Below are 72,089 nucleotides of genomic sequence, written 5' to 3' on the forward strand. Positions count from 1 at the left end.
AGAGGCGGGTCCGGGAACAACAAGCCCAGATAAGGAGCGCGGAGCAGAAGAGCCGGGCCAGGAGGAGTCCCCGTGCAGCCCATGGTCCCCCTTCCACCGGGACTGTGATCAAGTTTAATATGCAGCACGGGTGGGGCTTCATCCGAGATCACCGCACCCCAGGCGACGTCTTCGTGACCAGGAGAGACGTTGAGTCCCACCTACCGGAGGGACACAGAGGTCGTGACCTGTATATAGGGGACGAGGTCACCTTCACCCGGCACAAGTGTGCCAAAGGACCCTACGCCCTCCATGTGCATCGCCTGACGGAGGAAGAGCTGCGGTGTGAGGAGGAAGAACAAGAGGACCCGGACGGGTCTGAAGCTAAAGGTAACCACAAAGAAAGAGCAGGAGGACGTCGTCGTTGAGTACGGCAGAGTAGAAGCTGTATATAGTTACCCGTAGGGGTACCAAAGAAACTGTTGCTGATAATATAGTCCCCGTTGGGACCAGCAAGTGTGAACTGTCTACCCGTTTATCCCTTAAATCCCACTGACCGAGGACTGAGAGCGGTCATTCCTCCCTAATACCTGGCCGAGGACTGAGAGCGGCCATATCCCTTGTAAATAGTTGCGCGTCCTAAAGCGCCCCTACTGGTTTTATAGGAAAGCCACGAGTTCTAAAGACTGTCGCACTTTACCCGGTCACACGTTGCACAGTGACCGGAGGAGGAGCCAGAGGCGACGAGAATGTTATTAATATGAAAAGTTTTATGATGATGCTGATATATATATGATATTTTATATGTTTTTATTATGTTGTTTATATGAAAAAAAAAAAAAATGTATGTTTGTGGATGTTTTATATCTTACAGCCCGAGGACGTGCTGTGATTTACCAGCTAGGAATGTAGCACCCTGAGGATTCGGCTGCTACAGGGGTATTGCACCTCAACCCAGAGGTGTGATATTCCACTCCCGGGTAAGGATGGAGTGTGGGACTGAGCCCAGAAAGCTGCATGCACTACACACATCCCATTTCCGAGGAACAGACCAACGGTACTCCCACTTAGAAATGTGCAGGTACGACCGAGTCTGTTCCTGGCTGGAGTGGGAGGGGGGTGGTACATCCCAAGTAGTGTAGGGGCAGATAGGGGGAGCAGCCTGGGTAAAGATAGGAGCTCATTGGGTGCTGGTCACCTGAGCTCACACATAGAGGGAGTATTTAAGGTGGGCACCATCTAAGGTCAGTCAGTCTTTGCAGAGGAGTCAGTTTGCCACAGTCGGTCAGTCTGTGAGGAGTCAGTCAGCCTTTTGCAGAGAAGCCAGAGGAAGAGGAGCAGAGCAGCCCCAGGCCCAGAGAGAGTGAGAGAGGAGAGTCAGAAGGACCCAGAGAAAACAAGCAGGAACTCTGAGAACCCATATACAAACCTAGGGTGAAGAGTTGGCAAAAGGGTACCGGATCCCAAACTGGTGGGGGCTCAAGCACACCTCAGCCAGAGACCGGAGGCCGTGGGCAGGATCTGCCACGGCCACCCACCACATCCACCCTGAAGGCAAACCACGTGTAGGGTCAGGGAACCCAAGGCCAAGGGTTTCCCAACAGAAGGCCCGAGGGAGCTGGACCTAGGTGGATCCCTGGTGGGGACGGCCAGAAGACAGGACAGGAAAGAGGGCTCAGGGTCACGCTCCGGACTTGCTTGGGGGTTGGCTGAATCCAGGACCTGGTGGATGCAGCACGGCTCGGGTGGTCACTTGAAGCTGGAGTGACCGGAACATCAGCAGTAAGTAAATACCCTAAACTGCACAACCCGACTCTGTCTTTAATTACCATCTATGTTGCACCACCACAACCCCCATCCTCTGCACCTGACCCCCTGAGGCTATACCCCACCCGTTGGGGGTTATACTATCAAAAGCTGCACCAACACCATCAGCCTCAGCGGACCCTGCTGCAGCGGCGGCCGTAGTGACCGCAATACAACGGGTGGCGTAGTTGACATAAAGAACTTTATAACATCTGTAGGACTGCCACATACTCTGAGCTTGACACCCTGGGCACGGACCGGGTCACAGCCACTCGGAGACTACAACCCCATCTGATCCGGCTCCGGGTATTCCCCTAAAGAATATGGCCCAGGGGGTGCGTCACAAGCATACCGCCAACCTATGAGGACTAGAAAGAGGGCGAAACCATGCGGCACGCGTAGTCTGGCCACGCCCCTATCCACACCCCAAGCTACGCCCATTTACCATGTCTTTCTCCCCCGGCAGGAAGAGTTATCAGAGGGGCGGTGGCAGTGAGAGACATTCAGCAGAAACTCGGGACTGCAGGGCATAGACCTAAATCCGGGACTGTCTGCTGTATCCAGGACGGCTGGGACTAGAGATGAGAGGATCGACTCATGGGACTCAGGTCCAGCATCCAGGTCAGTGGTAATTGGTGGCTGGACGGGAGGCCCTGTCGCGGCTTTAGATTAGCCCGGGCTGCTGCAATATCATCTGTGCGTCCTGCTCTTCTCTAGTTGGGACCTGTGGATTATTTTTTGTTCCCTCATTCACAGTCGGACCCTTCAGAACTTTCTCATCTCTGTGTAGTTTCACTATATGACATCTGGCTTTTTTGTGTCTGTAAGGCCGTGTTCACACGTAGCATAAATACTGTGCACCAATCTACACAATAACAATCTCCTCTGGTTATTGCATCTTTGGTGCACTATTTTAGGCTTTTTCCCCCTTATTTGATGCATTTTGGTGCAGATGTGAAACCGCGTTTTTAATTGTTTTTTACAGTACAGAAAAGCTTTGATTCTGCACTTAAAAAAGTATCTGCAGTTTCTTACAGACATTTTTTATGCTCCACATAGAAGTCTGTAGAGGAAAAAAATCACCAAAACCGCACAGGGTGGGGGCAGGGTGAGGGACACTGAGGGCAGAATGGAGGCATGGGGGGGTCGAATGGGAAACATGGAGGCAGAATGGGAGACATTGGGGGCAGAATGGAGTCACATTGGGGGAGAATGGAGTCATATTGGAGGCAGAATGGAAACACATTGAGGGCAGAATGGAGACATGGGGGGCAGAATGGAGACGGGGCAGAATGGAGACAGGGGGGAAGAATGGAGACAGGGGGGCAGAATGGAGACGGGGCAGAATAGAGACCGGGGGGCAAAATGGAGATAGGGGGCAGAATGGAGACAGGGGGGCAGAATGGAGACGGGGCAGAATAGAGACCGGGGGGCAGAATGGAGATAGGGGGCAGAATGGAGACATGGGGACAGTATGGAGACATTGGGGGCAGAATAGAAACCAAAGGGCAGTATGGATGGAGACAAGGGTGGCAGAATAGAAACGTGGGGGAAGAATGGAGACAGGGGGGCAGAATGGAGACGGGACAGAATAGAGACTGGGGGGCAGAATGGAGATAGGGGGCAGAATGGAGACAGGGGGCAGAATGGAGACGGGCCAGAATAGAGACCGGGGAACAGAATGGAGATAGGGGGCAGAATGGAGACATGGGGACAGTATGGAGACATTGGGGGCAGAATAGAAACCAGAGGGCAGTATGGATGGAGACAAGGGTGGCAGAATAGAAACATGGGGGAAGAATGGAGACAGGGGGGCAGAATGGAGACGGGGCAGAATGGAGACTGGGGGACAGAATGGAGATAGGGGGCAGAATGGAGACATGGGGACAGTATGGAGACATGGGGGCAGAACAGAAACCAGAGGGCAGTATGGATGGAGACAAGGGTGGCAGAATAGAAACATGGGGGCAGAATGGAGACAAGGGGGACAGAATGGAGACATGGAGGGAAGAATAGAAACATGGGGGGCAGAATGGAGACGGGGGCAGAATGGAGACATTGGGGCAGAATAGAAACCAGGGGGTAGTATGGAGACAAGGGGGGCAGAATGGAGACAGGGGGGCAGAATGGAGTCACATTGGGGGAGAATGGAGTCATATTGGAGGCAGAATGGAGTCATATTGGAGGCAGAATGGAAACACATTGAGGGCAGAATGGAGACATGGGGGGCAAAATGGAGACGGGGCAGAATGGAGACAGGGGAGAAGAATGGAGATAGGGGGGCAGAATGGAGACGGGGTAGAATAGAGACCGGGGGGCAGAATGGAGATAGGGGGCAGAATGGAGACAGGGGGCAGAATGGAGACAGGGGGGCAGAATGGAGACGGGGCAGAATAGAGACCAGGGGGCAGGGCAGAATGGAGATAGGGGGCAGAATGGAGACAGGGGGGCAGAATGGAGATGGGGCAGAATAGAGACCGGGGGGCAGAATGGAGATAGGGGGCAGAATGGAGACAGGGGGCAGAATGGAGACAGGGGGGCAGAATGGAGACGGGGCAGAATAGAGACCGGGGGGCAGAATGGAGATAGGGGGCAGAATGGAGACATGGGGATAGTATGGAGACATTGGGGGCAGAATAGAAACCAAAGGGCAGTATGGATGGAGACAAGGGTGGCAGAATAGAAACATTGGGGAAGAATGGAGACAAGGGGGACAGAATGGAGACATGGAGGGAAGAATAGAAACATGGGGGGCAGAATGGTGACGGGGGCAGAATGGAGACATTGGGGGCAGAATAGAAACCAGGGGGTAGTATGGAGACAAGGGGAGCAGAATGGAGACAGGGAGGCAGAATGGAGACAGGGAGGGCAGAATGGAGACAAGGGGGGCAGAATGGAGACATTGGGGCAGAATAGAAACATTGGGGCAGAATGGAGGCAAGGGGGGCAGAATGGATTAAGGGGAGCAGAATGGAGACATTGGGTGCATAATAGAAACATGGAGGCAGAATAGAAACATGGTGGCAGAATGGAGACGGGGCAGAATGGAGACATCGGAGGCAGAATGGAGAGACTTTGGGGGCAGAATGGAGACGGGGCAGAATTGAGACGGGGCAGAATGGAGACATTGGAGGCAGAATGGAGACACATTGGGGGCAGAATGGAGACATGGGGCAAAATAGACACATGGAGGCAGAATGGAGACGTGGGCAGAATGGAGAGACATTGGCAGAATGGAAAGAAATGGGGGCAGAATGGAGAGACATTGGGGCAGAATGGAAAGACATTGGGGCAGAATGGAGAGACATTGGGGGCAGGATGGAGAGACATTGGGGGCAGAATGGAGAGACATTGGGGGCAGAATGGAGACATGGGGCAAAATAGACACATGGAGGCAGAATGGAGACGTGGGCAGAATGGAGAGACATTGGCAGAATGGAAAGAAATGGGGGCAGAATGGAGAGACATTGGGGCAGAATGGAATGACATTGGGGCAGAATGGAGAGACATTGGGGGCAGGATGGAGAGACATTGGGGGCAGGATGGAGAGACATTGGGGGCAGGATGGAGACAAATGGAAACATGGGGGCAGGATGGAGACATTGGGGGCCGGATGGAGACAATGGGGGCAGGATGAAGACAATGGGAGTAGGATGTGGGACATTATTACTGTAGGGGCTAATTAAAGGATATTATTACTGCTGTCATGTATTTTATTTTTGAGGATACTGTTTTCTGTGGGGGGTTCATGTTACTGTGCAGGGCGGCACTATATCACTTTTTTTCTTCATCTGGTGTAGTGTAGGAGTTGGGGAAATATTGGGGAATGTGCTCTGTAAGCTGCTCTAGATAACTGTGTTATTTTATGCAGAGACGAGTCCTGGCGAGAAGAAGTGATGGCGGTCTGCGATGGATGAAGAGGAAAATTGGAGATGAAGGACTTCAACTAGAGACATCACCAGTGAGTCAGTGTGTTATCTGTACAATGACACTCTACACTGTATACTATACACAGAGCTCCTGTGAATAATGGCACTATTAGTAATGGTAATATTAGTATTCTGTTTTTGTATTAATGCTCAGTATGGTAGTATTCGGTCACTATGTGGTGGTAATATGTGATCTGGTCATGGTGTGGCGGTATTGGTCCCTTGTCCACTACAGGATATTGGCCCCTCATGCCGTCCACATGGAGTTTGTTTCCGTCCTCTTGAGACTGTGCTGCGAGATATAGCAAACCTTCTTGTGACGGCACGTATGGATGCCGTCCTGGCAGAGCCAGACCACCTGTACAACCTGAATGGGCCGCCTCATGTTACCCACAATTACCAAGACACAACAGAAATGGAAAACTAGAGAAGTCAGGGAGGATGAAGAGAGAGGAATTGTCTGTAGCAATGTCATGCTCCAGGATTTGATCCCTTCAGTTTGTGTTCTGTGGTCGGCTTCTCTTTCTGCCGAGCCACAGGACACACACCTTTTCACTGGGTGTTTGGGTTCTGCTTTTCTGGCTGCAGCCTGCTTAGCTTTACACATTTGTATTTTTATTTGGATGCCTATCACATTTTGGGTGCAGCTTTATAGTCTGCGTTTCCTGCTGGTGATAGATTAATTTGGATATTCTGACATTCTGTTGATATTTGGAGCTAGGGTTTTTCGCTTTGCTGTTTACTTGCTATACTTTGCACTTTTCTTCTTTTTATCATTTGAAAATAGGCAGTATATTTGTTAACAGTACTTGCTGTATTCTTTGTTTGGTATTTTGTTTCTTACTTTACTTGCTTTCGGATTATTCCTTTGTTCAGCACACCTCTCTTCTTTTAGATAATTCACACTCTGCTCTGCCCTCTGGTTCTTTAGGAGGAACGTGAAGCAACTTGTCTGCCTTTTAGGCAGTTTAGGCCATAGTTGCCATCTCCTAGTCTGTGGTTAGGTCTATCTCTTCACCCGCAGGTACAGCTGGGGACTGTGTAGTCAAGGTATCTAGTCTGTACAGGAGCAAGCAGGGTCAGTTGTAGTTTTTAGTGTTTAACCTATTTTCCCAAGTAAGTTGCTACACAAGCATAGATAAACTAGGAGTTGTTAGGAGCATTCAGGGTGAGCCACCATTGATAGGGGGCGCCATTGCGTTACCTTAAAGTGCCAACCTCCACCATCATGTAGGGACAGACCAGGGTCAGAGTAGTGCTTCTACCAGTCTGAATTTGGATCTGCCAGGTTCAGGTATTTGTTCCCCTTGTTTGTACGCTACCAATGTACATGGGCTTGTGCAGTCATAATAGGCCACTATCTGCACCATTCCCTCTTTCGGGGTGTCTCGCTGTTCCTCTCCCGGGCTCCTGTTGTCACTTTCATCTGCACCAGAAGAGGTGACATTGATTCACAATCACTTCTGCCCCTAACTAGACAGATCGATGTCCCTGACATTTAAGTGACCCGTGGTTATACAGTAAAAGTGTGTAAAGATGTCGGACACCGTCCCAGAAGACTTTTACAGTTTGTGTCATTATAACATGTATAATGGTTGAGCAATGTTTAATGCTGAATTTAATGTAATATCTCCCATCAGAGCTGTAGTAGATTGGACAACTGGGTAAGGAAGACTTAACAGTCAGCTGGCCCTACAGATGGGAGGAGTGTTTGGAAGTAAGAAGAGAGTTCCTTCCTGCTTAGAGAAGTCAGCACTGGAATGAGTAGTGAGGTGACGCCAAATACAGAGAGTGTGACAGATGAGGCCGCATAGTGAGGAGTGTGAGACTTGAAGGAAGCAGAACAGAGATAGCAAGATTCTGTAACTGGATCCAGTGGCAGAGTAATATGGCCAGAGCAGCCTGTACCCTGTGTGGTGAAGTGGACTATAGACAGAAAGAGGTCAGCTGCACTGGATACAACCAGGAGCTTATGGACGTAGAGCTGTGGGTTAGCGGGTAACCCTGAGACAGCACAGGCAAAGTAACATAGTTTTTAAGGTTGAAGGAAGACTAAGTCCATCTAGTTCAACCCATAGCCTAACATGTTGATCCAGAGGAAGGCAAAAAAAAAACATGTGGCAAACACTAAGCTCCACATTGGGGAAAAAAATTCCTTCCCGACTCCATACGACAATCAGACTAGTTCCCTGGATCAACGCCCTATCAAGGAATCTAGTATATATAACCTGTAATATTATACTTTTCAAGAAAGCAATCCATGCCCTTCTTAAATTTTATTAGTGAATCACTCATTACAACATCATGCGGCAGAGAGCTCCATAGACTCACTGCTCTTACAGTAAAGAATCCCCGTCTGTGATTATGATTAAACCTTCTTTCCTCCAGACGTAGAAGATGCCCCCTTGTCCCCGTCTCTGGCCTCAGAGTAAAAAGATCAGTAGACATGTCTTTGTACTTTCCCCTCATATACTTGTACATAGTAATAAGATCACCTTCATTTTTCCACAGTAAATAACCCCAAGTGTAATAACCTGTCTTGGTATTGCAGACCCCCCAGTCCTCTAATAAGCTTTGTCGCTCTTCTCTGCACCCTCTCTAGTTCAGCTATGTCTTTCTTATACGCCGGAGACCAGAACTGAACACAGTATTCTAAGTGTGGTTGCACTAGTGACTTGTATAGAGGTAAAATTATGTTCTCCTCATGAGCATCTATGCTTCTTTTAATGCATCCCATTATTTTATTTGCCTTTGCAGCAGCTGCCTGACACTGGCCACTAAACGTGAGCTTGTCGTCCACCAATACACCCAGGTCTTTTTCAGTTACAGTTTTGCCCAGTGTTTTACAATTAAGCATATAATTATACATTTTATTTCCTCTGCCCAAGTGCATTACCTTACATTTATCCCCATTAAAGTTCATTTGCCATTTATCATCCCAAGCTTCTAGTTTACATAGATCCTCCTGTAATATAAAACTGTCCTCCTCTGTATTGATTACCCTGCAGAGTTTAGTGTCATCTGCAAATATTGAAATATTACTCTGTATGCCCCCTACAAGGTCATTAATAAATATGTTAAAAAGAAGGGGGCCCAATACTGACCCCTGTGGTACCCCACTGTTAACTGTTAACTGAGACCCAGTCTGAGTGTTTTCCATTAATAACCATCCTTTGTTTCCTATCACTGAGCCAATTCTTAACCCACATACATATATTTTCCCCTATCCCCATTGTTTTCATTTTATGTATCAACCTTTTGAGTGGAAACGTATCAAAAGCTTTTGAAAAGTCCATATACACAACATCCACTACATTTCCTCGGTCCAGTCCGGAACTTGCCTCCTCATAAAAGCTGATCAGATTAGTTTGACAGAAACGGTCCCTCGTAAACCCATGTTGATATTGGGTCATGAGGTTATTCTTCTTCAGATACTCTATTATAGAATCTCTTAGAAAACCCTCCAGGATTTTACCCACAGTAGAGGTTAAGCTTACTGGCCTATAATTTCCAAGTTCAGTTTTTGTCCCCTTTTTGAATATTGGCACCAAATTTGCTATACGCCAGTCCTATGGTACAGACCCTGTTATTATGGAATCTTTAAAGATTAAAAATAATGGTCTATCTATAACGTTACTTAATTCCTGCAGTACTCGCGAGTGTATCCCATTTGGGCCCGGGGATTTGTCAACTTTAGTGATTTTTAGACACCGCCATACTTCCTGCTGGGTTAAGCAAGTGACATTTAATGGAGAATTTTTGTTATCACTGATCATGTTTTCTGTCATGCGATTTTCTTGTGTAAATACGGTTGAAAAAAAATCATTTAGCATATTGGCTTTTTCCTCAACCTCATCCACCATTTCCCCCAGACTATTTTTAAGGGGGCCAACACTGTCATGTTTTAGTTTTTTACTATTTATGTAGCTAAGGAATATTTTGGGGTTATTTTTACTTTCTCTGGCAATGATTCTCTCTGCCTCAATCTTTGCTGCCTTGATTTGGTTTTTACAGAATTTATTTAATTTTCTATATTTATTTAATGCCTCATCACTACCTACTTGCTTTAGTTCTCTAAATGCTTTCTTTTTGTCACATATTGCACCCCTTACAGCTCTATTTAGCCATAGTGGTTTCCTCCTATTCCTAGCATGTTTATTCCCATAGGGTACATATTGTGCACAGGTCCTATTCAGGATGCTAATAAATGTCTCCCATTTGCTTTGTGTAGCTTTATGTCTCAGGATATCATCCCAGTTTATTGCACTAAGATCATCTCTCAACCGTTGGAAATTTGCCTTCCTGAAGTTTAGTGTCCTTGAAACCTCTCTACTACACATCTTATTAAAGGTTACATGAAAATGTATTATTTTGTGATCACTATTACCCAAGTGACCCCCAACTAGTATATTTGATATGCGGTCTGGCCTGTTGGTTAATATTAGGTCTTGCAGTGACCCCCTTCTTGTTGGGTCCTGAACCAGTTGTGAAAGGTAATTGTCTCTCATGGTTGTCAAAAACCTATTACCTTTGCTTGAACGACAGGTTTCTGTCCCCCAATGTATTTCAGGGTAGTTGAAGTCCCCCATAATAATTAGTGTTGAGCCACCCCCGTAGTGTTCGAGTTCGGTTCGGTTCTTCAAACACCCGTGTGTTCGCCGAACTGTTCGTCGAACTGTTCGTCGAACACCTTCGAACACCATTAAAACCAATGGCAGGCAAACAAAAACACATAGAAACACATAGAAAACATCTTCAAAGGTGTCCAAAAGCTGACAAACTGCTCAGAAGACATAACTAACACATGGAAAAGTGACAAGTACATATAGTCATGCGAAAAGAAAAGAGGTGGAGGAGTAAAAGGAGGGGGAGACACAGATATAGGCATGTCATGCCCTTCTAAAATCCAAAAAGTGAGAAGCCAACACGGCCAGTCCGTTCCTGCCCGTGCCACCTCCATGTCGCCGGGTTTGTGCCAGAGTTGCGGTGGACCCTGACGGCCTGCCCCCTCTCCCAATACTGGTGCCTGTCCGCTGGTGGGTCAAGCGAGCCCCCCTGTGGTGGAGGCAGCTCTAAGCTTTTTAATTTAAATTGTCTCTCTAATTTGAATGAATACACTTTAAATCCTTTTACAAGGATCTATTGGAGGGCAAGTCTCATGCCAGCAGCCGCGTAATTCCAGCTCCAGTAGCGTCCACTAAAGCTGCTGCAGTTAAAAAGCTTTTATAAGGATCGAGCTTGGCTGTCCACCGCAAGGCATCCTACCGCCATTCCCAGCCCCTATGCCTTGGGGTGCCTCCTGATGCTCTTCACTGAGTATCCCGTGGTCCCGAAGCATTTCCTTTGGAAAAATTAAGTGTTCAAACTACAGGTGGTGTAGCTTGCTTAACAGCCGGGATAATCCGCTGACTAGCAGACACTGCTACTAGGCACAAAGTATTTCCTGGGCTAGATGCAGTTAAAAATTTGTAATTAGATAGTTGGATGCGAGAAAGAATTCCATAGAGTCTCCTGGCACGCCATATATTATTCTCTTAAAAAGCTTGGGGTAGGGGTCTAGGGGACCCTTTTATAGCCAAAATCACGGCCCTGTATCGCAATACGTCACCTAGGCTGAAGATAAATGGAACTGTAGCACCCTGAGGGCTCGGTTGCTACAGACGTATTGCACCTCACCCAGAGGTGTGATATCTCACTCTCAGGTAAGGATGGAGTGTGGATCAGGACCTGACACCTGCATGCATTACACCACATTGCCGTGGGGCAGGGCGACCAATATGCCCCTGAGATGGGCACAACAGTCCCTGTCCCTGGCTGGAGTGGGGGGAGGGAACACTGAGGAAGGGGAACCCTGTAGTGCAGGATCAGGGAGGAAGCAGTTCCTGGGCGCATTGAGAAGGGAGTATAAAAGGTGGGCACCATCTTAGTTCAGTGCAGAGAAGTCTGAGCGGAAGTGACAGGGAGCAGGGGCTCTGCATGAGCTCTGCTCCGGAGGTGGGCCTAGTAACAGAGGCCCAGGCCTGGAAGAGGGAGAAGGAAGGAAGAGGAGCGGAGAAGGCTCCAGGAACGAGGAACGAAGGGATCCCAGGGGCGCGGACGGGCGAGTCGCCACCGCACGCCCGAATCCACCTGCGTGGAGGGGTCAGGCCAAAGGGGGAGACTGGTTCCCGAAACTAGTGGAGGCGGGAAACGACCCTCAGCCAGACACCGAAGGCTGTGACATTTTATGTGGCGCAGCCCCTCGCTACACCCGCTAGGAAGGCACCACATAGGGTCAGGGAAACTGGCGCCAAGTTTACCAAGAGGAGGCCCGAGGCAGCCGGACAGAAGGGTTGGTAAGAAAGGCCAGACAAAGGACACACAAAGGGGGTCCTGTGAAGCGCTCCAAAGTTATCTGGGAGTTGTCTGAGCCCCTCACCTGGTGAGCACAGTACAACATGGGCAGCCATTACATGCAGAAGTGGTCTGGATAATAAGAACTGTGAGTAAAGGCCCTGGACTGCATCACTGACTCCGTGTCGTTACTGCTGCTGCCCTGCACCATCACCCCCATCCTCCGCATACACTGCCCTGAGGCTATACTCCTCCCGTGGGGAGTTATGCTACGCTCTGCTGCACCCACAACACCAGCCTCAGCGGTCTGCCCTGCAGCGGCGGTTCACTCTGACCGCAATCCACGGGTGGCGTAGTCGGACGTTTAAACATCAAAACCACATAAATAGGTCCGCCACTGGTTTGACCGCCCTGAGCCACGGAACCGGGTCGCCGCCACGGAGACTACAACCACCAGCATCCACCAAAAAGGGTCCGGCTCCGGGTGTCCCAAGGCCCAGGGGGCGCGTCAGAACATTTTCATCACCTTTCATAAACACCAATGGGACAAGGCAGGGATGTCCTCTGTCCCCTCTCTTATACATCTGCTCTCATCAATTCAACATAACCCCAATATTAGGTGGATTGAGGTGGGAGGCACCGAGTACAAGTGCTCTCTATTTGCTGATGACGTCCTAGTATATATCACTCAATCACATATATCCATCCCTGCTGTTATGGCTGAAATAGATCACTTTGTTACATGGTCAAATTTTAAAATCAATGCAGCGAAGTCTGAGGCCCTCGATGTCTCCCTCCCCAAATCCATACAGGATTCCATCCAGTCCAACTTTCCCTTTGCCTGGCCCTCACAGGATATCAAATACTTAGGAATTCCTATTCATAGAGACCTCTCCCGTCTATGTTATCTTAATTTTGGGCCCTTTATTGAACAACTCCATACAGACCACGGTTGGCAAGTCAGAACTGTAAGATTCACTACGTGAACCACTGGAGTTTTGTGGAAAAGCACATGGACACGGTGTTCCAAATTATTATGCAAAAAGTGTTTAGGAGTGATAAGGGAAGAATTTGTTTGTTTGTCAGTTAAACTCATTGATGGTGATGTGTGTCAGGGCTCTTTATATCACTGTAAGCAATTGCAGACACCTGTGCTAATTAGTTTGGCAGGTGTGTCCAATGAAAGGCAAGACTACTTAAGAAGGCTGTCCCACATTATTAAGCAGCCTACATTTTCTGCCAAAATGGGAAAGAAAAAGAATGTGTCGGCTGCTGAGAAGCAACAGATTGTGGAGTGTTTAGGTCAAGGCATGACTACAATCAACATTGTGCGATGATCAGGATGAAGTGTCTTGGCAATCAAGAAGTATGTAGCTGATTCACAGTACACACGTGTGCATGCTGATAAGGGCAAATTGAGGACTCTTTCCTACAGGCAATTACGTCAGGTTAAAAGAGCAGCGGCAAAAAAGCCTTGTCATAGCAGCAGACAAGTTTTTGAAGCTGCTGGAGCCTCCAACGTCCCCCGAACAACAAGATGCAGGGTCCTTCAGAGGTTTGCAGCTCTGCATACGCCATCCTGTCGACCTCCTCTATCCACTGCACACAAGCAGAAACGGCTCCAGTGGGCCAAACAATACATGAAGACTGACTTCAAAACTGTTTTGTTCACCGATGAGTGCCGTGCAACGCTCGATGGTCCAGATGGATGGAGTGGAGGATGGCTGGTTGATGGACACCCCACGCAAACACGGCTACAGCGCCAACAAGGAGGAGGTGGAGTAATGTTTTGGGCTGGAATCATGGGGAGAGAGATTGTCGGCCCCTTTAGGATCCCTGAAGGGGTAAAGATGAACTCCATAATGTATGTGGAGTTTCTCAAACAGCACTTCCTGCCATGGTTCAAGAAGAAGAACCGTGTATTCCACAGCAAGATCATTTTCATGCATGATAATGCACCGTCTCATGCTGCCCATAACACATCTGCATCTCTGGCTGATATGGGCATAAAAGGGGACAAACTTATGGTGTGACCCCCATGCTCCCCTGACCTCAACCCCATTCAGAACCTCTGGAGCATCATCAAAAGGAGTGTCTATGATGGCGGGAGGCAGTTCACATCTAAGCAACAGCTCTGGGAGGGTATTCTGTCCTCATGCAAAAGAATTGAAGCAGAAACCATCCAAAACCTGACAAATTCAATGGACGAGACAGTTCAGAAGCTCCTTTCGAACAAGGGGTCCTATGTGCAAATGTAACATCACCTAGAATAAAGTTTTGAGTTGAAAACTGTTTGATTTCAGTTTCTAATAACCTGCTAATGCTTATAATTTCAAAAATGACCATTTTTTTGTTCTTTATTAAAATGAAAAGGTTGATCGAAGAGTGTGGGGGATCTAAGAGTGTGGCAACCCAGTAGTCAGGATTACTTCGAATTCTGACAATCTGAGGGACATGTTGCAGGTAGTGCAGCAAGAAGGCACTCATGTGTCTTGCGCATCTAGGAGACCCAAAATTATTTTCCGGGCTAGATGCAGCTAAAAATTATTATTAATTTGAAAGCTGGTGGAGCTTAGTATAGATGGCCTAATAGAATCAGTACTGCACACTGCTACAAAGCCCAAATTATTTTCCAGCCAAGATACAGATAAACATGATTAGTAATTTTAAATCTGGTGGAGCTTAGTATAGATGGCCTAATAGAATCAGTACTGCACACTGCTACAAAGCCCAAATTATTTTCCAGCCAAGATACAGATAAACATGATTAGTAATTTTAAAGCTTAAAACGGTTGGTGAGGTGATTTTAACAAATCATCAAGCTTTTACTCTCCCCAGGATGACACAGGGGTAGAAAAGTCGTTTCGGATCCATGATTTGTTCATCTTTATGAACGTGAGTCTGTCTACATTATCAGTGGAGAGCCGCGTGCGCTTATCTGTCAGCACACCACCAGCAGCGCTGAACACACGTTCAGACAGAACGCTGGCTGCGGGGCATGACAAGATCTCCAAGGCGTAAGTGGCGAGCTCCGGCCATTTATCCAGATTGGAAGCCCAAAAAGAGCAAGGGTCTAGTGACACAGTCATGGCTTCAATGTTTACTTGGAGATACTCCTGTACCATCGTCTCTAGGCGTTGACTATGTGTCAGACTTCTTGTCTCCTGTGGCCTTGCAAAGGATGAGATAAAAAAGTGTTGAAATGATTGCGCAAAATTGATGTTACCAGCAGATACTGTGTTTCTGTTACGGTTTGAGTGCTGAACACTCAACGGTCCCACGGTTGGCAAGTTGGAACTGTGAGATTCACTACGTGCACCACTGGTGTTTTGTGGAAAAGCACATGTAAGATTCTGCAACAGTCTCTGCTGATACTCCTGCATGCGTGCATCCCTTTCTATTGCAGGAATAATTTCTGCAAATTTACTTTTGTACCGGGGATCTAACAGTGTGGCAACCCAGTAGTCAGGATTATTTCTAATTCTCACAATTCGAGGGTCATGTTGCAGGTAGTGCAGCAAGAAGGCACTCATGTGTCTTGCGCATCCAGGAGCACCAAGTCCCTGTTGAGTTGGTGGCGAGGTAACAATCATGCTTCCTTCCTCTGTCCTCTCCCCCCAACCTCGCACAACAGAAATGTGATCAAGGTCTCCCTCATCTGATGAGTCTTCCATCAGTTCGTCCTCCACTTCTTCCTGGGCTCCTGCACCTTCCTCACTAGTTTGGCTGCTACCATGCGACCTGGTAAAACCATCTCCCCAACCCTCACATGCCTGCCACCTTGGTGCTGCCGACCGTCTGGACCTTGCAGATGTTAGCCCTTCCGCATACAACTCCTCCTCCTCTACTTCCTCCACCTCCTCTTGTGCCACCACCTGACTCCGAATTCTGTTTAACATGTGCTCCAGCATGTAAATCACCGGAATAGTTATGCTGATAATGGCATCGTCAGCACTAAACATCTTCGTCGCCATTTCAAAACTGTGCAGTAGGGTGCATAGGTCCCTGATCTGAGACCACTCCTCCAGCGTGATTTGCCCCACCTCTGGATCTCGTTGGCCCAGGCTATACGTCAGAACGTATTGCACCAGGGCTTGTCGGTGCTGCCACAGACGCTGCAACATGTGCAGAGTTGAATTCCACCGGGTAGGCACATCGCATTTTAGCCGGTGAAGTGGCAGGCCCAACGACTTCTGTAGAGATGTAAGTCGCTGAGCTGCGGGATGCGAACGGCGGAAGTGAGCACACAGCGACCGTGCCCTCTGCAGAAGGCCATCTAGTCCGGGATAGTGGCCTAAAAATTGCTGGACAACCAGGTTCAACACGTGAGCCATACAAGGCACGTGTGTGACATTGCCCCGGCGAAGGGCCGCAACCAGGTTTGCAGCATTGTCGCACACGGCCTTCCCTGGTTTCAGGTCCAGTGGAGACAACCATTCATGAAACTGGTTCTCCAGAGCTGACCACAACTCCTCAGCTGTGTGACTCACATTTCCCAGACATTTCAAAGTAAAAACCGCCTGATGACGTTGAGCCCTGCTGCCAGCATAGTAAGGAGGTGTGCAGGATCCCTTCTGCGCAGTTAGAAAGCTTGTGGCATGACCAGACAGGCTTTGGGTGCAGGTGGAGGACCGATAGGAGGTTGAGGAGGCAGAAGCAGTGGAGGAACTTCGAGATAAAGAGGATTGACGCACAACTCGTGGGGACGGTAAGACTTGGACAGCAGCCCCTTGTCCTGCTGTCACCATAGTTACCTAGTGCCCAGTGCCCAGTCAGCGACATGTAACGCCCCTGTCCATGCCTACTCGTCCAAGTGTCTGTGGTGAAATGCACCCTGTCACACACAGAGTTTCTCAAAGAAGCAGTGATGTTGTGTGCGACATGCTGGTGGAGAGCAGGCACACCTTTCTTTGAGAAGTAGTGCCGACTGGGCATCTGGTACTGGGGCACTGCGACGGACATAAGGTCTTGAAAATCCTCTGTGTCCACCAGGTGGAAAGGCAGCATTTCTGTAGCCAAGAGCTTGCAGATGGTGAAATTCAACCTCTTAGCTTTCTCATGGCTAGGAGGAAATGGTCTTTTACTTGTCCATATCTGAGGGACCGAGGGCTGGCTGTTGTGCTTAGACGGGGTTGAGAAGGGTGTCCCCGGCAAACTGCCGGTCTGTGAGGAAGATGCAGACGGACATGTTAGGTTTCCTTGATCCAAAGGTGGTGCTATCGATGTCGGACAGTGCTGAACACCAGCTGGTGTTTCCACCTCCAAAGAAAATGATGACCTGCCAATCACGCTGGCTGTTGCGGGTAAAGAGGTGGCAGGTCTGCATTCCAAAACAGGTGTGACTGCTGTCCCCCCAGTCACAGAGGATGAAGAGGCCGCGGATGCACAAGATGTGGCAGACGGTGGTTGGCCCGGCCGGCTAGGCCGCAATGTAGCACAGTGAGCTTCCCACTGCAACTTATGCTTCATGTCCATGTGCCGGTTCATGCATGAAGTACTCAAACTATGTATTTTTTGGCCTCTACTTAGCTTTTGCTGACAAATGTTACAGATAACACGAGTTGGGTCATCTTTATCGATCTGAAAAAATGCCCAGGCTATGCAAGGCTTAGCACCCATGTAACCTGAAGAGCCACCACAACTTGTGGTCAGAGGCAGAGTTGTGTTTGAGGATGCAGTTGTTGACGTGCTTCCAGTACTACGTCTCTGTCCTGGAAGGCGCAACCTGACCTCGTCGTCACTAGCATTCTCCTCCACCTCCTCTGCTGACCTGATCTCTTGGCTGACTGTGGGTTGACAGTAAGTGGGATCTCCAACCTCATCATCATCACCCTGTGTGTTATCACACCCGTCGTCCTCAGAGCCAACCTGTTCCTGCCCTGATAAAAAACTAAAGTTGTCGCTCCAATCAGGTATTTGAGTCTCATCATCGTCTTCCTCATTGTCTCCACCAACAGGATTTACAGTTTGGGAATGAGGGTCTACATTATGGTCAGAACCTTCTGCGTCTGGTCCTGGATCCGACTCATAAAGATTCTGGGCATCAGTGCAGATAATTTACTCGTCTGGATTCACAGAAGCTCTGGAGCCGACCTCTGATTCCCAGGCTATAGTATGAGTAAACAGCTCTGCAGACTCAACCATCTGTTCTACCCCATACTCAGACGGGCAGCTGGAGACTTGGGAGCTGTGAGGAAGCAAGTGCGATTGGGGTGATACCTCTGAGGACTGGAGTATTTGTGATGTTGAAGTTGAGGTGGAGGAGAGCCCACTTAAAAGGAGCACTTGATATCCATTGAAGCACCTACTGTTTTTGTGCCTCATCTGGAATTTGTAGCAATTGGCGTGGCCGTAAACAAGGGATCTTATCACATTGTCCGCTAAAAGAAGTAGACATTTTAGTTTGGCTGGAAGATGGTCTTTCTTATGCAGATGTTACTGTTGCTTTAACACCTACCCCACGGACACAACCTTTTTTCCCCTTCCCAAAATGCATATTCCCCTTTCCACCAGCAGCAGGCCTTTTTCCACTCATGGTGGTTAACTAATTCACAACTCTGGAGTTGTTTGCACAAAAAAACAATGGATGGGAACCGAGCAGAGCTGAGTGGCCAAACTGTGGTATTAGGCCAAAAGTATTGGCTGGGTTAGATGCAGATAAAAATTATATTGAATTTGCAACCTGGTGGAGGTTAGTATAGATGGACTAATAGAACAAGTCCCACACACTGCTAGAAGCCCAAATATTTTTTCAGAGCTAGATGCAGAAAAAAATTATATTGAATTTGCAACCTGATGGAGGTCAGTATAGATGGACTAATAGAATGATGCTATGCCCAAAAGGTTTTACTTCACTAGGTGCAGTAAAAATATTTGTATTCTATACACAGGTGGTGTAGCTTGCAACACAGATAGGCTACTCCACTGACTAACACACTCTGCAATAGGCCAAAAAGGATTAGCTTTGCTAGATTTAGCCAAATGCTGTGAAAAAAACTTGCACAGCACTGGCACAGACCTGCCTGGCAAAAACTGATAGGAACTGATGTAACTTAGTCCTGAAAAGGACTGCAATTACAATTAGTCTTTACTCCCAACCTATCTATTTAAGAGCACAGACCTGCCTGATAAAAGTCGTAGGAAATGCTGTAACCTAGTCCTTAAAAGGACTGCAATCACAACTATTCCCTACTCCCAAGCTATCTGTAGATTTGTGCGAAAATTGGCTTGAAATTAACAAGGTATAGTGCACACAGCAACAGCGGTGCCGTCTAACACGCAGCTGCAGCAGTGAGAAAATGGTGGTGACGGGGAAAATGGCTGGGTCTTATAGGGCAAGGACATGTGACATACACTGCCAATGACACATGCCCTTCCTTGTGTGAAAAAAAGCACTTCGCTCCGTGTGTGCGCTGCTGATAGTCTGACAGATTGCACCTCCCCACTGTAAATGCGGGAAAGAGAAAAAAAAATGGAGATCTTCATTATTCCTGCAGAGATCCATCCCTTGCCCCTCCCCCCGCCCCGCTGTACACTCAAACTGCGTATTAACATTAATTTTCATCATTACTGAGAAAAAATCCAGTTATGATTTTGGTGCACGAACAGTTATCGAACATAACCTCGAACAGCCGAATTTTTTTCAAATCGTTCATGTTCGCCGAACGGCTCGAACACCGGGCAAAACAGCTCGAATTTGAGATTGGCGAACAGTTCGAGTCGAACAACGCTCATCTCTACTCACCATCCTGTAAATTCCATATGATCCTTGTGAATATGTGGAATTCCTGAGACTTGGACAACAGGTTTGTTTTTTTGCCTTACCCCGCTCCATCCACTTCTATGGAAGCAGTGGTGTAATGTCTGACCCCGCTCCACATGGCTTCACATCCAGCTGGATGAATGTCTCAAGTGGGGTACCACAGGGCTCCGTCCTGGGACCTGTATTGTTCAACATCTTTATCAATGATTTAGATGAAGGAATTGAGGGTAAACTGATTAAATTTGCTGATGACACAAAGCTAGGAGGGATAGCTAATACTAGAGAAGAGAGAGAGAGGATTCAAAAAGACCTAAATAAACTGGAGCAGTGGGCAGCAACCAACAGAATGGTTTTTAACAGGGAAAAATGCAAAGTACTACATCTGGGCAATAAAAATGAAAAAAGCATATACAGTATGGGAGGAATAGAGCTAAGCAACAGTACATGTGAAAAAGACTTAGGTATACTAATAGATCATAGACTGAACATGAGTCAACAGTGTGATGCAGCAGCAAAAAAGGCAAATACAATTCTGGGATGTATTAACAGAAGCATACAGTCTAGATCACGTGAAGTCATTATCGGTCTTTACTCCTCTTTGGTCAGACCTAATCTGGAATACTGTGTACAGTTTTGGGCACCACATTTTAAAAAAGACAGACAAACTGGAGCAAGTTCAGAGAAGAGCGACCAGAATGGTGACTGGTCTGCAAACCATGTCCTATGAGGAACGGTTGCAGGATTTGGGAATGTTTAGCTTGCAAAAAAGAAGACTGAGAGGAGACTTAATAGCTGTCTACAAATATGTCAAGGGCTGTCACATTGTAGAAGGATCATCTTTATTCTCATTTGCACAAGGAAAGACTAGAAGCAATGGGATGAAACTAAATGGGAGGAGACACAGATTAGATATTAGAAAAAACTTTTTGACAGTTAGGGTGATTAATGAGTGGAACAGGCTGCCACGAGAGGTGGTGAGTTCCCCTTCAATGGACGTCTTCAAACAGAGGCTGGACAGACATCTGTCTGAGATGATCTAGTGAATCCTGCTTTGAGCAGGGGGTTGGACCAGATGACCCAGGAGGTTCCTTCCAACTCTACCATTCTATGATTCTATGATTCTATGATTCCATCCACTTCTATGGGAGCAGTGGTGTAATGTGTGACCCTGCTCTGTCCACTTCTATGGAAGCAGTGGTGTAATGTCTGACCCCGCTCTGTTCACTTCTATGGAAGCAGTGGTGTAATGTCTGACCCCGCTCCGTCCACTTCTATGGTAGCAGTGGTGTCATGAGTGACCCTGCTCCGTCCACTTCTATTTGAGCAGTGGTGTAAGGTGTGACCCTGCTCCATACATTAGAAACTGTGTATGTAATCCCATCCTGTGTGATACACTCTGCTGAGCTCAATATCTAATTCCATAATGCGATACACTACACTTAGTCCTGTATCTAATAGCAGCATGTGTTACTCTAAGCGTATATAATCGCGCATGTGATACATTCCACATATCTAACCCCAGTTTATGATACAGCGAGCAGCACCATCTATCAGGATCAGGTCTGCCGGCCGTCCTCAGTGACACTGTACTTGTCAGTATCGCTAGCGGTCACCAACAAAATGTGCGATACTCCCCAGACCGGTGTATCTAATCCCGTCATAGTGTGCGATATTCCCTGGACCGATGTATCTAATCCCGTCGTGTACGATACGCCCCGGACTGGTGTATCTAATCCCATCATGTGATACACTACACATATCTAGATATAGGGCTCAGTGTAGTGTATCGTGTGCTGTGAATAATCCCAGTGTGTGTAACACTCCGCGTATTGTTATGGTAAATATTTATACTTTGCTTTGATTATTATGTTAGACAATTAAATTACCTATATATTTTTGATAATTTAATATTTTAATATTAGCCTTATAAGTGTTACTCATAAAAGCGATAACACGGCATTGTATGAAATATAGAGCTGTCTTCGTGTTAAGCTTTCCTTCTTTGTTTTTAAAAGTATAGTAAATTGGACAGAGCTGCTTTCAAGGACGATTGTTATTTCCAATTAAAATACTTTCTTTCTTAGGTAATGTTAGCCACCCCTGAATTCTGGGGGTGTAATAAAGTACTTGTTACTTTGGATCTGAGGGCAGACAAGAATTGTACACTTAGACACTGGCTGTCTGTTATTTTATTTCTCCGATGCATCGTATTTATTTATTTAATTTGAACCAAAAATGGCAGATTTGGAGATAATTATCTCAATCCAAATTCTTGGAAGGGCTACCAAGACAGTATCTAACCCCAGCTTATGACACAGAGAGCAGCACTAACAGAAGTGGCGCTGCCGGCAGTCCTCGGTGACACTGTACTTGTCAGTATCACTGGCAGTCACCAACAAAATGGCTCCACACTGTGATCCTAAGCTTCATCCTCTCTTATCCTGTTACAAACACCCAGAAAGGGAGGAGAGGAGCGACATCACACACATGAGAGCAGAGCCAGCCCACATTTACTGCAGTCGTAATGTGAGCTAGTTGTACACTAGGTTTTCATGGCAAATTTCAGCAGTTGCTCCCCTTAGTGTTTAAAAGTGGAAATACCAAACCTTGTTAAATTATTTTTCATATTTTACTTCATTAAAAACAAATGATATTAAAAAAAAAAAAAATCAAAACATTAATACTTTACATTTTTTTAATTGTTTACATTTTTTATGGCACTTTCCCTTTAATCATCTAATTGCTGTAGTTACTATTGACAGTAGCATCTGAGGAGTTAAACGGTCATGGTCGGTTCCAACACTGATTGTAGCCAATGCAGCAAGTTGTCAGCTATAGTGTACAGCTCGATTGTCACCGGTTGGAGGACGGTAGTCTCTTATATCTCAGGTCAGTAAAGACATATTGGTGGTCATTAAGGGGTTAATTATGTTATATGTTTTTGTACAATTTGTCAATAACATATATAGTTTCTCCCCATCGGAGTTATTTTTGATGGTCAACAAAATAGATTTTCCAGTAATTAACTTTTCACACTCTTGGTATGAGAATGACTTCTCCCGCTGTGGGATTTTTAATGTTTAAAGGGGTTGTCCAAGTAGTGGACAAACATTCCACATGTTTGATCCTGTTAAAATAAAAACAATTATTGACGGGAATATTTCACTTTCTACCAAGTGAGATAGGAGATCATCCTGAATTCCAGAGTAAAAATCTGTTTATTTTGTTCAACAAGGAGACAAGTGAGATGCTCAGCAGGCTGTCTGACGCTAATTCATTCCGATCAAGCTTATACAGGCAATGCAAAATATACACAATCAGATATGACAGGCAGCTAACACTAATACTTGCTGCCGACTATAGATAATATTCTAAGCATACTGTGTTTCAAAAGATACGGTTACGGCTTCTACACATACAGTGGTGTGAAAATGTTTGCCCCTTCCTGATTTCCTATTCTTTTGCATGTTTGTCACTTAAATGTTTCAGATCACCAAACAAATTTAAATATTACATAAAGATAACACAAGTAACCACAAAATGCAGTTTTTAAATGAAGGTCTTTATTATTTAGGGAAAAAAAATCCAAACTTACAGGGCCCTGTGTGTAAAAGTGATTGCCCCCTAAACCTAATAACTGGTTGAGCCACCCTTCGCAGCAACAACTGGAATCAAGCGTTTGCAGTTTGGCAATGAGTCTTTTACAACGCTCTGGGGGAATTTTGGCCACTCATCTTTGCTAAATTTTTGTAATTCAGCCACATTGGAGGGTTTCAGAGCATGAACCGCCTATTTAAGGTCATGCCACAGCATCTCAATCAGATTAAAGTCAGGACTTTGACTAGGCCACTCCAAAGTCTTAATTTTGTTTTTCTTAAGCCATTCAGAGGTAGGTGGATTTGCTGGTGTGTTTTGGATCATTGTACTGATGCATAACCCAAATGCGCTTCAGCTTGAGGTCACAAACAGATGGCCGGACATTCTCCTTCAGGATTTTTTGGTAGACAGCAGAATTAAAGGTTCCATTTACCACAGCAAGTCTTCCAGGTCCTGAAGCAGCAAAACAGCCCCAGACCATCACACTACCACCACATTTTACTGTGGGTATGATGTTCCTTTTCTGAAATGCTGTGTTACTACTATGCCAGATGTAATGGGACATTCACCTTTCAAAAAGTTCAACTTTTGTCTCGTCAGTCCACAGTGTATTCTCCCAAAAGTCTTGGGGGATCATCAAGATGTTTTCTGACAAAACTGAGAAAAGCATTTATGTTCTTATTGCTTAGCAATGGTTTTAGTCTTGGAACTATGCCACGCAGGCCATTTTCGCCCAGTCTCTTTCTTATGGTCGAGTCTTGAACACTGACCTTAACTGAGGCAAGTGAGGTCTGCAGTTCTTTGGATGTTGTTGCAGGGTCTTTTGTGACCTCTTGGATGAGTGGCCGCTGCGCTCTTAGAGTAATTTTGGTGGGCCGGCCACTCCTGGGAAGGTTGACCACTGTTCCATGCTTTTGCCATTTGTGGATAATGGTTCTCACTGTGGTTCGCTGGAGTCCTAAAGCTTTAGAAATGGCTTTATAACCTTTTCCAGATTGATCGATCTCAATTACTTTTTTCTCATTTGTTCTTTAATTTATTTGGATCGCGGCATGATGTCTAGCTTTTGAGGATCTTTTGGTCTACCTCACTTTGTCAAGCAAGTCCTATTAAAGTATTTTCTTGATTGAGAACAGGTGTGGCAGGAATCAGGCCTGAGTGTGGCTAGGGAAATTTAACTCAGGTTCCCAAAGATGTTATAAACCACAGTTAATTTATGTTTTAAGTGGTGTGTGTGTGTGTGTGTGTGTGTGTGTGTGTGTGTGTGTGTGTGTGTGTGTGTATGTGTGTGTGTGTGTGTGTGTATATGAGTGGGGCCTTTTTTACAGAGGGCCCTGGAGCTTTGGATTTCTTTTTCCCTTAATAATAAAATACCTTCATTTAAAAACTGCTTTTTGTGTTTACTTGTGTTATCTTTGTCTAATATTTACATCTGTGACAAATATGCAAAAGAATAAGAAATCAGGACGGGGCAAACACTTTGTTTTACACCACTGTATCTCAGAATGTTAGATGCTTCTGATCGCAAAGAGCATGACTGAAAAGTAGACCTGTTATGATATTTTGATAAACCTATATTTCTATAACTAAGGATTCAAATCTCTATTAATGAACACACTGAATATATACATAATGGATAAACGATATACTTATTACAAAAATTATTATAAGAATTATACAAACCTCCCATACTGGTGCCGTTCCATCGGTGTCAGCACTTGTGTTCCCGGGACTCAGGTCAGGTTGTTACGCCATGTGAGCCCTGAGCCCAATCAGCGCTGGCGTCACATTTAACGAGGCCAAACATGAGGAATGACAAAGCATTGTCCAAGTAGAGGACATCCCCTTTAAGAATGGAGAGCAGAAAAAAATCCAGCTTCAATGATCCTCTAAAAACACTGCTTTATTGAGTAAATATAAAAATCTGAGATAACAGCATGGATGTTACAACCCCTAGAGGGGGAAATATTTTCTAGCAGACACGTTTCAGACAGTAAGGTCTTTAGTCATTGAAGCTGGATTTTTTTCTGCTCTCGATTCTGCTGGTTTCCTGAGCTTTGGATTCCTCAATGGGTGAGCTGACTTTTTGTTTTTTTTCTTAGTAACCCCTTTAAGAAGATACAATTTTCGGTTAAAACATTTCCAAAATTCTGAACATGAAAAAGGCTTTTCCCCTCTGTGGCTTCTCTGATGTTTATTAAGAATTGATTTCCGTATAAAACATTTCCCACATTAAGAACATGAAAAAGGCTTCTCCACTGTGTGAGTTCTCTGGTGATTAACCAAAGCTGATTTATGGGTGAAACATTTCCCACATTCTGGACGTGAAAAAGGCTTCTCCCCTGTGTGAGTTCTCTGATGTCTATAAAGCACCGATTCCTGGTTAAAACATTTTCCACATTCTGAACAGGAAAAAGGCTTCTCTCCCGTGTGGATTCTCTGGTGATTAACCATAACCGATTTATGGTTAAAACATTTCCCACATTCTGGACATGAAAAAGGCTTCTCTGCTGTGTGGATTCTCTGGTGATTAACCATAACCGATTTATGGTTAAAACATTTCCCACATTCTGGACATGAAAATGGCTTCTCCCCTGTGTGAGTTCTCTGGTGTATAACTAAAACTGATTTTAGGTTAAAACATTTCCCACATTCTGAACAAGAAAAAGGCTTCTCCCCTGTGTGAGTTCTCCGATGTCTATAAAGCCCTGATTCCTGTTTAAAACATTTCCCACATTCTGAACAGGAAAAAGGCTTCTCCCCTGTGTGAGTTCTATGGTGATTAACCAAAACCAATTTATGGTTAAAACATTTCCCACATTCTGAACAAGAAAAAGGCTTCTCCCCTGTGTGAGTTCTCTGATGTATAAGAAGCTCTGATTTGTAGCTAAAACCTTTCCCACATTCTGAACAGGAAAAAGGCTTCTCCCCTGTGTGGGTTCTCTGGTGCATAACTAAACCTGATTTCCGGCTAAAACATTTCCCACATTCTGAACAGGAAAAAGACTTCTCCCCTGTGTGAGTTCTATGGTGATTAACCAAAGCCGATTTATGGTTAAAACATTTCCCGCATTCTGGACATGAAAATGGCTTCTCCCCTGTGTGAGTTCTCTGGTGTATAACTAAATCTGATTTTAGGTTAAAACATTTCCCACATTCTGAACAAGAAAAAGGCTTCTCCCCTGTGTGAGTTCTCTGATGTATAAGAAGCTCTGATTTGTAGTTAAAACCTTTCCCACATTTTGAACAAGAAAAAGGCTTCTCCCCTGTGTGAGTTCTCTGGTGATTAATCAAAACTGATTTATCGTTAAAACATTTCCCGCATTCCAAACATGAAAATGGCTTCTCCCCTGTGTGAGTTCTCTGCCTCGCAAGATCTGATCTGCGAATTTTTTCTTGTTTAAGAAGAGTATTTCTATATTCTGAACGTGAAAATGGCTTCTTTGCTTTAGGAGCAGTTCGTTTTTTAATGCTTATTTTGTAACTTTGATTTTCCTTAGTAGTCGCTAATGAATCAGAAGACAGGACCTGTTTCAAAGGATTAGATGATTGATCTTTGCTGTGAAGGGATGATGGTATATCTGGAGTAATGGCATTCATTTCAATTGCATCTTGTTGGATCTCAATCTCATGTGATTTAAAAATTGAAGATGTCAGTTGTCCTTCTGATCTCCTGGTACAGTCATCTGCCAAGAATAAAATTAAGTATTATTATTGAATAAAATGTTCTTACATTTTTTTAACATTTTTACTTAAAGGGTCTGTAAAAATGGCAAGCTACGTAAAAAAAAAATAAAAAAAAAATTATTCACCAAGTCAATTACAGTTCACAGTCTAAAAGACTGTGCCCAAACCACATTTAGCATTCATGTATTTGGCATTACTATAGTGAGAAGAACCCACTTAATTTATCTGGGCACTGTGTGTTGGGAAATAAAATGGCATTTTTGCAATTTTCACTCTCCAACATCCACTGCGTGCTAATTTAGGGAAAGTGCCTGTGGAGTCAAAATAGTCCCTACTCCTATAGATTAATTCCCTGAAGGTTATAATTTCCAAGATGGAGTCACCTTATGGGGATTTCTACTGCTCTGGTTTTCTTTCATTTTGTCATATCAAGGTTTCTGCAAATGGTGGGTCCCATTTTCTCTGGGATCTGCTCCTGCAACGTCTAATTCTGTCACCAGGAGCTTTATTCATCCTGCAGGCGGCGCTGGTGAAGGAGGAGACGTCAGAACCAGAAGCTCTGGCGGCGCAGGCTCTGTCCAGCCATTAAGATTAGGGTTGCTGGGACCAGTAGTATCATCCAGTCTGGCAGTATGGGTGTGTGTGCTGTCCAGCTGGAATAATCTGCTCCCTGCTTCAGTTAATTGGAAAGCACCGCACCCTACTAAAGCTGGAAGCATATTGCGGGAAGCTGCCAGATACAGCCTTGTCCTCCTCTGGTTCAGTCCTCTGTGATCAGCTCCCGGTTTGTCTATTTGTTTCTGTTGTGACCTCGGCCCGTTTACTGACTATTAGTTTCTTCTGATTTTGTATTTTCTCTGCCCTCCTGGTTCTGACCCGAATAGCTGACTATTCTTCCCATCTGACACAACAGAACAGCAGGTAACACAGTGGCCCAAGCTAGGGGTCTCTGTGTAAGTCCAGATCCATGTAGAGGGGTTAAAGAGAATCTGCCACCCCCTGGGAGATTGGAGACCCCTAATATGGGCATACAGGTTATAGAAAAGTAGATCTATACATACCTGTATGGCCCATAGTAGAGGTCTGCTTGCAGTGAAATGGGAGTTTTATAAAATCCGTTATCACATGCTTGGCGTCCCCCGGACGCCAAGAAGTCCCCGCCTATCTGCTTATTTAGCATGTTCCCCACCTCCCCTGCACATCACAGGGACCTGTGATGTGCACTGGTTTAACTCATTTCCCGCGCATGCGCAATGCGACGCAAACATCAGGAACACTTTGTTTCCTCCCGGTCCGTTTGTCTCTGCACTGCTCCGCAGTCGCAACGCTCATGTGCAGGGGAGGGGGGGGGGACATGCTACATAAGCAGATAGGCGGGGATTTCTGGGCTAACTAAAGAGATAGGCGGGGATTTCTTGGTGTCCAGGGGACACCAAGCATGTGAAGACAGATTTTATAAAACTCAATTTCACTGCAAGCAGACCTCTACTATGGGCCATACAGGTATGTATAGATTTACTTTTCTATAACCTGTATGCCCATATTAGAGGTCTCACATCTCCCAGGGGATGAGAGATTTCCTTTAAAGAAGTTAAAGGGGTGATGGGCAAAACTGTGACTATAGACCATAACACATCTACTGAAGAACTGAAGAAATCAAGCTGAACAGGCTTCTTTATAAAAAAAAATGAGTAAATAGTGGTGAAACCTCTCGGGCTTAATTAGAGCATGTGGTTCTTGGCAATCTAAATTATCGCTAAGTGCCAATATTTTCAGATCAGATGAGTTTCAAGAAGAAATATTAGACATTTTAAATGAACTTTTTATAATAGTGCAGAGCTGAGGTGTCTTATATTTAGACCTCGGGCATTGGGAAGACGTAATGGAGACCTTTTTTTGAAAGACTACCAGGGAGTTACAGAGTCACATAAGTGAGGCCGGCCGATCCCACCACAATCAAACTATCATACAGAATGAACCTGGAAAAAAATACATAAAAAATATGTTACATCCTCAACAAGAACATATGTATGAGGGGAGAACTCCAACATTAAAGCGGACTTACACTTATTTATGGTGGACCATTGGAGCTACTATGAGTTCTGACCAGGAGAGTAGAGAAAGTATTAGTGCCCCCATTTCAGGAGAGATTGTGCAATAATCTGAATTCCTTAGGATTGAAAACATAATGGAATTTATGACGTGAAGTGAATCCAACATACCAGGGCTCGAGCCATGCCAACACATCTCCTGCAGGTGTATATATTACAGTATATTACAGCTATCAGCCTCGCACAGCTTAGAGATACAGGTGCTTCTCAATAAATTAGAATATCATCAAAAAGTTAATTTATTTCAGATCTTAAAAAAAGTGAAACTCATATTATATAGTCATTACAAACAGAGTGATCTATTTCAAGCGCTTATTTCTGTTAATGTTGATGATTATGGCTTACAGTCAATGAAAACACAAAAGTCATTATTTCAGTAAATTAGAATAATTAACAAAAAACACCTGCAAAGGATTCCTATGCGTTTAAAAAGGTCCCTTAGTCTGTTTCAGTAGGCTCTACAATCATGAGGAAGACTGCTGACTTGACAGATGTCTAGAAGGCAGTCACTTACACACTCCACAAGGAGGGTAAGCCACAAAAGGTCATTGCTAAAGATGCTGGCTGTTCACAGAGTGCTGTATCCAAGCATATTAATGGAAAGTTGAGTGGAATGAAGAAGTGTGGTAGAAAAAGGTGCACAAGCAACCGGGTTAACTGCGGCCTTGAAAGGATTGTTAAGAAAAGGCCATTCAAAAATTTGGGGGGAGATTCACAAGAAGTGGACTGCTGCTGGAGTCATTGCTTCAAGAGCGTCAACACACATAGACTTATCCAGGACATGTGTTACAAGTGTCGCATTCCTTGTGTCAAGCCAGTCATGACCAACAGACAACGCCAGAAGCGTCTTACCTGGGCCAAGGAGAAAAAGACCTGGTCTGTTGCTTAGTGGTCCAAGGTGTTGTTTTCAGATGAAAGTAAATTTTGCATTTCATTTGGAAATAGAGGTCCCAGAGTCTTGAGGAAGAGTGGAGAGGCCACAATCCAAGCTGCTGGAGGTCTAGTGTGAAGGCTCCACAATCAGTGATGGTTTGGGGGGGGCCATGTCATCTGCTGGTGGAGGTCCACTGTGTTTTATCAACACCAAAGTCAGCGCAGCCGTCTACCATGACATTTTGCAGCACTTTATGCTTCCCTCTGCCGACAAGTTTTTTGGAGATGGAAATGTCATTCTCCAGCAGGACTTGGCACCTGTCCACACTGCCAAAAGTACCAATACCTGGTTTAAAAAGAACAGTATCAATGTGCTTGATTGGCCAGCAACTCGCCTGACCTTAACCCAATAGAGAATCTATGGGGTATTGTCAAGAGGAGGATGAGAGACACCAGACCCAACAATGCAGACGAGGTGAAGGCTGTTATCAAAGCAACCTGGGCTTCCATAACACCTCAGCAGTGCCACAGGCTGATCGCCTCCATGCCACATTGCCGCATTGATGCAGTAATTGATGCAAAAGGAGCCCCGACCAAGTATTGAGTGCATTTACTAAACATACATTTCGGTAGGACATCATTTCGGATTTTAAAATATTTTTTCAAGCTGTTATAAAGTATTCTAATTTACTGAGATAATGACTTTTGTGTTTTCATTGGCTGTAAGCTATAATCAACATTAACAGAAATAAACACTTGAAATAGATCACTCTGTTTGTAATGGCTCTATATAATATGTGAGTTTCACTTTTTTGAAGAACTGAAATAAATTAACTTTTTGATGATATTCTAATTTATTGAGAAGCACCTGTATATCATGGCACAGGTGTAATGTTTTTTGCATAGTTAATTGCGATCCTGTATGAAGTTAGTCGGTTTTAAAAGAAATTGAAAAATCAGGACAAAAGGGAAACTCTGTTGTTATTGTACAGAAATTCACACTTGGCCTCACTGCACATTTAATGTTGTCGATCATAAAAGTGAAGTTTGGTCATTAAAACTGGACCTGGTCTTGTAGGGACCATATGAGCACATTCAGCAACACAGAAGGGAGAGAAGGTAGATTCATCCAATAAGATATCAGGGTTCTAGGAAGCCAACACCATCATTACCCTCCGCTTTCACTTACAGGCCCATCATAATATTTTCTTCAAGTGATTTTCTAAACTGTCTGTACATTCTACATAGATTGTCATCTGGTTTTGTAGTCTACAGATCTGAGGAGGTAATGGTCAGCGTCTTCTAATCCCAGGGGGGAGGTGGATCCTCCAAGTTATAAGTTCTATAGAAAAGGGCTTTCAATGGCCAAAATCATTTGAACAGTTTTTGGTGGAGGAGAATGTTGTAGTCTAGAGGTAAAATGGTGATCACACGGTTGTGATACAGCCGGACTACACAACCGATAAAGCAGCCACAGCCGGTGACTTATAAGAATCTGTAACTTCTCTGCATTTAGTGGTTACTACTCACCTGGGAGGTCATCTGTAGGAATCATCTCTTTACACCGCTCATCACCCCTCACATATGTCTCTGTAGTATTAATGTGGGTCAGATCTTCAACCTGAAACAAATATTGTAAAAGTCACAGACAGATGGAGAAGTCCCATCTATGATCAGCTCTAATCCTGCCATCTCCACCGTTCTCATTACACAAGTATAAAACATATAATACTGGTGGATAAAACAAGACTGAGCACAAGACCTTCACAGCCATCTACACATCATAGGGGAGATCTCATGACACCTTCTCTCCATCTACCTGATGATCCTGAGGAACATTGGGATCTTCTTGTTTACAGTCCTGTGGAAGAAGAGGACGGGGACATCTCTCTGGTGTTGTCCTCTTACTGGATAGATCTGGAGGAAACACATACAGGGACTGAATTCATTCTTTACATACAGATAATTATAGGCCGTGTGTATTTAGTCCTGTCTATTACCTGGTGATGTGAGGGGCTGGGGAACATTCATCATGACGTCCTTGTACAGATCTTTGTGTCCTTCTAAATACTCCCACTCCTCCATGGAGAAATAGACGGCGACATCCTGATACCTTATAGGAACCTGACATATACAATGATACCGTCATCCCCCCGATCCCTTCATAGCGTTACTGTATAATGTCCCAGCATTCCCAGCAGTGTCACCTCTCCAGTCAGCAGCTCAATCATCTTGTAAGTGAGTTCTAGGATCTTCTGGTCATTGATGTCCTCATGTATGAAGGGGTGAGATGGAGGCCCCGTGATTGGGCTCAGGGGTCTTCCCCATCCCTCAGACACAGGGTCCTGACAGCGCCCACTAGAGGTCTTCTTCACTACTGTGTAATCCTGGTTATGGAGAGACACATTCATAAACCTCACTACAGACATTTCCAGAGTCCTCACCTCTCCAGTTCTGTCCATCTGTTATTCCCATAGATAAGAATGATGCAATGTGACGTCATCAGAATCTCTCACCTCTCCAGTAACCCGGAAGAGGATCTCTATGGTGAGGTGTAATATCCTCTCCGCCATCTTGTCTCTGTCCATTTCCATCTTTTATGGATAAATCAGGAAAATTCACTTGTATAGAAGATCTTTACTGAGAGGATCCGATATTGTAGAGACCTGAACGAGAAGACGATGAGCCGATGTAACATCATAAAAATCCTGTGTAATAATACAATTACTAGAGATAATCAGGGAAAACATGAGGAGATTTATAATTTTACAGTATTTAGTTTTCTTCTTTACATCTAGAAATAAAACCTATATACACTGCTCAAAAAAATAAAGGGAACACTCAAATAACACATCCTAGATCTGAATGAATTAAATATTCTCATTGAATACTTTGTTCTGTACAAAGCTGAATGTGCTGACAACAAAATCACACAAAAATCATCAACGGAAATCAAATTTATTAACCAATGGAGGCCTGGATTTGGAGTCACCACCAAAATGAAAGTGGAAAAACACACTATAGGCTAATCCAACTTTGATGTAATGTCCTTAAAACAAGTCAAAATGAGGTTCAGTATTGTGTGTGGCCACGTGCCTGTATGATCTCCCTACAATGCCTGGGCATGCTCCGGATGAGGTTGCGGATGATCTCCTGTGGGATCTCCTCTCAGACCTGGACTAAAGCATCCGCCAACTTCTGGACAGTCTGTGGTGCAACGTGACCTTGGTGGATGGAGCGAGACAGGATGCCTTCATCTTCCAGGAACTGCTGACACACTCCAGCCACATGAGGTCTGGCATTGTCCTGCATTAGGAGGAACCCAGGGCCAACCGCACCAGCATATGGTCTCGCAAGGGGTCTGAGGATCTCACCTTGGTACCTAATGGCAGTCTGGCTACATGGAGAGCTGTGTGGGCCTCCAAAGAAATGCCACACCACACCATTACTGACCCACTGCCATAGGTCATGCTGAAGGATGTTGCAGGCAGCAGATCGCTCTCCACGGCATCTCCAGACTCTGTTACATCTCTCACATGTGCTCAGTGTGAACCTGCTTGCATCTGTGAAGCGCACAGGGCACCAGTGGCGACTTTGCCAATCCTGGTGTTCTGTGGCAAATGCCAAGCGTTCTGCACGGTGTTGGGACGTCGGGCTCTCATACCACCCTCATGGAGTCGGTTTCTTATGGATTGTGCAGACACTTGCACATTTGTGGCCTGCTAGAGGTCATTTTGCAGGGCTCTGGCAGTGCTTCTCCTGTTCCTCCTTGCACAAAGGCGGAGGTAGCGGTCCTGCTGCTGGGTTGTTGTCCTCATACGGCCCCCTCCACGTCTCCTTGTGTACTGGCCTGTCTCCTGGTAGTGCCTCCAGCCTCTGGACACTACGTTGACAGACACAGCAAACCTTCTTGCCACAGCTCGCATTGATGTGCCATCCTGGATGAGCTGCACTACCTGAGCAACTTCTGTGGGTTGTAGAGTCCGTCTCATGCTACCACGAGTATGAAAGCACAACCAACATTCAAAAGTGACCAAAACATCAGCCAGAAAGCATTGGTGCTGAGATGTGGTCTGTGGTTCCCATCTGCAGAACCACTCCTTTATTGAGGGTGTCTTGATAATTGCCAATAATTTCCATCTATTGTCTATTCCATTTGCACAACAGCATGTAAAATTGATTGTCAATCAGTGTTGCTTCCTAAGTGGACAGTTTGATTTCACAGAAGTTTGATTTACTTGGAGTTATATTCTGTTGTTTAAGTGTTCCCTTTATTTTTTTGAGCAGTGTATTTTAGGCCACAGACAACAAGCAGTTTCTTCCTCAGAGTCTGCAGCTGAACACGTTTCTCATAGACTCATCTTCCATAATGCTAATTGTCGTCTCATTTACGGACACTGGAATCGGCATTAGTAATACTACAGGAGATATTCATTACACATGACATGAGAAATAACTACTTCATGATCAGGACGGCATCTTCATTTTCTACTATGGCTCTAGAAACATATTGGGCCAGAATCCGTCACTGACTACATCTCCACCGGTCGTCTATATGAATGTTTCCCTTCTTCCCCGGACTGTAATCTTGTATCATATTAGATCTCATGTCTGATTCACACACAGAAGTTTGAGGCTTTTATAAAAGCTTTTTTGTTTACACAAACACCGTGGACAGAAATTATTTGATACCAAAGTCTTCATGTACATTGTTTTATGGTGCTTACTTCTGGCCTTAGGCTTTCCTATGTTACAAGAAAGACACCAGATAAGAGCAGAAATAGTAAAAACATGCAAAAAGCACAAGACAAGTTTAAGGGCAATGGTACCAAATACTAATGAAATGTATGTAATGTTTTAACTTTGCAGTAAGTAATAAAAATGCCTTAAAACATTCTCTCTCATCTGGCAAATATTAAAAATTATGGTAAATTATGGTAATCCTATTTGACCTAAAACTGGAAAGGTTTATTCTGATTTCATGTCAGATATTGAGAGAAACATGCATATGTGTCTTTATATAGTGTATGTAAACTTCTGGTTTCAACTGTACATCAAGAGAATGTCAAGAGTGTGCAAAGCAGTCATCAAAGCAAAAGGTGGCTACTTTGAAGAACCTAGAATATAAGACATATTTTCAGTTGTTTCACACTTTTGTGTTAAGTATATAATTCCACATGTGTTAATTCATAGTTTTGATGCCTTCAGTGTGAATGTACAATTTTCAAAGTCACGAAAATACAGAAAAATCTTTAAATGACAAGGTGTGTCCTGTATCTATAAATATATACTGTATATCTGGTGGAGTCATATCTCCCGACTCTGCAGACCGCATGCCGCTGCTGTACTTGGCAGGCACGGACCAGATGGTATGGAGATTAATGAGGGAAAAGTCCAAAGGCAAACTTTTCCACACTTAACAAGAACTTGATGAGAAGTATATACATCAGATAGCAGGCACAACACTTTATGAATGCTTCTTCTGCATTAATAATAAAAAAGTGGAATAAAAAAGTGCAAAAATGCATATATAATATATGACGTATTGGCCGATATTTTGGGCAAAATACTCAAGCTCGTAACCCGCGTCAAGGGTCCTCATGCGTCCCTACTCTAAACATAAAAAACAAAGCCACAATAAGAAGAATTAAATTTTTTTTTCTTTTTTTCTTCAATTGTGGGGGAATTTTAATTCTTCTTATTGTGGCTTTGTTTTTTTACCAAAAAAGAAAAAAGTTATGGCTGTAGGAAGAAAGGGAGCAGAAAACGAAAATGCAATAATGGAAAATGGCCCAGTCATGAAGGGGTTAACACTACCAAAATTACAAGCTCAATGGCTTGTTGTGGATGTACTGTATATAAACAGATGTAAACAATGAATGATTGATACAGTCACTACCTTACCCAATCCCGTACCTAAACTAAGCTGATGCTGCCTAGCCGAGGAGGTTGGCACCCTAAGGAACGACAATTGTGTCCCTCAGAAGCCCTATAGAACGTATAATTAGCAAATATACACACACACACACACACTATATTATACAGATTATACAGTGGGGAAAAAAAGTATTTTGTCAGCCAGCAATTGTGCAAGTTCTCCCACTTAAAAAGATGAGAGAGGCCTGTAATTGACATCATAGGTCGACCTCAACTATGAGAGACAAAATTTGACAACAAATCCTGAAAATCACATTGTCTGATTTGGAAAGAATTTTTTTTCATATTTTGGTGGAAAATAAGTACTCAATACTTTGTTATATATCCTTTCTTGGCAATGACAGAGGTCAAACGTTTTCTGTAAGTCTTCACAAGGTTGGCACACACTGTTGCTGGTATGTTGGCCCATTCCTCCATGCACATCTCCTCTAGAGCAGTGATGTTTTGGGGCCGTCGCTGGGCAACATGGACTTTCAACTCCCTCCAAAGGTTTTCTATAGTGTTTAGATCTGAAGACTGGCTAGGCCAGTCCAGGACCATGAAATGTTTCTTGCAAAGCCACTCCTTCGTTGCCCTGGCGGTGTGCTTGGGATCATTGTCATGCTGAAAGACCCAGCCACGTTTCATCTCCAATGACCTTGTTGATGGAAGGAGGTTTGCATTCGAAATTTCACGATACATGGCCCCATTCATTCTTTCATCTACACGGATCAGTCGTCCTGGTCCCTTGGCAGATAAACAGCCCCAAAGCATGATGTTGCCACCCCCATGCTTCACAGTAGGTATGGTGTTCTTTGGATGCATCTCAGCATTCTTTCCCCTCCAAACACGATGAATTGTGCTTCTACCAAACAGTTCTACTTTGGTTTCATCTGACCATTCTCCCAATACTCTTTTGGATCATCCAAATGCTCTCTAGCAAACTTCAGAAGGGTCTGGACATGTAATGGCTTAAGCAGGGGGACATGTCTGGCACTGCAGAATCTGAGTCCCTGGTGGTGTAGTGTGTTACTGAAGGTAGCCTGTGTAACGTTGGTCCCAGCTCTCTGCAGGTCATTCACTAGGTCCCCCCGTGTGGTTCTGGGATTTTTGTTCACCGTTCTTGAGATCATTTTGACCTACGGGGTGAGATCTCGTGTGGAGCCCCAGATTGAGGGAGATTATCAGTGGTCTTGTAGGTCTTCTATTTTCTAATTATTGCTCCCACAGTTGATTTCTTCACACCAAGCTGCTTGCCTATTGCAGATTCAGTCTTCCCAGCCTGGTGCGAGGCTACAATTTTGTTTCTGGAGTCCTTCGACAGGTCTTTGGTCTTCACCACAGTGGAGTTTGGAGTGTGACTGTTTGAGGTTGTGGACAGGTGTCTTTTATACTGATAACAAGTTCAAACAGGTGCCAGTACTACAGGTATGAGTGGAGGACAGAGGAGCCTCTTAAAGAAGTTACAGGTCTGTGAGAGCCAGAAATCTTGCTTGTTTGTAATTGACCGAATACTTATTTTCCACCAAAATTTGAAAAAAAAATTTATTTCCAAATCAGACAATGTGATTTTCAGGATTTGTTTTCTCATTTTGTCGCTCATAGTTGAGGTCTACCTATGATGTCAAATACAGGTCTCTCTCATATTTTTAAGTGGGAGAACTTGCACAATTGGTGGCTGACTAAATACTTTTTTCATATATATATATATATATATATATATATATATATATATATATATATATATATACACACATACACACACAGTGGGTATGGAACATAGTAACAGTTTATAAGGCCATCCAGTTCAGCCTATTTCTTGTGCACTGCAGCTATTCCACAGCGTTGATCCAGGGGAAGGCAAAAAAAAAGCCCATGCGGTATAGGCCAATTTACATCATTGAGGAAAAATTCACTTCCCGACTCCAATCTGGCAGTCAGATTAAATCCCTGGATTAATTAACTAAGCATAAGATGTACTTTTATTGTTCTCAAGAAAGGCGTCCAGGCCTCTCTTGAACTCATTAAGTGAGTTGGACATCACCACGGCTCTGACCGTAAAGAATCCCCTTCTATGCTGGTGCAGGAACCTCCTTTCCTCCAGATGCATAGTGTGCCCCCTCGTCTTTGTCACCATCCTTGGTATAAACAGGTCATGGGAGATATCTCTGTACTGCCCCCTGATGTATTTATACATGTTTATGAGGTCTCCCCTAATCCTTCTCTTTTCCAACGTAAATAGGCCTAATTTTGACAACCTCTCTGGGTATTCTAGTCCCTCCATTCCCTTTATTACCTTAGTCGCCCTCCTTTGTACCCTCTCTAGCTCCAATATGTCTTTCCTGAGCACCGGAGCCCAGAACTGTGCACAATATTCTAAGAGCGGCCTCACCAGCGCTTTATACAGAGGAAGAACAATGTTCTCATCATATGCCCCTATTCCTCTTCTGATGCATGCCATGACTCTATTTGCCTTCGCAGCTGCTGCCTGACACTGGGCACTCCAATTTAATTTGCTGTTAACCAAGACGCCCAGGTCCTTCTCCATGTCAGATTTCCCCAACGGTTTCCCATTTAATATGTATGGGTGACTGCTGTTGTTCTTTCCCATGTGCATGACGTTACATTTATCGGCATTGAACCCCATTTGCCATTTTTTGGCCCAACTCCCCAATTTATCTAAATCCTCCTGTAGCTGTGCCCTATCCTCATCTGTATTAACTACTTTACAAAGTTTAGTATCATCTGCAAATATTGCTATTTTACTATGCAACCCTTCCACCAGATCATTAATAAATATATTAAATAATATAGGGCCCAAGACAGACCCTCGAGGCACCCCGCTAGTAACCCTGACATACCCTGAGCTTACTCCATTGATAACCACCCTCTGCTTTCTATCACTCAGCCAGCTATTTACCCACTTACACACATTATCCCCCAGACAAAGCATTCTCATTTTATATACCAACCTTTTGTGTGGCACGGTATCAAACACTTTGGAGAAGTCAAGGTAAGTATTCAGACCCCTTTATTTTTTTCACTCTTTGTGAAATTTCTGAGTAAAGCAGAAATTCTTTTGTAACCTTGGCCAGATCTGTGCCTTGCCACAATTCTGCCTCTGAGCTGCTTGGGCAGTTCCTTTTGAGCTCATGATTCTCATTTGGTCTGACATGCACTGTGAGCTGTGAGGTCTTATATTGACAGGTGTGTGCTTTTCTGAATCAAGTCCTATCAGTTTAATTAATCACAGCTGGACTCCAATGAAGGAGTAGAACCATCTCAAGGAGGATCACAAGGAAATTGACAGCATGTGACTTAAACATGAGTGTCTGAGCAAAGGGTCTGAATACTCATGACCATGTGATATTTCAGTTTTTCATTTTTAATACATTTTCAAAAATGTCTACATTTCTGTTTTTTTTCAGTCAAGATGGGGTGCAGAGTGGACTTTAATGAGAAAAAAACTGAACTTTTTAGAATTTACCAAATGGCTGCAATGAAACAAAGAGTGAAAAATTTAAAGGGGTCTGAATACTTTCCGTACCCACTCCACAGAAGGGCGAAAAATTCAGCACGAAATCCAGGTAATGTGATAAAAGTTAAAACTCCATTTATTGTGAAAAAGTTAAAACAAGACAATGGGACTTACGAGTCACAATAACATGTTTCGAACTCAGATGTTCTTAGTCATAGTGTGACCCATATCCAAAGAAAACCAAAGTCAAATTTTTAGGATTTTATCCTATTCAGTCCAGATCTGATTCAATGGATATTTTTCAGGAGGTTGTGCAGCAAAAGTAAAAGGTGCTGCACTCATTTCCGAATATGGGGACTGTCAAGTGAAATGTAACCAATAAAGAACGGATTGCCCTTCAAGAATTAAAATGTATGAAAGATCTTGTCATAAGAATGTCAGACAAGGGAGGAGTAGTAGTATTAACCCTTTAACACCAACGCCTTCGTGATCAGGCCAATTTTTGGTCAATCTGACCACTGTCACTTTATGAGGTAATTACTCTGGAATGCTTCAGCGGATCCCACTGATTCTGAGACTGTTTTTTTCGTGACATATTGTATGTCATGATTGTGGTAAAATTTATTCGATATGACTTGCGTTACTTTGTGAAAAAAATCGGAAATTTGGCATGGCAAAAATTTTGAAAATGTTGCAATTTTCAAACTTTGAATTTTTATGCCCTTAAATCAGAAAGATATGTGACAAAATAGTTAATAACATTTCTAACATGTCTACTTTACATGAGCACAATTTTGGAACCAAATTTTTTTCGCTAGGAAGTTATAGGGGTTAAAAGTTGACCATTGATTTCTCATTTATCCAACAAAATTTACAAAACCATTTTTTAGGGACCACATTTTATTTGAAGTGACTTTGAGGGGCCTTTATGACAGAAAATAATCCAAAGTGACACCATTCTAAAAACTGCACCCATCAAGGGGCTCAAAACCACATTCCATAAGTTTATTAACCCTTCAGGTGATTCGCAGGAATTTTTGGAATATGGAAGTAAACAATGAACATTTAACTTTTTTTTCACAAAAATGTTACTTTAGATCAAATTTTTATTATTTTTTTTTTTTCGCAAGGGTAACAGGAAAAAATGAACTACAAAATGTGTTGTGCAGTTTCTCCTGAGCACGCTGATACACCATATGTGAGGGAAAACTACTGTAGGGGTCCACGGCAGGGCTCGGAAGGGAAGGAGCACCATTTGACTTTTTGAATGTAAAATTTGCTTAAATAACTAGTGGACGCCATCTCGTGTTTGGGGAGCATCTGATGTGCTTAAACAGTGGAAACCCCCCACAAGTTACACCATTTTGGAAACCAGACCACTCAGGGAACTTATCTAGATGTGTGGTGAGCACCTTAAACCCCCAGGTGCTTCACAGAAGTTTATAACATTAAGCCGTAAAAATAAAACTTTCACATTTTTCCCACAAAAATGTTTTTCAGCCCCCAATTTTACATTTTCATAAGGGTAACAGGAGTAATTGCACCATGCAGTTTGTTGTGCAATTCCTCCTGAGTAAGCCGATACCCCATATGGGGAGGAAAACTACTGCTTTAGCGCACGGCAGGGCTTGGAAGAGGTTGCAGACACCATGTCACATTTGAAGAGTCGCTGACATACCAAAACAGCAGAAACCCCCACAAGTGACACCATTTTGTAAACTACACCTCTCAAGGAATTCATCTACGGGAGTAGGGAGTATTTTTTAAAACTCAGGCGATACACAAACTTGTATAACATTGGGCTGAGTAAATGAAATATTACTATTTTTTCCATTCAAGTGTTGCTTTGACCCCAAGTTTGCAGTTTTCAAAAGGGGTAATAAGAGAAAATGTTAAACAGCTTCTCTTAAGTACATCAATACCCCATAAGTGGTCGAAAACTACTTTGCAGGCACAATGCAAAGCTCATAAGGGAAGGAGCGCCATGTTACAGTGCAGATTTTACTGTTGTGGTTTGCAGGTGATATGACCCACTGGGAGAGCCCCTGAGGTCCCAGAACAGAAGAAACCCCCCCATAAATTACTCCATTTTACAAACGACACCTCTCAATGAATTCATGAATTCATCTAGGGGTGCAGTGATCATATTTACATCACATGTGACAGAAATTTATACCATTTGGCAGTGAGGAAAAAATAATTACATTTTTACCACAAAAAAATAGTTTTAGCCTCAGATTTTACATTTTCACAGAGGGGAATGGGTAAAAATGGTGCCGAAATGTGTCACACAATTTCTTCTAAACGTGGCAATACCCCATATGTGGCTGTACAGTACCGCCTAGCCATACGGCAAGACTCAGGAGGGAGGGAGCGCTATTTGACTCCTGGAGAACAAATTATTGTAGAATAGTTTGAGGACTCTATACAGAGCCCCTAAGTGCTAGAAGAGCAGAATCCCCCCGCAAGTGACCCCATTTTGGAAATTATACCCCTTTGGAAATTTACATACAGGTGTAGTGACAATTTTCACTTCATGCGTGTTTTCCAGAAACATGCAGCAGTGGATGTTGCTGAGTGAAAATTTCAAACTGCCGTTGTAGTGACTAGTACGTTGTAGTGACCAGTACGTTGTGCCCAGCTCATGCTTCTGTAGACATGCACCTGTAAATTAGGCGGGCTCTCATCGCTACAGGAATGCCAGACATGTGGACCCCAAATATAGTTTAGGCACATTGTGGGGCTCAGAAGGGAGGGGAGCATTTGGACTTGGGAGCACAGGATTTGCTGAATTTCTTTTGGGGGGCAAGGGCCATTTTGCTTTTCCACAGCCTTTGTGCTACCAGTAACTTGAAAGTCCCTTATATTTTCGCTAGATGACAGACCTGAGTGGGGACTTGCTTTTTTTGTGGATTGAGTTGAAGCTTTTATTGGGAACATTTTACATAACGTTTATCCGGCTCTCTACGCTGGGCACTTACATCGGGGTTTCCATCTAAATCTCCAAGTGATGTAATTCAGATGAAACCCCCGAGGGAACCATTCACTATAGTGAGGCAGCAGAGTTACTCAGGACTCAGTCTTGGCTCTGTTTAGCGGTGTCCTTTTTTTCAGAGGTGCACAAAATTGTGGCCAATCACACTTTTACGCATGTCTAAAAAAAACCTGACACTGTGGGATGATAGGCTACACGGTGCCTCCATCAGCCTCATTACAGGGAATCTTCCGTCGGGTGTTCCGTCTGAATCATGTATTTCAGAGATTTACACGGAAACCCCGGTGTAAGCGCTTAGCACAGAATAAACGGGAGACGCGCCATACTGCATTGTTTTGGGAAGCAGAATGAACAAATTAGCAGCAGGTGAAAAATTGTTTTTATTTATTTTTTACGCCGTTCCTCATGCGGTATAAGTGATTAGACAACTATATTCTTCGGGTCGTTGCTATTACAGTGATACCAGATTTATATAGGGTATTTATGATTGACAGCTGTCATACACTAAAAGACGCTTTGTTTTGCAAAATCTAGTTTTTGCATCGCCATATTTTGAGAGCTATGATTTTTCCAGATTTTGGCCGACAGAGTCATGTGAGGGCTTGTTTTTTGCGGGTCCAGTTGACGTTATTATTGGAACCATTTTTGGGCATGTGACATTTTTTGATCGTTTTCTATTCTGTTTTTTGGGAGGTACAATGAACAAAAAACAGCAATTCAGGATTTGTTTTTTGAGGTTTTTTTTAATACCGTTCCGCAAGTGTAAAATTGATAAGGCAGCGTTATTCTTCGGGTCAGCATGTTTACAGTAATACCACACATAGTTTTTTTATGTTTTGGCGCTTTTACACAATAAAAACTATTTTATAGACAAAAGAATTACAAAAGAGCTACAACTTTTTTATCTTTCAGCTGATGGAGCTGCATGGCGGCTTTTTTTTTGCAGGACAAGATGACGTTTTTAGCGGTAACATTTTTATTTCCATTTAGCTTTTTGATTGTATTTTATTCCAGTTTTTGTTTGGCAGTATCATGTAAAAGCATAGCTTTTTGCTCCGTTTTTTATGGTGTTTACAGAAGGGGTTAATTAGTGTAACAGTTTTATAGGGTTGTTCCGGATGCGGCGATACCAAACATATGTACTTTTTTTGTTTTTGCATAAATATATTGATTTGTTGGTTTATTTACCGTATTTATTTAATTTTATTTTGTGAGATATATATATATATATATTTTTTTTTAACAGTTTGAAAACATTTTTTTATACTTTTTTTTTTTTTTTACATTTTTACTTAGTCCCTGTATGGAACTTCAATTTTTATTTTTCTGATCACTAGTCTTACGCAATGCAATAGACATGTATTGCATTGCATGAGAGCAGACAGTTTTACACAGTCAGATCTCCTGCTAGACTCAGCTGCTGGCTGATTCTAGCAGGACACCGTGCATGGCAGACCAGGAAGTCATCATATTACCTCTTGCTGCCATGACGCCAGGTCCTATCACGGGGGCCATCGGAAAGGTGAGTGGACGACCCCCTCTCCTCTCACCATCTCCTAAATGCCGCAATCGCTATGGATCGCGGCATAGAAGATAGCAAAGGGTTAGCATCATTGGGACCTGATCCAATCAGGTTCCGATGATGTTACCTGTCAGAGCTGTTGCTCTGCACCGCAACCGCAGCACTTGCAGGACCCTGGGGTTCCTGAGCGCTGCGAGGCCGCCGATTGTTCATAAACGTGGACGCTGCACAGAGCCCAGCCAGCACCGACGTTTATGTACAGTGTGTGAGGCAGTGACGGGGATCGTATACAAGGGACGGTATATATCCCCCAGAATGTGTACAGAGACCTATTAAACCCATTGAAGTGCATTGCAGCCACCGACACACCTGCGGCTGCAATGCAGGCATGAAGGTGAGCATTGACCTGGTCAGGCTATCTGGCTAAGGCAGATTAGTAAAACCCGGCAGGGCCTTCATTTCTTGGAGGAGACTACAGGAAGGCAGTGGGGCGGATTCCTCCCTCCAACCCGGGTTTTCCAGTGGCTCTTGCCTCAGGTCCTTTAAAAACCCTGCATTAAGGATTAGTGTTGTTCAGTGTTGGGACCCGCTAGGGACATAGCAGGAAGGCTTAGCGGGCCTGTGTGTAGCTGAACCTACGCCTGGGTAGGCTCTGCACCAGTCAGGCTCTGAGCAGCCCGGCGCAGCCGTTGCCCACGGCAACCGTTGTTATGGACTTATGTTAACCCGGCTGAAAACTAGAGGACTTTCTGTTTTACCCGTGAGTGCTGAATAAAAGCTGCTTATGTTGGACTTGCTTGGGTCACTGCCTCAGTTACTGCACGGTGTGAACACCGCCGCCTTACAAGTGGGAGGTCGGAAGCGGTTAATGGAAGCAGAGATGTATGATTTACAAATGCTGTCAGATAAAACAACATATAAAAAAGTCCTAGATAATCCCACATCAAAGCTGTAACATACCTGGCGGCGTCCTTGCATAGTGGTATATCTCCCACTGTGCAAGAGCGCGCATTTGATTTCCAGTCCAGACTGTCTCTCCGGCAGTCTCGCTCTGCCCTGACCCTTTGCTCGCCGCTCCGGCAGTCTCGCTCTGCCCTGACCCTTTGCTCGCCGCTCCGGCAGTCTCGCTCTGCCCTGACCCTTTGCTCGCCGCTCCGGCAGTCTCGCTCTGCCCTGACCCTTTGCTCGCCGCTCTGGCAGTCTCGCTCTGCCCTGACCCTTTGCTCGCCGCTCCGGCAGTCTCGCTCTGCCCTGACCCTTTGCTCGCCGCTCCGGCAGTCTCGCTCTGCCCTGACCCTTTGCTCGCCGCTCCGGCAGTCTCGCTCTGCCCTGACCCTTTGCTCGCCGCTCCGGCAGTCTCGCTCTGCCCTGACCCTTTGCTCGCCGCTCCGGCAGTCTCGCTCTGCCCTGACCCTTTGCTCGCCGCTCCGGCAGTCTCGCTCTGCCCTGACCCTTTGCTCGCCGCTCCGGCAGTCTCGCTCTGCCCTGACCCTTTGCTCGCCGCTCCGGCAGTCTCGCTCTGCCCTGACCCTTTGCTCGCCGCTCCGGCAGTCTCGCTCTGCCCTGACCCTTTGCTCGCCGCTCCGGCAGTCTCGCTCTGCCCTGACCCTTTGCTCGCCGCTCCGGCAGTCTCGCTCTGCCCTGACCCTTTGCTCGCCGCTCCGGCAGTCTCGCTCTGCCCTGACCCTTTGCTCGCCGCTCCGGCAGTCTCGCTCTGCTGACCCTTTGCTCGCCGCTCCGGCAGTCTCGCTCTGCTCTGACCCTTTGCTCGCCGCTCCGGCAGTCTCGCTCTGCTCTGACCCTTTGCTCGCCGCTCCGGCAGTCTCGCTCTGCTGACCCTTTGCTCGCCGCTCCGGCAGTCTCGCTCTGCTGACCCTTTGCTCGCCGCTCCGGCAGTCTCGCTCTGCTGACCCTTTGCTCGCCGCTCCGGCAGTCTCGCTCTGCTGACCCTTTGCTCGCCGCTCCGGCAGTCTCGCTCTGCTGACCCTTTGCTCGCCGCTCCGGCAGTCTCGCTCTGCTGACCCTTTGCTCGCCGCTCCGGCAGTCTCGCTCTGCTGACCCTTTGCTCGCCGCTCCGGCAGTCTCGCTCTGCTGACCCTTTGCTCGCCGCTCCGGCAGTCTCGCTCTGCTGACCCTTTGCTCGCCGCTCCGGCAGTCTCGCTCTGCTGACCCTTTGCTCGCCGCTTCGGCAGTCTCGCTCTGGTGACCCTTTGCTCACCGCTCCGGCAGTCTCGCTCTGCTCTGACCCCTTGCTCGCCGCTCCGGCAGTCTCGCTCTGCTCTGACCCTTTACTCTCCGCTCCTGGCGGTCTCGTCTTGCTCTGCTCTTGCCCGCCGCTCCGGGCGGTCTCACCCTGCTGTGTTTGTCTACCGCATCTGCGGTTCTGTTCCGGAAGTCCCAGTCTGTACTGGGTCCTATCCACTCTGTGCACCAACCTGTTGTACCTGCCAGTACCTCCCTGCCTGCATACCAGTCGTGCTTACCAGCCGTGTCCGCCTATTCCCCCAGTCTGTGTGCCAGCCTAACATTCCAGTTCCTGTATTCCCCGGTGTGGGCCAACCGCCGTGTCCGGAGTCTGACCTGGAGTAGACCCGGGTCCCTCAGCTCGGTTCCTCCCTGGTGCACTGGCGTCGTATGCCGTCGTGCGACCTTGGTCGGATCTGGCAGATACTTAGTTACGCCCCTCCTGGCACTCTCCGGTACAGTCCAGTGGAATCACTACATATACACGCACATGCCAGTCAGTCCGGGCGTGTGCATTACAAAAGCTAGTTATAGATACCCATTCTATTATTCAAGAGGGTTTTGCCCTAGAGGTTATAACTGAAAAAGAAAGGGATTATTTAATTGTGGAGCAACCAATGTTGCCAGGTTTATATGGTCTGCCAAACATACAAAAAAATATAATTCCTCCCCCGATGAGACTCATAGTATCGGGTATAAACTCAGTTACTGAATTAATAGGGGATTGGAAGGATAATTTGCTGCAGCCATTAGTTCAAAGAACTGCAAGATTTTTAAAGGACTCCAGGGATGTCTTAAATCAGGTATCTAAAATGGAATGGCAGCCTTACTACACGTGGCTTAGCTGCGATGTAGTGTCATTGTATACTTGCATTCCCTATAATATTGTTATCCAAACACTAAAGTATCATATATTTAAATTCAGCGCTTATTCTTCTGATCTATGTGAATATGTTGTCTTGTAGGTGCAATTTTTAATAACTAATATTTTTTTATGTACAAGCAGGTTTTTTTCCTTCAGTGCAAGGGGGTCTCCATGGGAGCTAAATACTCCCCGTCGCTCGCAAACTTAATAATGTCCTTCTGGGAGCATAAATGTTTGTATACTTCTGCGAATCCTTATGTGAATTGTCTGCTCTGGTATGTCAGATACATCGATGATTTGATCTTCATATGGAGGGGCAATATATCTGCCATACCGGAATTTGTACAGTATCTTAATGATTTTAATTTGTCATTCACATACAATACTCACCCCACTGTAATTCCATTCTTGGACCTCAGACTGGAGGGGGGAAATGGAAGTATAGCTACTTCATCATTTTCTAAACCCCGCTCAGGAAATACGATACTGCATGCTGCAAGCCGTCAACCGTGTCACACCATAAAAGCCATCCCAGTGGGAGAGTATCCCAGGATAAAGCGTAACTGCAGTAAAGCTGACAACTAGAAAGTGAAATCACTACTTGTCGGGATAAACTAATTAGGAGAGGTTACCCACCCTGGACTCTGGACAGAGCTTCAAGGATCGTAGCTACAAGAGACAGAGAAAAACTAATTGATTCAAATGCAAGAGAAACATTCTGCCACCACACTGTTTATTCAGAAGATCAATCACCAGGGCATAATTCAGACTATGTGCTTCAAGACTTAAACGGTGGTGCACATCCAAGAAATATTTCAATCACAAGCAAGAATAGAAGGAAAGGCAGCACTCACCCAGTCTTCTTTAAAACGTTCCTTTATTTTTGTGTGTGGAGCAATTCAGCGTGCAGCATTGGACTGAGACCCCGAAGGGTGTGCGGGGGAGAGGAAAAAAGGGACAACGGCCGTTTCGCTGCCTTCCGGCGCTTCAACGGGTCCAAACCTCCGCGCACAAAAATAAAGGAACGTTTTAAAGAAGACTGGGTGAGTGCTGCCTTTCCTTCTATTCTTGCTTGTGATTGAAAAACTAATTGATGTCTCTGAGAGTGAAACTGATGAAAAAAAAGATAATGAAACCAGCATTAGCTTTAACATTTAGTCTACAATTTAATAAGATTAAAAAAAATAATAAATAAATATTTGCCCATATTGCATGATGACAGTGTCAGATCTGAGATTCTGAAGTCAGGGTGTTCAATTGTGGCAAAGAGACAATCATCTTGGGGAGACATTTTATCCCCAAAGAGATCTAATACTGTGAGACAAAGACATGCATGGCTAAATTGCAAAAAATTTTTTAAATGTGGTCAAAATGGCTGTGGCATGAGTAATTTAGTTCAGGTCTCAAAAAATGTCTCCACAGCTGCATAAATATTGCAACAGTAATCATGTTGTATATATAATTGAATGCAAAGCGTGCAGTAAATTGTACGTGGTGTGTACTGTAAGAAAATAGAAAAAACGCAGAGCAGAACATATACAGTTAGGTCCATATATATTTGGACAGAGACAACATTTTTCTAATTTTGGTTCTAGACATTACCACAATGAATTTTAAACTAAACAATTCAGATGCAGTTGAAGTTCAGACTTTCAGCTTTCATTTGAGGGTATCCACATTAAAATTGGATGAAGGGTTTAGGAGTTTCAGCTCCTTAACATGTGCAACCCTGTTTTTAAAGGGACCAAAAGTAATTGGACAATTGACTCCAAGGCTATTTCATGGACAGGTGTGGGCAATCCCTTCGTTATCTCATTCTCAATTAAGCAAATAAAAGACCTGGAGTCGATTTTAGGTGTGGTGCTTGCATTTTTTTGATGTTACAGGTTTATTTGCCGAACCGGAACATCAAAACATTTGCTCATCTCTAGTAATTAATAATCTATCAATCTTATATAAATTTCATATCGAAATATGGCACAAGAGTACTTTATAGGTGGTATCTTTGTTGTATCGTTTATTTATTATTTTTATACACAGTATATGATATGATCAATTGTTATCTATTTGATGCACTAGTCACTTTAGAATTTTTCATAAATAATCTCCTTTATTATTTGATATAGTATAATTCTGATTATCAAATCAACTAAACTTGATGGCATAATAATGAACCTTTGATCATTTGGATAATAGTATATAATTTGTGGAATTGGGTGCAATTCCGTAGTCATCTCCAACTTGATGCAAAACAAATTTGTCTTGCACAATATATATGATCAATAAAAATATGTAAATATATTATATATATATACACACACACGCTGCTCAAAAAATAAAGGGAACACTTAAACATCACAATGTAACTCCAAGCCAATAACACTTCTGTGCAATCTACCTGTCCAGTTATGAAGCAAAACTGATTGTGAATCAATTTCTCCTGCTGTTGTGCAAATGGTACAGACAACTGGTAGAAATGATCGGCAATTAGCAAGATACCCCTATAAAGGAGCGGTTCTGCAGGTGGTGACCACAGACCATCTCTCTGTTCTCATCCTTTTTGGCTGTTGTTTTGGTCACTTTTTCATTTTGCCATTGCTCTCACCCCTAGAGGTACAGTAGCATGAGGCGGTGTCTACAGTACAACCCACAGAAGTTGCTCAGGTAGTGCAGTTCATCCAGGATGGCACATCAGTGCGAGCTGTGGCAAGAAGTGTAGCTGTGTCAGTCACCACAGTGTCCAGAGCATGGAGCAGATACCAGGAGATGTGGATGGAGCCATAGGAGGGCAACAACCCAGCAGCAGGACTGTTACCTCCTCCTGTGTGCAAGGAGAAACAGGAGGAGCACTGCCAGAGCCCTGCAAAATGACCTCCAGCAGGCCACAAATGTGCATGTGTCTGCACAAACGGTTAGAAACCGACTCCATGAGGGTGGTATGAGGGGCCGACGTCCAAAGATGGGGGTTGTGCTCACAGCCCAACACCGTGCAGGATGCTTGACATTTGCCACAGAACACCAGGATTGGCAAAGTCGCCACTGGCGCCCTGTGCTCTTCACAGATGAAAGCAGGTTCACACTGAGCACATGTGACAGAGTCTGGAGACGCCGTGGAGAGCGATCTGCTGCCTGCAACATCCTTCAGCATGACCGGTTTGGCAGTGGGTCAGTAATGGTATGGGTGGCATTTCTTTGGAGGGCCGCACAGCCCTCCATGTGCTCGCCAGAGGTAGCCTGACTGCCATTAGGTACCGAGATGAGATCCTCAGACCCCTTGTGAGACCATATGCTGGTGCGGTTGGGCCTGGGTTTCTCCTAATGCAGGACAATGCCAGACCTCATGTGACTGGAGTGTCAGCAGTTCCTGCAAGATGAAGGCATTGAAGCTATGGACTGGCCCGCCCGTTCCCCAGACCTGAATCCCTTTATTTTTTGAGCAGTATATGTGTGCGTATTTATAATAAATATATATACACACACTGCTCAAAAAAATAAAGGGAACACTCAAATAACACATCCTAGATCTGAATGAATGAAATATTCTCATTGAATACTTCGTTCTGTACAAAGTTGAATGTGCTGACGACAAAGTCACATAAAAATCATCAATGGAAATCAAATTTATTAACCAATGGAGGCCTGGATTTGGAGTCACCCCAAAAATTAAAGTGGAAAAACACACTATAGGCTGATCCAACTTTGATGTAATGTCCTTAAAACAAGTCAAAATGAGGCTCAGTATTGTGTGTGGCCTCCACGTGCCTGTATGACCTCCCTACAACGCCTGGGCATGCTTCTGATGAGGTTGCGGATGGTCTCCTGTGCGATCTCCTCCCAGACCTGGACTAAAGCATCCGCCAACTCCTGGACAGTCAGTGGTGCAATGGATGGAGCGAGACATGATGTCCCAGATGAGCTCAATCGGATTCAGGTCTAGGGAACAGGAGGGCCAGTCCATAGCTTCAATGCCTTCATCTTGCAGGAACTGCTGACACACTCCAGCCACATGGGGTCTGGCATTGTCCTGCATTAAGAGGAACGCAGGGCCAACCACACCAGCATATGGTCTCACAAGGGGACTGAGATCTCATCTTGGTACCTAATGGCAGTCAGGCTACCTCTGGCGAGCATATGAAGGGCTGTGCAGCCCTCCAAAGAAATGCCACCCCACACCATTACTGACCCACTGCCAAACCGGTCATGCTGAAGGATGTTGCAGGCTGCAGATCGCTCTCCACGGCATCTCCAGACTTGTCTGTCACATGTGCTCAGTGTGAAACTGCTTTTATCTGTGAAGAGCACAGGGCGCCAGTAGCGACTTTGCTAATCCTGGTGTTCTGTGGTAAATGCCAAGCGTCCTGCACGGTGTTGGGCTGTGAGCACAACCACCATCTGTGGACGTCGGGCCCTCTGGCAGTGCTCCTCCTTGCACAAAGGCGGAGGTAGCGGTCCTGCTCCTGGGTTGTTGTCCTCATACGGTCCCCTCCACGTCTCCTGGTGTACTGGCCTGTCTTCTGGTAGTGCCTCCAGCCACTGGACACTACGCTAACAGACACAGCAAACCTTCTTACCACAGCTCGCATTGATGTGCCATCCTAGATTAGCTGCACTACCTGATCAACCTCTGTGGGTTGTAAAGTCCGTCTCATGCTACCATAAGAATAATTGGTAAATCTCATGCTCCTCTGATATCATCCTCATGCAGTATATTACTGTACAAAGCCTCGATCTCTAGTAAGGCCTGCTCCCCTACATGCAAGTATACATGCTCGAGGGTATACATGTAGGGGAGCAGGCAGAGGGAAGACTCCAGAGGGATTATTTCAACTGTAAAACCTCAGGGCTTATTCCAACTGCAGGACCTCAAGCGATACTATTGGAACATTATACTGTGTGTGGGGGGGAAGGTGGTAGTGTAGGAACATTACTCTGTGTGGGGGGCATCAAACATATTGCAAAAAGAGCATAATGGGGGCATTACACTGTGTGGAGGCATCATACATCCTGCATAAGTGACATAATGGGGGCATTACACTGTGTGAGGGGCATCATACATCCTGCATAAGGGACATAATGGGGGCATTACACTGTGGGGGCATCATACATACTGCATAAGGGGCATAATGGGGCATTACACTGTGTGAGGGGCATCATACATACTGTATATGTGGCACCCCAGGGGTCTGGTTTTCCACAGTAATGTAATGTTATGTCTGAGAGCAGGTGGGAGGTCCTTTGGTCAGGGATCCTGTGCATGCCACACCTCCTGCCCAGTCTTGGGAGGGGAAGAACTTCCCCTGTATAAACCCGGGGCTGAGGCAGGGTGAGTCAGACAAGTGGAGTAGAGACAAGAAGCAGCATAGGAAACAGCAGAGTTACAAGGAGTCAGGGGCTGGCAGCTGAAGAGCTCGCCCTGACTGAGAAGATTTCTAACCGGACCCGGAGTCCGAGGCTGTGGGGACTAACTCCTACCCAGCAGCAGAATCCGTCAGGCAGGGGATTTCAGGTCCTCTGGCCCAGAAGCCCGAAGGCACGGTCACACGCGTGGGACCAGCACCGCCATCGTGGAGCGGAAGCCATTAGAAGGCCCCGAGTCACCGGCCATACGGGTGAGCACCACACGGTACACTCAGGGACGTGGGCTACTTACATCAGCTTCTAGCAAGGTAGCCAGAAGAGTACAGTCAGTTTGGGAGGCCTACAACTACGCCTGGCCAGGGGAGATCCCATCTGCTCAAGGACTGACCAGGCCCCGTTCGCTAGCAAGTACTCCGGGAGGGTCTATCGTTGTTACCAGTAAAGACCCTGAACTACACCGTACCGTCTCTGAGTGGTTCCTGCTACCCCCATCATCCACGTCGGCTGCCCTGAGACCATACCCCTCCCGTTGGGGGTTATACTATCACGCTGCATAATCCTACCATCGGCCTCAGCGGTCTGCCCCGCAGCAGCAGCTCCCTGGCTGCACTCAACGGGTGGCGTAGTCATCAACTATTTACTACTAGTAGACTGCCGTCCAGTTTGACTCCCTGGGCACGGACCGGGTCACCGCCACGAGACTACAACCCTCCACGGATCCGGCTCCGGGTAAGCTCCCGCGTGCGCACCGCAGCGCGACACAGGCCCAGGGGCGCGTCATATAATGGCCATAATGGGGGCATTACACTGTGGGGGCATCATACATACTGCATAAGGGGCATAATGGGGGCATTGCACTGTGTGGGGGCATCATACATCCTGCATAAGGGGCATAATGGGGGCATTACACTGTGTGGGGGCATCATACATCCTGCATAAGGAGCATAATGGGGGCATTACACTGAGTGGGGGCATCATACATCCTGCATAAGGGGCATAATGGGGGCATTACACTGTGTGGGGGCATCATACATCCTGCATAAGGGGCATAATGGAGGCATTACACTGTGTGGGGGGCATCATACATACTGCATAAGGAGCATAATGGGGGCATTACACTGTGTGGGGGCATCATACATCCTGCATAAGGGGCATAATGGGGGCATTACACTGTGTGGGGGCATCATACATCCTGCATAAGGGGCATAATGGGGGCATTACACTGTGTGGGGGCATCATACACCCTGCATAAGGGGCATAATGGGGGCATTACACTGTGTGGGGGCATCATACATCCTGCATAAGGGGCATAATGGGGGCATTACACTGTGTGGGGGCATCATACATCCTGCATAAGGGGCATAATGGGGGCATTACACTGTCGGGGGCATCATACATCCTGCATAAGGGGCATAATGGGGGCATTACACTGTGTGGGGGCATCATACATCCTGCATAAGGGGCATAATGGGGGCATTACACTGTGTGGGGGCATCATACATCCTGCATAAGGGGCATAATGGGGGCATTACACTGTGTGGGGGGCATCATACATCCTGCATAAGGGGCATAATGGGGGCATTACACTGTGTGGGGGCATCATACATCCTGCATAAGGGGCATAATGGGGGCATTACACTGTCGGGGGCATCATACATCCTGCATAAGGGGCATAATGGGGGCATTACACTGTGTGGGGGGCATCATACATCCTGCATAAGGGGCATAATGGGGGCATTACACTGTGTGGGGGCATCATACATCCTGCATAAGGGGCATAATGGGGGCATTAGACTGTGTGGGGGCATAATGGGGGCATTACACTGTGTGGGGCATCATACATCCTGCATAAGGGGTATAATGGGGGCATTACACTGTGGGGCAGTAAAGGGGCCCTGTACTATGAGAACAATACGTTTCCTCCCTTCCTGTCTCCATAGTTGGGTCGTATGTATCTATTACAGGAAACAGAACAAAAACCTTATGATTCTTATAAAGGGGCAACACAAGACCCCAAAAGAGTCTCCGTGCTGAAGGGGTTAATGCCCCCTGCGCCCAGTAATGGGGTCTCCACATACCTCCACCTGCAGAGCCGCCACCACATATATGGCTGCTCTGTGCGCACAGGAGCTGTGATGAGGTCACAGGAGGGGAGGAGTCAGGGGTCACATGATCAGGGGCCTCAGTGGATGCAGCACTCTGCTGTGCTGGTTGTCATGGTGCTGGATGAGCTGAAGTTTATGTGTGGGGTCAGGAGGGGTTTACAGTGTGGATGTAGCAGAGCCGTGTGTGTACAAGGTGTACGGAGCGGAGCCGCGTGTGTACGAGGTGTACGGAGCGGAGCCGCGTGTGTACGAGGCGTACGGAGCAGAGCCGTGTGTGTACGAGGTGTACGGAGCGGAGCCGTGTGTGTACGAGGTGTACGGAGCGGAGCCGCGCGTGTACGAGGTGTACGGAGCGGAGCCGCGTGTGTACGAGGTGTACGGAGCAGAGCCGCGCGTGTACGAGGTGTGCGGAGCGGAGCCGTGTGTACGAGGTGTACGGAGCAGAGCCGCGTGTGTACGAGGTGTACGGAGTAGAGCCGCGTGTGTACGAGGTGTACGGAGCAGAGCCGCGTGTGTACCAGGTGTACGGAGCGGAGCCGCGTGTGTACGAGGTATACGGAGCGGAGCCGCGTGTGTACGAGGTGTACGGAGTGGAGCCGGGTGTGTACGGAGCAGAGCCGCGCGTGTACGAGGTGTACGGAGCAGAGCCGCGCGTGTACGAGGTGTACGGAGCAGAGCCGCGCGTGTACGAGGTGTACGGAGCGGAGCCGCGCGTGTACGAGGTGTACGGAGCGGAGCCGCGCGTGTACGAGGCGTACGGAGCGGAGCCGCGCGTGTACGAGGCGTACGGAGCGGAGCCGCGCGTGTACGAGGCGTACGGAGCGGAGCCGCGCGTGTACGAGGCGTACGGAGCGGAGCCGCGCGTGTACGAGGCGTACGGAGCGGAGCCGCGCGTGTACGAGGCGTACGGAGCAGAGCCGCGCGTGTACGAGGCGTACGGAGCAGAGCCGCGCGTGTACGAGGCGTACGGAGCAGAGCCGCACGTGTACAAGGCGTACGGAGCAGAGCCGCGCGTGTACGAGGCGTGCGGAGCCGCGTGTGTACGAGGCGTGCGGAGCGGAGCCGTGTGTGTACGAGGCGTGCGGAGCGGAGCCGGGGGTGTACGAGGTGTACGGAGCAGAGCTGGGCGTGTACGAGGCGTGCGGAGCGGAGCTGGGCGTGTACGAGGCGTGCGGAGCGGAGCCGCGTGTGTGTACGAGGTGTACGGAGCGGAGCCGGGCATGTACGAGGCATACGGAGCGGATGCTGCCCCTCTCCAGGAGCGATCACAGCAGCACGGCATGAGACGTTCTTGTACTACACGGACTGTCCTGACAGAACACAGCTCGTCAGGACATAGCCCCGACCTCCAGCGACCGCCGGACAGTCCCATTGGATCGGGGACGGTTGGGGGGTTTCTGTATATAAGTTGTGGGTGATAATTGTAGAATTATTAATGTCTTAGCATAAAAGGATGTACCTGAGTGTTTGTGCCGGGGTCCACATGCATGGAGGGGTTGAGGCGGTGCTGGCTGTATTATGCAGACGGCATCTGCCTGTAACAGTAGTAACCAGAAACTACTAGAAACTCTGCACCAAAATGAAGCAAATCCTTATTCTGGGAGCTTCGCCTTGTACGTAACACCCCCGGATCCGGTACAAGCCGGGCAGATGTTCTCATTCATGTCATTTTCTGCTTAAGGTTCTGCGGTTTTCTGGCCAACTATAAAAAAGAAAAAGCGTAAAACAATATTAGTTTCTGCTGCATTGACATAAGTACAATCTTTCATTATATATAAATCTATTACACGTCGGGTCAATGCTGTAAAGGACAGTAAAGTGCCATAGTTGTGGTTGTGGTTTTTGGGTCACTCTACTTCCCTCCCAAAAATGCAATCAGAAACTTGTAACTACTGATCTCTCCACAAGAGAAAGCCGACAACTCCATCAATGGGATCATTTTATAAAATTAGGTCTTCGCAAGATGAAAATGGTCTCACAAACCACATTTTTTTTTAAATGTTCATAAAAAAAAACAAAGAAACAAAAATAATAACCTTACTTTGATTTTTTCCCCCATTTTTCAATACTTTATGTGGTAAATTGAATGTTGTCGTTCCAAAGAACAACTAGTCCCACAAAACACAAGCCCTCCGTCTGTTAATGAAAAAACAAAGTTATATTTTTTGGGAAAAAGGGAGGAAAAAAATAAAAAATTGGTCTTGTCAGAATAATGTAATTGCTATATATATATTCTTTTAAAACTGAATAATTTTACCCAAAAATTGTGATCTCTTATAATATTATCATTCTTCATGCGAGATTAATCATTAGTCTGTAGATAAATCCAAACATCTGGAAGATGTAGAACAATATATCTGTGATTCTCCTCTGCCAGGATAAGCGCCTCCTTTCTGTCCTTTCTGTGATGGAGAAAACGCTTGAAAGATTCAGAAAGTCCGATGAGTTTTTGGAGCTTATTGTAAAGGGCCTTAATGACGACCTGGGAAAGAAACCACCAGAAACAAAGGATCCATCCAGGTAAGTTCTAATGATCCCGTCTGATAAAATGATCAGCTTTATTTCCATGGGATTGTTCTGTAGAAGAGATGGGACCTGCAGCATTTTGATCCTGAACTTCACTATGTATAGATGTAGCAAAGCTTAATGTGACAATTCACACAGCGCATTGATAAACTGTCTCAGAAGGTTAGCTCTCAGTAGAGAATTAACATCACTTATAGTGGAACTAAACTTACAATTTTTTTTCAGAATTGTGAAAATTCTGGCACTTTGCAAAGCACTTCATTAGTTTCTTTGGCGTCATATCCATAAAATGATGATATTAAAGTGTCCTCCAGACCCTGCTTTTCCCCAGTGCAGGAGCGTTGCTGGAGTCCTAAGAGATCAGGGACCCCAGCCCCAAAGTACATGTTTCCCCATATAACCTCCCTGCCACTTAAAAGAGGATTTATACATATATAATTACAGTATACCACTGCTGCTATATACACTATACAAAGACCAATATTCCCAAAATTACTACTATACAAGGCCAAAATGATCCTGCTACACAATGTCCTCTACCATCACCACCACACAGTGAGTCCATATATGAGAGAAAACCCCGCAGGGTAAAAGACCATCAAAGGAGTCCAGGGAGTATAAAATCTATCATATTTATTCAGCAATAGAAGAATAGGATGATGGGGGAAGGGACACAACACATATGTGATTGTTAGACATGTAAGCAAAAAAAAGCAAGGCACGCAAGGAAGAGGCCATTCCAGGTATAATGGCTGTCTATAGTATCATCATGGGTATACTAAAATATCCCAAAATAGACACCGCATATATTCCACTGGGGGCAACAGTCATCATATGCAGGTGCATCTCACTAAATTACAATATCATCAAAAAGATAATTTATTTGAGTTCTTCAATACAAAAAGTGAAACTCATATATTATATAGAGTCATTACACACAGAGGGATCTATTTCAAGTGTTTATTTCTGTTAATGTTGACGATTATGGCTTACAGCCAATGAAAACACAAAAGTCATTATCTCAGTAAATTAGAATAATTAACAAAAAACACCTGCAACGGCTTCCTAAGTGTTTAAAAATGTCCCATAGTCTGTTTCAGTAGGCTCCACAATCATGGGGAAGACTGCTGACTTGACAGATGTCCAGAAGGCAGTCATTGACACACTCCACAAGGTCTCAGAGTCTGGAGGAAGAGTGAAGAGGCACAAAATCCAAGCTGCTTGAGGTCTAGTGTGAAGTTTCCACAACCAGTGATGGTTTGGGGAGCCATGTCATCTGCTGGTGTAGGTCCACTGTGTTTTATCAACACCAAAGTCAGCCGGCCGTCTACCAGGACATTTTACAGCACGTCATGCTTCCCTCTGCCGACAAGCTTTTTGGAGATGGAAATTTCATTCTCCAGCAGGACTTGGCCCCTGTCCACACTGCCAAAAGTACCAATGCCTGGTTTAAAAGCAACAGTATCACTCTGCTTAATTGGTCAGCAAACTCACATGACCTTAACCCCATAGAGAATCTATTATAGAGAATCTATGGGGTATTGTCAAGAGAAAGATAAGAGACGCCAAACCCAACAATGCAGACGAACTGAAGGCTGCTATCAAAGCAACCTGGGCTTCCATAACACCTCAGCAGTGCCACAGGCTGATCGCCTCCATGCCACATTGCCGCATTGATGCAGAAATTGATGCAAAAGGAGCCCCGACCAAGTACTGAGTGCATTTACTGAACATACATGTCAGTAGGCCAACATTTCGGATTTTAAAAACATTTTTCAAGCTGATGTTATAAAGTATTTTAATTTACTGAGATAATGACTTTTGTGATTTCATTGGCTGTAAGCCATAATTAGTGGCGTACCGCCAATGGTGGCAGGCCACACTACTGCTATGGGGCCCGTGAGCCTCGGGGGGAGCGAGGAGGATAGGTGAGTATTGGGGGGGTGGGAGGTTGCGGCGGCGGAGGAGCGGGCACACGCAGTAGCGGCTGCTGTAGCTACCACGTGTGCCCGCTGCTAAAGGGACATGAATATTCCCTCTTCTCCACTTCCATGGGCATGGAGAAGAGGGAATATTCATTCTCTTTAGTAGCGGGCACGGAGGAGCGCTGAGCCGTGGCTCCAACTTACAGTGCCCGCTACTAAAGAGAATGCATATTCACGCTTGTCAACGCTCATGGTCCCGGCGTGGAGAGGAGTGAATATGCCGGCAGCAGCTCACCTCAACAACTGAGAGCGCGCGCTGCTCAGATACCAACATGAACTGCTGGCAGACAGAACTCAGCAGCTCTGGAGCAGAGGTGAGGAAGGAAGGTGAGTATAAGTGTTTATTTTTTGTGTGTGCAGTGATGGGGCCACACATACCAGGATTAGGGGGTGAGGAGGCCATACATACCAGGATTGGGGGATGAGGGGGCTATGCATACCAGGATTGGGGGATGAGGGGGCCACACATACCAGGATTGGGGGATGAGAAGGCCCCACATACCATTCTTGACCCCATTTTTGGCGATCGGATATTTCCCTGGATCTCGTGTATCCTGCTGCATATTGGTGTATATAACGTAGGCTTACGTCATGTGAACAATGGCCAAATAGCTGTTGGCTGAGAACTCATCCTAAAAGATAAAATCTGCGATGGAGGTTCCTAATACGGCTTCCAACGAAGATGTGAAATCATCCAAATGTGTATAAGAACTAGCGAGTGATAAAGGAGACAATGGCTGGTAGGTAATAAGTCATTACCTGTCTGCCAATATCTTCTTCTGGAAGACTTCAAGATATCATGTATTACATATTACATATTATTCTGAAACGAGCCATGTAATACCACATGTGTCCTGGAGAGGCCACTACGTCCAGCAAAACACAGCTGATTGCTGAGGGTGTTCACTGCCGGACCCCCGACTATCAACTGATAGCCTGCAAGTCCTCATTTGGGGACAGGAGTTGTTCACACTTGGCATATTTTGTGTTTCATCAGGGGAGGACAGTAGCCGGATATAGACTTTTTCTATAAAGTCAGATTAAAGGGGTTTTCAGGAATGTTTTTATGTAATATATAGGAGGTTCCCAGTGGTAGAGAAAACACACAGAGCTTTACTTTCTCCTGCGGCTCCAGCTCTGGATCTTCAGCGCTTCCTGTGCTCTATTGTGACAGGCTGCAGGGGTGATGGCTCAACTTCAGCACACATCATTGCTGCAGCCAATCACTGAGCTTAGAAGCTCTGTCAGCATGGGCCACTGAGCCTAGTGATTGGCTGCAGAGCTGCAGTCATGATGTCACCCTTGAAGCCAGTGACTAAAGATCAGCGGCAGCGGTGAAGTGCTGGAGCTGGAGCAGGAGGTAGTAAAGCTTCATCTGTTCTACTTAAGTGACGATTTATAGGATTTATATTTAAGTGATGAAAAAAAAAACAGAAATTTGTAAAAATAATTTGCTTGTGTCGCCACTTTCCGAGATCCGAAAGCCGCGGCGTTTTCATTTTTCGGGAATGTAGATCTAAATGTGGGAAACAGAGCGCACAATAGGGTGATACCCTATGGAGGGAGAGTAAGAGAGTGCTGGTTACACTCACCTGATGGAGTTGTGACAGGTACAACTCCTATGTAGGCATGAAGAAAACCAGCTGCTGCTGCCTCGTGGCTGGAAGATGCCGCTGGTTTGTCCGGCAGAGACAGTCTCGTGAGTATCATGCATGTATCACCCTGTCTCTCCTACAGCGTTCTCACTCTGATCATGTGCACGTGGTCAGTGCCGTTTTATCGTTTCAGCCGGCAGGATTAAGTTAATAGTGAGATAACACTAAGATCTCCTATACTGTCTTTTGGCTCTGCCATGTGCCGCTGTTATCTCAATATTAACTTAATCCTGCCGGCTGAAACGATAAAACGGCACTGACCACGTGCGTACCACCTGCACATGATCAGAGTGAGAACGCTGTAGGAGAGACAGGGTGATACATGCATGATACTCACGAGACTGTCTCTGCCGGACAAACCAGTGGCACTGACCGCGTGTATACTATCGGCACGCGGCCAATGTGTGGGGTATTTGAGGAGACAGGGAGACATACCGCTGTACGTGCTGGTTAAATCTCCATACGCATGTAGCGACCTATCTTAGATGGGATATTAGCTGCTTAAGAAGATACAGTTGTGACCTATGTTACAACTCCCTGTTACAGGATCGCACCACCATATTAATATATGTCTCTCCACGCAACATTGTCATTGACTTACCAGCTACACAGGCACATCTGAGAGGCTAACAGCAAGCTGATCAATGGTGATTACACTGGTCGACTCTTGCATTTAGATTGTATCTAAATATATGGCACATATATTATAAATAATTTGACAGGTCCAAACTAAGACAGTTGGGACAATAAAATTATAATACCCAACCATTTAATTGTAGGGACATTGGTTGGAAAATCCATACTGGTGCTGCCATATTGTAGTCAGGAATAACTGCTTAAAATCCATCATAGCAGTGGCCCTATATACATCTTTTTGATGTATGAAATTGAACTAATATATTTTAATCTTACTAATAAAAGTTACATTTTATTCACACACCTTTTCTTCTAATACCCTTCCTGGTTTCTAATAGTTACATTATCGGTGGTGACCACCTGTGTGAATACTGTCCATCATTTGAATCAGAAATCTGTATAACTTGATATTTTGAGGGCTATGTGGGGGGCCGTTATACTGTATGAAAGCAATTATACGGTGTGAAGGTTTGTGTGGGGTCCATCATACTGTTTGGAGGGGTGTGTGGGGCCATTATACTGTTTGGAGGGCTAGTGTGGGCCATTATACTGTATGTAGGCCCATTATACTGTATGGAGGGCTGTGTGGGGCCATTATACTGTTTGGAGGGCTAGTGTGGGCCATTATACTGTATGTAGGCCCATTATACTGTATGGAGGGCTGTGTGGGAGTCACAGTTGGGGGAATCATACAGTGTTAGGGTCACCATACTTTGCCTTGGGAGTTGAAGTGGGGCACAATAAGGTCATTATACTGTTCATGTAGAGGCTAATGTGGAGGAATGCACCATGGGGGTATCATACTGTGTTTGGGGGGCACTTTTATTGGCATCATACTTCATGGGGGCAATGAAAGAGGGATCTAGGACTTCAGTAGGAGGAAAATTAGAAAAACGAAGTAAAGGCTGGAAAGTTGTGAGATCGGCTCTTCTGTGACACAGACAAATATTTCTTTATTTTTTTGGTGGGGGGGTCCAATTAGAGCTTCTGCTATGGGGCCTCATGATTTCTATGTGCGCCCCTGGCCATAATCATCAACATTAACAGAAATAAACACGTGAAATAGATCACTTTGATTGTAATGACTTTATATAATATATGAGTTTCATTTTCAGCATTGAAGAACTAAAATAAATAAACTTTTGATGATATTCTAATTTAGTGAGATGCACCTGTATATATAAGGGGTGTGGGTGCCATCATACTATAAGGGGCTATGGGAGTCATCATGCTATATATAAGGGGCAGTGGGGCCATCATATTATATAAAATGGGGAGTGGGTGCCAGAATACAGTTTATAAGGGGCTGTGGGGCCATCATACAGTATAAAGGGAGCTGTAGGGGCCATAATATAGTGTACAAGTGGGTGTGGGGGCCATCATACAGTATATATTGGGCTGCGGGGGCCATCATACAGTATAAAGGGAGCTGTAAGGGCCATAATATAGTGTACAAGTGGGTATGGGGGCCATCATACAGTTTATAAGGGGCTGTGGGGCCATCATACAGTATAAAGGGAGCTGTAGGGGCCATAATATAGTGTACAAGTGGGTGTGGGGGCCATCATACAGTATATATTGGGCTGCGGGGGCCATCATACAGTACTGTATATATGGGGCTGTGAGGGCCATTTTACAGGATATAGGGAGTTGTAGGAACCATTATGCCAGTTATAAGGAGTTGTAGAGACCATCATACAGTGCATAGGGAGCTGTGGGGACCATTATGCAGTGCATAGGGAGCTGTGGGGACCATCAGACAATGCATATGGAGCTGTGGGTACCATCATACAGTGCATAGGGAGCTGTGAGGACCATTATGCAGTGCATAGGGAGCTGTGGAGACCATCATACAGTGCATAGGGAGCTGTGGGGACATTATGCCGTGCATAGGGAGCTGTGGGGACCATTATGCAGTGCATAGGGAGCTGTGGGGACCATTATGCAGTGCACAGGGAGCTGTGGGGACATTATGCAATGCATAGGGAGCTGTAGGGACATTATGCCGTGCATAGGGAGCTGTGGGGACCATTATGCAGTGCATAGGGAGCTGTAGGGACATTATGCCGTGCATAGGGAGCTGTGGGGACCATTATGCAGTGCATAGGGAGCTGTGGGGACCATTATGCAGTGCATAGGGAGCTGTGGGGACCATCATATAGTGCATAGGGAGCTGTGGGGACCATCATACAGTGCATAAGGAGCTGTGGGGACCATTATGCAGTGCATAGGGAGCTGTGGGGACCATCATATAGTGCATAGGGAGCTGTGGGGACCATCATACAGTGCATAGGGAGCTGTGGGGACATTATGCCGTGCATAGGGAGCTGTGGGGACCATTATGCAGTGCATAGGCAGCTGTGGGGACCATTATGCAGTGCATAGGGAGCTGTGGGGACATTATGCCGTGCATAGGGAGCTGTGGGGACCATTATGCAGTGCATAGGGAGCTGTGGAGACCATCATACAGTGCATAGGGAGCTGTGGGGACCATTATGCAGTGCATAGGGAGCTGTGAGGACCATTATGCAGTGCATAGGGAGCTGTGGGGACATTATGCCGTGCATAGGGAGCTGTGGGGACCATTATGCAGTGCATAGGGAGCTGTGGGGACCATTATGCAGTGCATAGGGAGCTGTGGGGACCATTATGCAGTGCATAGGGAGTTGTGGGGACCATCATACAGAGTGTAGGGAGCTGTGGGGACTATCATACAGTACATAAGGAGCTGTGAGGACCATCATACAGTGTATAAGGAGCTGCGGGGACCATCATACAGTGCGTAGAGAGCTGTGGGGACCATCAGACAATGCATAGGGAGCTGTGGAGACCATCATACAGTGCCTAATGAGCTGTGGGGACCATCATACAGTGCATAGGGAGATGTGGGGACCATCATACAGGGCATAGGGAGCTGTGGGGACCATTATGCAGTGCATAGGGAGCTGTGGGGACCATCATACCGAGCGTAGGGAGCTGCGGGGACCATCATACAGTACATAAGGAGCCGTGGGGACCATCATACTGTGTATAAGGAGCCGTGGGGACCATCATTCAGTGCATAAGGAGCTGCGGGGACCATCATACAATGCATAGGGAGCTGTGGAGACCATCATACAATGCATATGGAGCTGTGAAGACCATCATACAGTGCATAGGGCACTGTGGGGACCATCATACAGAGTGTAGAGAGCTGTGGGGACCATCATACAGAGCATAGGGAGCTGTGGGGACCATCATACAGAGCATAGGGAGCTGTGGGGACCATCATACAGTGTCTAGGGAGCTGTGGGGACCCTCATACAGTATCTATGGAGCTGTGGGGACAATCATACAGTGTGTAGGAAGCTGTGGGGACCATCATACAGTGTCTAAGGAGCTGTGGGGACCATCGGAAAGTATCTAAGGAGCTGTGGGGACCATCATACAGTGTGTGGGGAGCTGTGGGGACCATCATACAGAGCGTAGGGAGCTGTGGGGACCATGATACCAGTGCATATGGAGCTGTCTGTACCATTATACAGTGCATAGAGAGCTGTGGGGACCATCATACAGTGCATAGGGAGCTGTGGGGACCATCATACAGGGCATAGGGAGCTGTGGGGACCATCATACAGGGTATAGGGACCTATGGGGATCATCATACAGTGCGTAGGGAGCTGTGGGGATCATCATGCAGTGTCTAGGGAACTGTGGGGACCCTCATACAGTATCTATGGACCTGTGGGGACAATCATACTGTGTGTAGGAAGCTGTGGGGACCATCATACAGTGTCTAAGGAGCTGTGGGGACCATCGTACGGTATCTAAGGAGCTGTGGGGACCATCATACAGTGCGTAGGGAGCTGTGGGGATCATCATACAGTGCGTAGGGAGCTGTGGGGACAATCATACAGTGTCTAGGGAGCTGTGGGGACCATCATGCAGTGTATAGAGATCTGTGGGGAACATCATACAGTGCATAGGGAGCTGTGGGGACCATCATACAGTGTGTAGTGAGCTGTGGGACTATCATACAATATACAGGGTGCTATGGGGGCACTCAGGACATTATTTCTTTTAAATGGGTGCGTCATCAGAAATTTCTTCTTTCACCACCCCGAAATCATCGTCCATAGTCTTGAAGAAGAACTTTGTAGTTGGGTGTAGTTTGATTGTGGCTTTAAGGGGGCATTATTACTTAAAGGGGATACTCAACGGTATTTGTTGCTTGGAGGGAACACTTCAGATATTGAAACTTTCATAACAGCATATCTGGCATTATTACTTGCTAGGTAGCACAGTGGGGTCTTTACTACTTTCTATGGGGCGCTATTATTTTTATAGGTCCCCTCTATCTGGCACACAGTCTTTGTAGCATTAATTGGTGGAGGGTAATCATAGTAATGACATAATTTTTGAAGTATTGAGGTTCCTATTCCACGTCGGAAGAGCAGGCAGCATGGGGAGGTTGTGCAGGGTGGGAATAGATGGGGACGGTGCTGGAAATGTGAGAAGTCAGATGGTCTTTGTACAGTGTGTTTTTTATGTAGAGGCAATGGTCATATAATACTATGTACTCACTGTGTAGTGTTGATGGTAGAGGGCATTGTGTAGCGGGATTATTATTGCCTTGTATAGAAGTAATTTTGGGAATATTGGTCTTTCAGTTGTGTATTTTAGGTTAGCAACAATGGTGTACTGTAATTATATATGTATAGGTCCTCTTTTAAGTGGCGGGGAGGTTGTATGGGGAAACACCTACTTTGGGGCTTTGGCCCCTGATCTTTTAGGACCCTAGCAACGTCCCGGCATACAAGGGATATCGGGCACAAAGTGTCCTGGACGTTTCCTTTACAGTATGAAGCATTTTCCACACAGTATCCTTCCTCTGTAATATACTCCAGGACTGGTGAGGCGCACTGTCGCTCCCTATTTCACCATAACTCGGCCTCAGCGCTGCAGTGCTGATCAGCAGGTCTGCTTACTTGTTCTCCGGTTTCGCGCACTATGTCTTCCACTACTGGCGCCCTTGAACCCTTGCACTCGTGACTCCCACTAGTACATCATATTCAGTGCTGCTTTGGGGTCCGTAACTCGGCGTCCAATCCAAGGACCCTTCTCTGTAAGGCCACTCTGTCTCATCGGTCCAAAATAGTCAGGCGCACTTCATGGCCGCCTCATATAGAATGAATGGAGCAGCATTTTAGCATGCGGACCACCGTTCCAATCTAAAGGGGATGAAGGTTCCTGTAGATTGGAGCTTGTTTTCATTGGACAACCCCTTTAATTTTTCACACTGTTTCTGCATTTAAGTCTATTTTTTGGTAAATATTCGATGACCTGGTGTAATTTGTGATGTGTTGTTCTTCACCTGAGGTTGTATTGACCTCATTTTATAACTTCTAAGGACCAGACTTTTTTTTAATATATCCTGAATAGAACACAATAGAATTGTATGGAAAACATTATTGTGTTCTTCACAATTCAAGGCAACGTGTCCTTATGAGATCTTTTTCTTGAAGGTATATGGCCCTCAGGTTCTTTATCACCATGCAATCTGAAGAGCCAACTTAGACTAAGAGTGGCCACCACTGGGCATACACCATGGTGCAGCAAGGGCTAGCAATCTGTCCCTCCAATTGTGTGGGTACTTATTGCTTAGGGAATGTCAGTCCAATTCTTCTTTTTAAGAGGGTTCACTGTCTGTGCATCTCTGTGCCCGAAGAATATTAACCAGGTGTTACTGTATTACTGCTGTTCCAAGTGGCAAGCACATGGTTCTCTTAGAGACAGGACCCTTGTTTAAACCCAAGTAGACTTGAATTGGAAAGGCCACTGGTCTGGACCAGGACTCTGATTGTGGACGGTGATGGCGGCATGCACGGTTTCTATGTACGTGTCTGTGTGTAGTCAGAAAAGAATTTCAGTGGTGGCCGACGGAGGTGCTGGAGAAAGGTAAACGAGTGGCTGCAGAACGGTTGGTAAATGTGGCCACTTCATGCGAATATTGGCCACTGATGACTGAGGCCTCCCTCCTGGTTTGGTCCTGGAGCCCCCCGGCCACTTGTTGAACATCTTTCCTGTTTTTTACTGTTACACAAGACCCTGTGTCTCCTGTATTCTGCGGCTACGTCCCGCTCTTCAGTCTTCTTTCTGTAGCATGGTGTGTACGACGTCCTGGATACAATGTTACTGCTCCATCACAGACTGAACCCCAGAACAATTGTCATGGAATTTGGTACCAGAGTTCTCTCTGTGTATGGAGCCCCCATATTTTGTGATTACTCTTATCATTCTCACTGTGTAAGGTGAAATCCAGGAAAAAAACACAAAACAATATATATATAATTAATTTTTTTATTGAAATAGCAATAAGCAACATTGTAATGAAAATATTACTGGCCCTTTAAGAAATTAAACTATGGTCACAGTCACTCTCAGATTGGCCCCGGTGGAGACCACAAAACGAGCTGCGGTCATTGGGGACCACCTGAGAGTCATTGGGACCCAAAGATCCAGAAGAAGGCAAAGAAACCCCCCAAAAGAATTCTGATTCAGGGGGGAAAAAAATTCCTTCCTGACCCCATTTCTGGCGATCGGATATTTCCCTGGATCTCGTGTATCCTGCTGCATATTGTTGTATATAACATAGGCTTACGTCATGTGAACAATGGCCAAATAGCTGTTGGCTGAGAACTCGTCCTGTATGATAAAATCTGCGATGGAGGTTCCTAATACGGCTTCCAACGAAGATGTGAAATCATCCCAATGTGTATAAGAGCTAGCGAGTGATAAAGGAGACAATGGCTGGTAGGTAATAAGTCATTACCTGTCTGCCAATATCTTCTTCTGGAAGACTTCAAGATATCATGTATTACATATTACATATTATTCTGAAAGAGCACCATGTAATACCACATGTGTCCTGGAGAGGCCACTACGTCCAGCAAAACACAGCTGATTGCTGAGGGTGTTCACTGCCGGACCCCCGACTATCAACTGATCGCCTGCAAGTCCTCATTTGGGGACAGGAGTTGTTCACACTTGGCATATTTTGTGATTCATGAGGGGAGGACAGTAGCCGGATACAGACTTTTTCTATAAAGTCAGATTAAAGGGGTTTTCAGGGATGTTTTATGTAATATATAGGAGGTTCCCAGTGGTAGAGAAAACACACAGAGCTTTACTTTCTCCTGCTGCTCCAGCTCTGGATCTTCAGCGCTTCCTGTGGTCTATTGTGACAGGCTGCAGCGGTGATGGCTCAACTTCAGCACACATCATTGCTGCAGCCAATCACTGAGCTTAGAAGCTCTGTCAGCATGGCCCACTGAGCCAAGTGATTGGCTGCAGAGCTGCAGTCATGATGTCACCCTTGAAGCCAGTGACTAAAGATCAGCGGCAGCGGTGAAGTGCTGGAGCTGGAGCAGGAGGTAGTAAAGCTTCATCTCTTCTACTTAAGTGACGATTTATAGGATTTATATTTAAGTGATGAAAAATAATTTGCTTGTGTCGCCACTTTCCAAGATCTGAAAGCCGCGGCGTTTTCATGTTTCGGGAATGGGGCTGCGTGAGTTCTGTTTTTTGCCCCACAAACTGATGGTTATATTGATATCATTTTGGGGTATATACAATGTTCTGATTGTCTGTTATTATTTATTTTTTTCTTGTTGCAACGACTGAAAATCTGTAATTCTGGCATTTTATGTAATGTTCTAGTTACGCCGTTTACTAAATGGATTAATTTATTTTATATTTTGATGGATCTGACTTTTACAAACGCAGCGATACCAAATATGTGTATTTTTTAAATGATTTATATTTCTTAATTTTTAATGGGGGGAAAACTGGGATGATTTGAACTTTTATACTTTTCTCATTTTTTTTTACTTTTCACTGTATTTGTTCGTCTCTTTAGGGGGCTTGAACCTGCGATCATCTGATTGCTTGTGCTATATACAGCATTGCTATATATAGCAGAAATCACGATCTCCTATGAACTCTAGCAACAGGCTGGCTGTCACAGGAATCCAGTGATGACAGACACAGGGATCTTCAGTGATCAAGTCACGGGTGCGCCAATGAAGAGATGGAATGGTGCACCCCCTGCTGGCGCACATTAAATGCCGCTGTCACACACTGATAGCAAGATTTAATAGGCTAACTGTCGTGGGCAGAGCTCCGCTCAACCTGCGACTGTTAGAGGCATATGATTGCTGAATAACACAGCCATCATCTGCCGAGAAAGATGCAGACTCGGCGTGTGAGCCTGCAAGAAATGCGGGGAGCAGAATTATGACGGATATAGTCCTTCATAAGTTAAGATGCATTTCTTAGTTAAAGAGTGACCGTCATTAACTGTATTTTCTAGACTATATGATGCACTTTTTAACAACAAAAAATCTTGCTCAGTATTGTGTGCGTCCTATAGACCAGAAGCAGCGTCCTATCAAGTATGCTTATCATGTGTCTGGCACCTGCCGGAGCAGATTTCAGCTGATCGTGGGGGTGCCAGGTGTCAGACCCTCCGATCTCATACTGATCAGCTATCTTACAGATAGGTCATCAATTCTTAAGTTCCAAATAACCCTTTAAGGGGACTGGGAATGAAATCACCACCAAGGCACCAACAGAATAATAAATATGTCCTTGTATAAACTGTTGGTTCATTATAAGCTCATTGTCTACACAATGCAGAAATGAATGATTTATACAGGGGCATCTTTATAAACTCATTACACAGTGGTATTTCACAATGGTGGTGGTTTAGGGGCCTGAAATGAAGTGATGGGTTACCTTTAATACATCCATGAACATTCACACACATACACACTCACCTCAACACACACATACATCCACACACAGACACAAATACACACTCACCTCTATACACATACAATAAACACACGTGCACACACCCCTTCAGTGCTGCAGTGCTCGGTAGACAAACACACAGACCAGGGACACACAAACCATCACACAGTGTCTGTGACCACCGTTATTAATGGGGTCACAGACACACACATCTTCAGTGCTGGGGTCACAGACACACATCCCTTTGGTGCTGAGGTCACACAAACAGACACAGACACACACCTTCAGTGCTGGAGCCACACACACAGCCCTTCAGTGCTGCATTTCAGGGGAAATGTACACTTGTGCCAAACACACGTGCACACACCTCTTCAGTGTTGCAGTGATGAGGAAACAAGCACACACCCCATTAGTGCAGGGACACGCAAACCATCACACAGCCTCCCCGTTATTGAAGGGGCCATAGAGACACACATCTTTATTGCTGGGGTCACAGACACACATCCCTTTGGTGCTGAGATCACACAAACTGACACAGACACACACCGTCAGTGCTGGGGCCACACACACAGCCCTTCATTGCTGCATTTCAGAGGACATGTACACGTGTGCCAAACACGCGAGCACAAACCCCTTCAGTGCTGCAGTGTTGAGGAAACAAGCACACACCCCATTAGTGCAGGGACACTCAAACCATCACATAGCCACCCCTTTATTGATGGGGCCATAGAGACACAACCCCTTCATTGCTGGGGTCACAGACACATCCCTTTGGTGCTGAGGTCACACAAACAGACACACACCTTCAGTGCTGGGGCCACACACACAGCCCTTCAGTGCTGCATTTCAGGGGACATGTACACATGTGCCAAACACACATGCACACATCCCTTCAGTGCTGCAGTGTTGAGGACACAAACACACACCCCATTAGTGCAGGGACACACAAACGATCACACAACCACCCCTTTATTGATGGGGCCATAGAGACACAGCCCTTCATTGCTGGGGTCACAGACACACATCCCTTTGGTGCTGAGGTCACACAAACAGACACAGACACTCACCTTCAGTGCTGGAGCCACAGACACAGCCCTTCTGTGCTGCATTTCAGGGGACATGTACACGTGTGCCAAACACGAGAGCACAAACCCCTTCAGTGCTGCAGTGTTGAGGACACAAGCACACACCCCATTAGTGCAGGGACACGCAAACCATCACACAGCCTCCCCGATATTGATGGGGCCATAGAGACACACATCTTTACTGCTGGGGTCACAGACACACATCCCTTTGGTGCTGAGCTCACACAAACAGACACAGACACACACCTTCAGTGCTGGGGCCACACACACAGCCCTTCAGTGCTGCATTTCAGGGGAAATATACACGTGTGCCAAACACACGTGCACACACCCCTTCAGTGCTGCAGTGTTAAGGACACAAACACACACCCCATTAGTGCAGGGACACACAAACCATCACACATCCACCCCTTTATTGATGTGGTCACAGAGACACCCTTTCATTTCTGGGGTCACAGACACACATCCCTTTGGTGCTGAGGTCACACAAACAGACACAGACACACACTTTCAGTGCTGGGGCCACACACACAGCCCTTCAGTGCTGCATTTCTGGAGACATGTACATGTGTGCCAAACACACGTGCACACACCCCTTCAGTGCTGCAGTGTTGAGGACACAAACACCCACCCCATTAGTGCAGGGACACACAAACCATCACACAACCATCCCTTTATTGATGGGACCATAGAGACACACCCCTTCATTGCTGGGGTCACAGACACACATCCCTTCAGTGCTGCAGTGTTGAGGACACAAACACACACCCCATTAGTGCAGGGACACACAAACCATCACACAACCACCTCTTTATTGATGGGGCCATAGAGACACACCCCTTCATTGCT

General features: G+C 45.7%; 1 protein-coding gene across 2 annotated transcripts; it reads right to left on the minus strand.

The window, feature by feature from the left end:
* Positions 1-22,553: 22,553 nt before the first annotated feature.
* Positions 22,554-54,615, minus strand: LOC141178568 (uncharacterized). Of its 2 annotated transcripts, none has more exons than XM_073660450.1 (7): positions 54,534-54,615; positions 32,594-32,743; positions 32,285-32,464; positions 32,078-32,201; positions 31,897-31,994; positions 31,608-31,698; positions 22,554-27,092 (listed from the first exon to the last, which is right to left on the minus strand). In XM_073660450.1, the coding sequence occupies exons 2-7, from the start codon at positions 32,669-32,671 to the stop codon at positions 25,639-25,641; spliced, it is 2,025 nt and encodes a 674-aa protein (XP_073516551.1). In that variant the 5' UTR covers positions 32,672-32,743; positions 54,534-54,615; the 3' UTR covers positions 22,554-25,638. The 2 variants fall into 2 exon arrangements, with proteins under 2 accessions (XP_073516551.1, XP_073516552.1); XM_073660451.1 differs by lacking the exon at positions 54,534-54,615 and adding an exon at positions 38,966-39,302.
* Positions 54,616-72,089: the final 17,474 nt, after the last annotated feature.

This window comes from Phyllobates terribilis, unplaced genomic scaffold (assembly GCF_046119375.1).
Source record: "Phyllobates terribilis strain yellow unplaced genomic scaffold, ASM4611937v1 Scaffold_29__1_contigs__length_15306474, whole genome shotgun sequence".
Taxonomy (NCBI): Eukaryota; Metazoa; Chordata; class Amphibia; order Anura; family Dendrobatidae; genus Phyllobates; species Phyllobates terribilis.

Coding starts and splice junctions, on each gene's coding strand:
- LOC141178568 (XM_073660450.1), bottom strand. CDS start 32,671: ATGGAAATGGACAGAGACAAGATGGCGGAGAGGATATTACACCTCACC. Junction 31,995..32,077: donor CCAGCCCCTCACATCACCAG/GTAATAGACAGG, acceptor TGTTTCCTCCAG/ATCTATCCAGTAAGAGGACA. Junction 27,093..31,607: donor TCCTACAGATGACCTCCCAG/GTGAGTAGTAAC, acceptor TATTCTTGGCAG/ATGACTGTACCAGGAGATCA.